We start from the raw sequence: 72089 nt of genomic DNA on the forward strand, positions 1-72089 counted from the left end.
TTATCACTAATCAACAAACACAACAATATGACACCTGATATATGTACGGGTTTGCTTAGGTGAGGACCGTAGTCCTAAACCCTAACTGTGTTGGGAGTCATCACCCCTCCAATACAATTATGCTCGAGCTCTACAGGGTCGATTGCGAACCCCCTGTCTTACACCGCATTTTGCGTGCCGGCCAACACAGACGCCGGGATTTTACATGCCGGTCCATGGTTCGACATTACCTTACTATCAGGGTCATTCAATCAATATTCATTCACACAAGTACATCACATTTTTATTACTACAATTTGATTTTGACTTTGATCAACTTAGGTGATAACCTCTTTTATTTATTAAAATTCTTAATCATAATGTAAAATTAACCTTTATGTCTTTATACATTCATAATTAAATTTTTACACATTAAATTTTATTTATAACTTTATTTTCAATACTTCACTAGATTCACACTAATAACTTAATATTCTATCAATAGTCTTCAAATTAATATTTTCCACAAGTAGCTACGAAAATTTCTCTTTAAATAAGTTCTCAAAATTAACATTTTCAACTTTACAATAAATAAAACTTTCAAAAACAATCAAATGTTCTAATTAATATTCCAGTTAAAATTGCATCATTTGGATAAGTTTCCAAAATTCTACAAGTTCACCAAAAATCAATATTTCAAGTTTAGAAAAATAAGTAAACTTATTAGGTTTGCTAAAATCAACATTCTAGTTATAAAACAAATAAAACTTAAAATTTCACAAAAATCAATATTTCTAGTTTTAAAACAAGTCAAACTTATAATTTTTACAAAATAAATATTTCACAAATAGTTTGAGCGGCAAGTATATAAAAATTTTTTTATATCATTTTACATAAATTTTGGTCAATTAGTTAGCAAATAAATTATTTTGTACTAAATAGTGATTAAAAGTTACTTTTATTATGAAATCTCATATATTCAAGAAAAACACTTCAATATTTAATAACTTACAAAAATTTCTCAAATATTTCTCAAAAATAATTAACATAACGACTTAAAAAATAAAAACTTTACGCAATATTTTAGAAATTTACTATAACTTTAAGGATAAACTTAAATCTCAAAATAAAGTATAATAACAATATTCTTAATATAACCATACTTAATAAAAAATATGTTCATAAAATAACTTACTACCTTAAAAAACTAGTTTGAAGGCTATCATAAACATATTAATAAAAATTCTAACATAAAAATTCTTAAATATAACAACTTTTCTAATGTAATACATAACTCATAAACATACTAGCACTAGTTTATAACATAAATCATACTTAATATCACTAGAATATAGTTTTGCACCCAACTTCCTAAACTTGTTCAAAGATTATTAAATTAATATACTAAAAATACTTTTAGCATACACATACTTAATATAATCTTGATCATAATTTCATTAAACTAACTTCCTACTAAAACATATCAACATATATCATACTTTGTATATTATAAAGTAAATATAATGTAAAATTTCACAAAAAGAGTATGCTAAAAAGTTATAACATACTAACATCAAGGATTAGTACTAAGTACTAATTAGGAAAATAATAAGAAATAAGACACTCCAAGATGGATAATAATGTTCCAAAGATAATTCATCAAAACTTCCAAAATAACGATGATCTTCTAAGCTCCCAAAATAAATAAATTCAAACTCCAAAAATAATGATACATTAAGTACCCAAAGTAATAACCTAATAATGCTCCAAAATAATGATGATTTAAGCTAAACAAAGTGTGTTCTAAGCTCCATCTTCTTGAATTGCTTCAACTAATAACAAAGGTATTAAGGTAGTAAGATTTTAGTGAAGTGAAAATATAAGAAAAAAATGTTAGAAAGATTTGATGATGGTATGTAAGTAATCTCATGGCTAAGGAGTAATTATAATGGGTTTTGACAACTTCTAATTCATAAGTTGTATGAAAGAAAGCGTGTTAGGAGTATGGAAGAAGGTTAACTTGTGTAAGTGGTTTGGAGTATGTAAGTGTATGTGTAAGAGTTGGAGTGTGAAAGTAAACTTGTAAGAGCTGGAGTGTGTAAGTTGGTGTATAAGAGATGGAAGTGTGGAAGAAGGTTAGCTTGTGTACGTAATGAATATCATGGATTAAGTAGAAAAGATTTTGGTTCATCAAATTTTTGTTCTAGTATGTACAAGTGAATATACTTTAAAATAATGGGTAGATTTGATCATGAAAATAAGTAGTTTACTTGGAAAATTTTACTTAAAACTATACTTAAAGTTAATAATAAAAATACGACTCATTTTTAAGTATAAAATAATCAAATCAAAGTTATAAGGTTAAAATAATAAGTAGTAATGTTAGTTTAAGGAAGAAAGCTAAAACGTAACATTTTACAAAACCGTAAATATAATAATAAATATTTACTTTTCGTACTATAAAATAATAAAATAATCTTTTAGTGCTTATAAAAATATTTTAAACAAAATAATATTTTAAAGTTTGATATTTGAGAGAAATTACAAAATTGGAAAAGGTTTAGGAATTAAAGTTGGTTTAAAATGGATAACCAAAGGATTAGAAATTTAAATTGAAAATTCAGAATAATTAATCAGAAGATTAAGATTAAAAATTTTGAGTCTGTTACACCGGCACCCCACCAGAAAATATCGGCACAATCATTTCTCTCATCTCTACTTTTTACTTCTTTGGCCTTGCTCTGATTCTTGTCTTTTCAACCTCCTTTAATTTTTCTTTTTTTCCTCTTTTTATTCTCTGGATTACAGTTATCATTCTCTTCCACCTAGGTCACCAAATACTTTGCCCTCTGCCACTACCACCCACACAATTTCCCAAGTAACCATGCATAGTGTTCCCACGCCATCGTGGCTGCCCCAAGGGCCTCTTCTTAGCATCACTACTTCCATCATACCTTCCAGTCCTCCACGTTTCCGTTGTGTCTCCACATGTTGTTCCACTTCCTTTTTCTCTAATTTGCTGTTACTTTATTACTTTTCTATTTTTCTTGATTTTCTTCTTTCCCAAAATCTTTTACCGCCACTTATGAACTTTCAATGATTCTTCCTTTACTTTTTTTTCTTCGGTGTAATTTCATTTCTTTCGTTGTACTTCATTTGCTCACCAAAATCTGTTAGTTGATCTTCACAATTTCCCAAATCTCCAACTACCTCTTCATTTGCTTCATGTTCTGCCTCTTTTGTTTTCTCATGGTAAACAATTATCATTAATTCATCCTTCATCCCTTGATTGAAGATGAACATTGATACTCCTTGTGGCTACAATCATGTACCGAAAGTTCGGTTTCCTTTAAGTGTTCATCACAAAACTCATGCACTCCCTTTCCCCAATTTTCATAACTCTCCTTTGTGGAAGTTGGTTTGAATAAGTGAATGACATTTTCTGAACAACCTTCTTGTCGATCTCTAAGGGTGAAAATTCAGCCCTAAAGCCCTAAAAATATTCATCTAGATAAGTTATCTTTGTATTTTCTAGACTTGTGACATCTCCGGTGGGTTTTTGGTCACCGAAATCATTTCGCTCTGATACCATGTTTGCTATAGCCTGGCTACTTGAATTAAATAGTAAATTTGGGGATGAAATATTAAAAGGACAAAAGTAAAAATATATTATAGTATTGATGAGCAAAAAAAGATTATAGCCCTAGAAATTGTAAAAAAAAGATAAATCAAGCACTTCGAGAAGCTTAAGGTCTCTTAAAATGAGTATAAACTCACCCACCAAATACTTAAAAATTTTCATGATCATTCATAACTTCCTAATGCTCCATATTTATAACAAACTACTAACTTATTCCCCAAGTCTTTTCTATACGGTAATTACCTAAATTATCCCTCCCTACCACCAATATCAGGTCATTGCAAATTTTCTCTACATTTTAATCAACAAATTGTATCTCAAGAGCTAACATAATTGTTATTTTAACCAATATGACTACTACTATATTAATACAATTATTTGATGAAACGTAGAAATTTTTAGAAAGTGTATCATGATTAAAAATCATTGAGATGTTGAAGGGTTAATAAGGAAGTATAAATACGTGAATTAGGTACAAGGTCCATGTGTGTAATAAACTTTTGTGATTCATGAAAGGCTTGGTGTATTATATTCGTATTATAATACTCTGTACTAGTCATATTAGTGCAATTTTAGTCCTATTAGTATTATTATTCTAGTCTTATAGTTTAGTATTAATCGATTAAGTATATTCTTAGTTGTCATACTAAAGTTTTAATCGTATTTGTTTAGTACAAATCATATTTGTGTAGTATTAGTCATATTACTATAGTATTATGCATATTAGTATAATATTAGTCGTATTAGAATATTTTTAGACGTATTAAGCTGTTGGAGGGAAGTTTCCTTCTTTTTTGAATAATAATTAGTATCAAAATATAATATTAATATAATATTAATTAAAAATAATTAATCTGAAACAAATTAGAAGTAATTGTTAAAATTGTGGATTGTGGACTGTGTATTTTATTTATAGACATATGAACATGAGGGGAAAATTTTCCTCCATTTTCTTTTTTAATTTTACGACAAATTCTTGACCAAACAATAACTAACACTAAAAGAAAAGCAAAATGACTACAAATAAAATATATTAAAAAGTGGTCGCTATTGGGCCTCGAATTGGTCGTCATTTGCCACCACCCACTGAATCGTCGCTAACTGTCACAAATGGCATTGACTTGCGTCTGACTGCAGATTCAGGTCGTCAATGGCAACAAAAATAGAGTGCTCGCGAATTTATAGTCACAATTTTAACGTTTTTTGTAGTGTAAATGTGTAATAATTAATCTTTATTTATACTCTCTCCTATTTATTATTGTTGTCCTATTTAATTTTTGCACATTTGTCAATGCATATACTCGATCACAATTTTAGTTTTTAATACTCCCTCCGAACCAATTTAGTTGTCTCATTTCCTTATTTGGTAAAGTCTTTTTAGTTGTCTCATTTCTATTTTTGTCAATCTTTTTTACCTAAATATTCTTAGTTCAAACAAGTAATTACGAATATACCTTCATATACCTTACTTACCCAACTACCCTTCACTATTTACCCTTCACTACTTACCCTTTACTATTTACCCTTTTTAATGGACCCCACACCATCCTTAATAACCGTGCCCAAGCAAATGAGACATCTAAATTGGTTCGAAGGGAGTATTAATTAGTAACAAAATAAAATTATCAAGGATTGAACATAATTATTGAGAGAAAATCCATATGAAGAATAAATAAGGAACAAGTTTAAATTTAATAGGCATGTCTACAAAAATGAGTACATTGACAAATACTATCTTGAATGCATCTTGAAGCCAACAGCCTATAAAACTTCTTAGTCTCACACAATTCTTGACATTGTTTTTTCAAGCATCGCGGTTCCATAAACAACTCATACTCATCATTGCATATCCCTGCTTCTCCTTTGCTTCCTACATTTTTTTACATAATTATTGATTATTCATTATTTGCATTAACTTACAAGGGTGTGTATATACATAAAAAAAAAACCTCCAAAATTGAGTTTTTATTTTTAAAATATCATGATCTTAAAGATTATTTTTTTGACTGTATTTTTCATGCCCTCTCCTTAAAGAGGTCTGAATATGATTTAATTGTCACCTACTCCCAAACCCTACTACTCAGCAGGATTTAGTGAGTATGATGATGATCTCAAAGAAAATCAAGTTAGTAATTAAGGCTCAAAATTATATTGTAAACTCTATTTTAAAGGCTATTAGATATACTTCTTTCCGTTCATCAATTATATAATGATGACATTACATAAAGAATAAATAGTAACATAGATACTCAATTTCAGCTAAAAAATAAATAAGTTTAAATAAAAATGGAGTTAGAGTATGTAAGATATTCAGAAGTCTTAAATATAAGTTTAAGTTTAGGATTGAGTTGATGTTTTGACATGATAGTAGAAACCAACATAACGTCAAATTTCAAATTATTTTATTTTTTGTGGAGATCTATTTTTTTTTTACCTATTTAATAAGTTCCGGAAAAAGAGTAATACCTTTAGGGGAAATGACCAAGACTAACAAGAGGATAATAGAAAGTAGCATAACCTTATTCATGATCATGATGAGCAAATCTCAAATTTTACTAAATATTTATTTTATTTATTTTTTGGTAGATAGAAACCTTAGAGTTTTGCTAGTTAATTTATTTGTATACACAATAATTTTTTCAAGAATTTATAACGGAAATCATAAATATAACTCCACAAATGTAACAATAAAAAGTTTTAAAGTATAAACAATATATACTTTTTCTTTAGTGAGTTGTTAAAGAGATGCATGTTACATATTTTTTTTCATGAGTGTTGTCAAAGTGAAAACGAAATAATTTCAAGTATGACGTTATTTATTAACAAAATTCATACACACACGTAATATTTGTGTCAAGGTAAGAATCATTTCCTGTATTTGTATACTTCCATATGGTAACATGTAAATCTTTAAATACTTCTATATGTCTAAATTTAAAATTATAATATATGTCTAAATCTAAAATTATAATATATGTCTAAATCTAAAATTATAAAACAGATTCACATTTTTATATTTTCAGTAACTAAACAATAGTTCAAAAAATTAACTTTTAAAATATTTCAATAATTCTTTCAAAAAAATATTTCAATAATAATATATTTTTTATTTAATTTGAATAACTATATCGATACAAATTAAAATGAAAATAATATAGTTAAAGCAGAAAGTAAGCTATCTTAGGATCAAGGTTAGCCAAAACACACCTCCTTAACTTAAAAATTAGAAAAATCTAGTATTTGACACATAAACTAAACTAAGTTAACTTGGTCATGTTAAAATATATGTTGGTCTCGCTGTCAATATAATAAAAATACCTAAAATTATACACAAATTGTTGTGAGAGGCCTTTTTTAAAGAGGGTCTCAATTGGGCCATTTTCATTAGATTTTATTAAAATACAAAAATGGAAGATGTAGTATAACTGCAAGCTTTCTCAGTAGGGGTTTAGGATACCTCAAGTAGACATTTAAGATACGTCAAGTAAAGATTCACAGTATGTCAAGTAGGTGTTATTAACATGTCGGTCAGTTGTCAAGTAGGTATTATGTGATGTAAGTGTTTAGATTATTTGCTGTAAGGGTTTAGGTTATGTGCTATAGGTGTTTAGGTTATTTTCTTTACGTGTTTATGTTATGTGCTGTGGGTATTTTTGTTATGTGCTGTAGATGTTTAGATTATTTCTTTTAGATATATATGTTATGTGATGTAGGAAAGTTTATACTATGTGCTATAAGTGTTTATTTATATTATTTGGTGTAAGAGTTTATGTTATGTTCTATAGGTGTTTATTTAGGTTATTTTGTGTAGGAGTTTATGTTATGTATTGTAGGTAATCTGATCTACGGTTTAAACGGTCTGGTGCTTATTATTTCAAAAAAATTTTGGTTTTCGATTTGGTCTCGATTTTAAAATTTTCAGACCAGACAAGACCCAAACCGTACTATGAATGAAAACTATAGTTTTTTAAGGTTGCTAACTAAACATTTCGAGATGTTATTTTTTTTTCTATAATATATACGTGAATGATGTTGATGTAATCAACTAATTACAAATTGGTATAAAATTAAAAAATTGTAGACTAGACTAGGCCAAACCATTTAACAACGGTTTAATCCAACTTATTTTGGTGATTTAACAGTCCGGTCCGGCATATAATATTTACAAAACAAAATTTTTGTTGGTTTGATTTAATATCAGACTAAACCAAACCGGATCATGTGCACCCCTAATCATGACATGAATGCTCGGAGCAAATTTCCTCCAGTATATTCAGTCCTTCTTTGGTCTCTCAATTTCCAATCAAGCCAACCTCGCTGCTCACCAAGAAATAATCCTCGGCATGTTAAATGATCGTCTCTATGTCTTGTCTAAGGATGTTCGACAGGTTGGATTCTCATTTTGAGCTCTTATTCAATTTTTTTTTAAAGAATTTTGTAAGGACTGAGATGAAAATGGATCGAGTCAAAAACGAGCTCTACTACAATTAAAATGAAGCAGACCTTAAAATGACTTATTAAAGGCCGAAAATGAGCCTTTGTAAATAGCATAATTGATTGTAATTTAATTATTATAAATGAAAATGCCAATGAAATTATTAATGTTTCTATAATTTAATTAATATAAATGATAATTAATTATTATAAATTAATCAATGGAAATTATAATAATTTTTAATAATAAAATTGGGTCGGGTAGGCAGACTTTCAAAGTCCGACACATTTAAAGCCCATATTAATTTAACGGGCTCTTATCCAACTCGAACTATATTTGACCCACTGAACATCTTTAGTCTGGTCACCCTACACCTTCACTGCGTGCCAATTTGACACATATTATTCTATGGACAATGATACGTCTCAAAGGTATTTACTGACCAACTTGTATACGCTGTTCAGTACCGATTACTATTTGGTTAGTGTTATCCACCCCTATGCTACGAGGCTATGTCTATTAGCTAGGTGCAACCACTCTTTCCTATCATATGGTTCGATCAATAGTTAAAATGGTAGATATTAACGTTTCTACCCTAAGTAATTACTCCTACATGCAAACTTGACGGGAGTTCGCATGTGAAAGGGTGTTGGGATGGTTTATCCCATATCGATGAATTAAAGATGGTGGACGCATTTTAAAAGTCATTTGAGTCCTTGCTTCCATGGCCATATGGCTTTGTCAGACCTCGTTGTTGTTGATACATCCACTTCTCTACTCTGAATGACGTTTCAATTACATGTCATTGGCCCAGTGCTTGCGTTGCGACATTGATACTGCTCGTCCCTTTACCCAACATAATGCAACAAATTTAATGCGATTTTCTGAGTCTGCAAATGTGAATCCCCTAATTTTAGAATTAGACGAACCATATTTATGACCATATGATGGGAAAAGAGCCAATAGTCATAGCCTCATAAGGGAGGATAACACTAACAAAATCGTAGTTGGTATTGAACAGGATACGCTGGTGTAGAGTGACCAGACTAAAGGTGTTCAATGAGCCGAATATAGGTCTTTTAAACTTAATACGAGCTTTATAATGACTAGGTTTTTAAAGTCATCAAATGAAGCATTTTACAAGGTCGATCGGTGACAGACATAGAAACCGTGGATCCATCAATTTCAAATGACTTAATAAACCTTGCTAGTAAGAGTGGCAAGATGAACAATGATTGTCTTATCACAGCATCAGTATCTAATACTGACTAAATGTATGATTAAATTATCATTGAATTTCATTTTAAAACCAATGGAAGACCAACAGACAAGGAGTTTATCACATGAACCCTGCTCAATGCATGCAATGAATTTTGATAGCAAACTGTAGCTTTATAAAAAGGGAACAAACTAACTCAATCTGGTAGACAAAACTAACGCTCATATCAAATAAACAAGCTAATATTTGCAAAAGATTGTAGATGCTCCAAAAACTTCAATTGAGGCCAACTAAACCATAAATTACGAATTTTGTATACAGAGTAGACTCGTCCAATATTCAAAACAAAATTGAACAAAATAGTCCCGGATTATTTTAGAACTTCTTGTAAAGTTAACTATCCAACTACCCGGATTTTAAGGTACCCGAAATGCCGGATACCTGATTATAAACCTGTCCCGTAACAAAAGGGGAAAAGAAGGGAATATTATAAACAGGATGTTTTAGTTTTTTACTTCCAAAAGCTTTTCCAAATTTACAGTTATCCACTTCTCCTGCTTCAGATCTCCAATTCTCTAGCTAGATGTTAGTATGTTGTCTCATAAACCATACCTCAAATTTCAGTAGTTTACATGAGTTCATCAATCTCAAAAACACGAGCAGTTTCATCGAGAGCAACAGAGACAAGGAACTTTCCATCAGCAGACACACTCAGAGATTGAACGGCATCAGTGTGCCCACTAAAGGTTCTGACAGCGGCATCTCCTCCCGAAAGGCTATCCCATACTCGAACTTTACCATCGACGGATCCAGTTGCTATAAATCTTGACGTACCGATCCATGTCAAGCATGTCACCCCATCCTGCATAAAAAGCAAATAGAATAGTAAAAAAGCAACTAGTAGCAGTATAGAAAAAAAAAATGAAAACATAAAATACAGAATTATCAAAAAAAATATATCAAAACTAAGACATTGTTTTAACAAAGTGTCCTCAGTCCTCATGTTCGAGCGTAATAGGGCACGTAGGTTGCCCTTGGCGACAAGACAATGGAATGACAAAACAAAAAAGATTATAGAGCTTAAGGTTCGTATTAAACAGGGACGGTCGAACAAAATTTAAACAAACCTCATGACGAAATGTACAGCGAAGTTCTGATCGTTGAAGATCCCACACAATGAGGTTATTATCCAAGCTTCCCGTTGCAGCCCATGGTCCACTGTTTTAGAGATTAGTGCGATTGAATGGTACTTTGACGTAAAAAATGACAAAACAAGAATAACGAAGATGAAAGTAATCAAGGGTAGTGTAGATCAAACCTTGGCGAATATGCAACACATTCAACTGAATCTGTGTGAGCTGTAAAAGAGCTAACCACCTGTACAAATAACAAATAACAGCTCATAAGCTTCTAACCGTGAAAAAGAGCATAAACATCTCTTTTAATGGTTGACAGAAGTTCCATAAGACTGAAGACCAGAAATTCCAATTGGCAATAGGCCGAAAAGATTGTAGTCATATGATCATATCTGCAATGGTAATAAAAAAATGACCGGACAACAACAATGTCAAAGTCTTAAACCCCAACAATATGGTAAAAAGTGACAGAAAGAAGTGACATGCTATGGGATGGATAGGAGAAACAAACAAGGTCTTGAATTAATGATAACATTTCTAGTAGCATAGCATATGATGCCAGTAGTATCCTGGAAAGCAAATCAAAATTTCAATGATGGAGATTTATTACAGGACAAAATTATGAAAACCATCCAAATAATGTACGGTGACCAAAATGAAAATCTTCCTGCCCCAAGTAGAAACTACTCCCAAAAATACATTTTCCAGTCAAAGGTATAAAGTGGTAATATAAGAGGCTAACTTCATTCTTTTCCAGAAAATGGCCTCATAGCTCATGAGTGAAACCTAACAAAAAGAAGGAAAAATTGAATGACGAAGAGGATATCGAATGTCTTACACTTACAAAAAAGGACAGCCTGGTGCACAAAGGATATTTGCGAAGAGAGTGTAAGAGAAGGGTGGCAGCACAAGGGTGTAAGTAAACCTTACCCTATCTACAAGAGAAGACTTCCAAGACTCGAGCTCGTCACCTTTCATTATTCACTAGCAACATCCACATGGCATATGGAAGTAAATGAACAACAGAGAGTGCATATGACTAAAGAAGGTTGATCTATGGTGTTTATGACCAATGGAATAAGAAGAATGTAAATGAAACAACATTAACACTTAGTTGGTAGCAATAGGGTCATGCTTGTTGTGTAGGGAGTAAAATTTTTATGAAAAAAATAAGAAACTATAGAGTCTAAAATTAAGAGAATATAATTGTTGTCAAGACAAGGGTAAGAAATAGGTGTGAAGTGATGGAGAAGGGACAATGGAGGAATTAGTCCCCTCATTTTGGAGGTAAATATATACTCTAGTGGGATAATGGAGAAATATTTCCCTCCTGCTTTACCAAAATAAAATGATGATTTACCCATTTCTTTATCCTTCTTATATCATTGTATCATCTTTTCTTCATCTTTCCTTTTAAATCCACCTCTTCTTACCTTAATTTTCATGGTTTGACTTTAATTTTCCCCCTTAAATATTTACTTTTTAATAAAGGTATGCCCTAGCTGTACTTAGTTAAAAACGATGGTGACAGTAGGGAATGACATGGAAGAACAAAACCATATAAAATAATAGATTCGGAAGGAAAGGAGCTATTTAATTATAAAAGATGCAAGTCAAACCTTTCCCGAAGAAATATTAACCATATGAACATTATGATCCTTTGATCCAGTCAAAACAACCGCTGAGTCAGGGCTTATCGCCATGCATGTTATTCCATCTGTATGATAAGGATGACCTACATCAAGAGCATCAAACCAATCAATAGCAGAAAAAATTAATCACTTAGTTTGGAAAACCCATATCTTTTGATGGTTTAATCTGAATTGGTCACTTAATAGTAACGATGAATTCATACAACTTACTTAACTCACAGTTTTTGAGAAGTACAAGTCAATAAGAGAAGAAACATGGTTCTTTGTAATATTATTTGATGGTATACACATATTGTTAATGATGCCATTTTTGTGTATTATTGATTAAGTATCAAAATGAACTATATGATAAGCTGTACAATTTGATGCTTTGGATAATTCAACCTAAAAGCAAAATTGAATGCAAAATTTATGTTCATAAAGCACTATGAAAAATGTAATGCCCCCTTTCCAATATTATGTTACATGTAAAAATTACAAGCAGAAAAAAAGATAGCCATAGCATACCTCTAATAACACGAATGTTCTCTCCACTTTTAGGATTCCATACCCTCAATGTCGCGTCATCCGATACTGTGCATATTGTTTTTCCTTTGAGCACAAAAATATCAAGATATCACACAATTGTTCATCTAGTAAGAGTCAATTCGATTAAAAGAGCTTAAATGGATAGGTCATAGGTCATATAGGTCACATGTCGACTTACCATCAGGGGTAAAATCACCACAAGTCACAGTAGCACCATGGCCACTAAACATGTTAAGGTAGGTGCCCTTGTCCGCATTCCACATCCAAACAGAGCAATCCTCAGATCCGGCTAAGACAAGATGTCCCCTAGGATGCCACTTGACCCACTGAAGAGCCAAATATTTAATTATAAATATTGCAAAAATAGAGTACAATACCTCAGATAAATCAAATATTATATTACCTCAATTCCACCTCCTGGTCCATCAAGACTGAACTTCAATTTTTCTGAAGATACATCCCAAACATGAACAATTCCATCAAAGCCTCCAGATGCAAGCAACAAACCATCAGCGCTAAAAGCGACACTGGATACGGAGTCCTTATGACCTGACAAAAGTGTGAAGTTCACTTCTCAGAAAACATATAAACATAAGACGTATGAGCTCTTCCATTTCTTTGGAAAGAGACAGAAAGAGAGAACAAATATACATATCGTATGTAAAGACATGAAAATACCTTGGAGCTCAAATGCCCAATCTCCTCGACCAATTCTCCACATAAATCCCTTGTCATCACCGCCACCAGTTGCAACTAATGTAGGATCTGTTGGGCTACAAGCAACCGTGTAAAGCTCATCTATCAAGAAGAAAGAAAAGCATTAAGATCATTGCAAGCAACCGATTGAGTCGACAGTTTAAAATTGCAGTTGCACAAATTTTTCACAACTTTATGTAATGTAAAATATTTTTTACACCAACTTACAGGACCATATTTAGAATTCTGATTCAAAAGTATTCAATCATAAGAATAATGAAGCATATAATATAATAAAATTTTAACTCACAACACAAAAAAATTTAAGGTTAATCTCACAAAATTCAATATAATATAGCCTAATAAGTAATAAGCGCACCTCGCATATGAGCAACTGATTCAAAAATAGTACTCCTTCCTATTCAAGCTAATAATCCCATTTATTTTTTGTCACTATTCAGTATTCACTTATCATTCTTAATTTGTAATTTATTCTTAATCTATAAGTTAAAACATGGTCATGTGAGATCCTCTTAGATTCGTCTTAATACAAGGATTATTAATATCAAATTTTTATAATTTTTAATCAAGAACAATTAGAGATTTTAAGGGTTAAAATGTTAGCCTTGGCTAGAGGTGTTCATTCGGGTGATCGGGTCGGTTTCGGACGGGTGTCATTCGATTCGGTTGTATTTCGGATCGATTATTTTTCGGCTGTGTGTTACAACGGGTCACACTCGGGTCGAGTCGGTTATTCAAGCTATTAGGTTAGCATCGATTCGGTGTCGGTTGAAGTTCATGTCGAGTGTCAATCGGTCTCAGTTTGTCATCGGTTACTAATTGGTTCGATTTTGTCGGATACAAATCGGGTTCGGGTTTTTTTTTTTTTCAGAATTCGGCTACGTATTATTAATTACTATTGATCGAATCAATATCAGTCATTTTTTAATTGATGACAAGATTCTCTTTACTTAAAGCAAAAATAGTTAAAATGCAAATCAATTAGTAATCATTATTACTTTGTTACTTTTACTTGTTTGACCGGAAATTAAAATTATAATATTCTATCAACTTTCATCTAATTCGATTAAAAGTAGTTAAATAAACATTGACCATTGATTATTAACTCTAAACATATGAAACCATGTATTTATAAAATTTAATTTATTAAAATATCTAACACTTTATTAGATTAACTAATAAGATAATTGAATATGAGTCTATCATACCTCTATGTTAAAAATTGGTTCAGGTTTACAGCAGTTCGATGTAAAATTCGTTCGGATTAAGTCGGTTTTAGCAGGATAGAATTCGGTTTCGAGCATGATTCGGCTCGGATATGTCTCGAGTCGGTCATTATTAGGTTCGGGTAATCTCGGTTAACGGTTATGTGTCGGTTACAAAAATCGGTTACAGCTCGGATTCAGCTTTCCCATTTTCGGTTGTCAACCGGTTCGGGTACTGTCGGTTCGATAAACCTAAAAAAGGAACACATTTTCGGGTCGATTTACTTTCAGTTTCGGTTCGGGTTCTCGAGTCAGGTCACTTTTAAACAGCTCTAGCCTTGGCAAGTGCGAAAAATTAAATGAGACTAATGGGCTGAATAGGAAGGAGTATGATACATGACACATCTAAAATTATAGAATCTCGAATAATTTTAACAGCTTCACAATTTAAAGTGCTAACTATAACGAGTATAACCTCTCGTACAAAAACTTGAAAGTTGGGATTGAAACCTTCATTGTTCGATAAACTTCATAGAATTAAGTTTTACTCCTACAAAAATAAGCCTTATCTCACTTGGGTCATGTTTGTATAGGAGTAAATATTTATGGAAAAGCAAAATCCAAACTAAAATAACAAGCTTATTGGAGTCTGGAGTAGAAAATCAAGAAAAAATTGTTATTGTCAAAGGTAAAAAATAATTGTAAATTGTGAGTGATGGAGCATAAAAAAAAATTTTAATTAGCCCTTTACCAATAAAATTTTGCTCTTGTGGGATGGAGGGAAAAATTTCCCTTCTCTTCAAAATAAGTTTGATCATCTTCCTTTTCCTTCATCTTCCTCGTACCAATATATTCTTTATCCTTGGTCTCCTTTTATATTCACATTTACTTACATTTGTTTGTATAGTTTGACTTTTATTTCCTCATTAAATATTTAACTTCAATACAAGCATACTTGATTATTATTAATTAATAAGCACCAAAAAAAAAGATTCAAACTTGCTTTATTGATGGGAAACCAAGGCTGATTAAGGCCTTGGTTATGCAAGGATGAATGGCGCGGAAGCTTGAATCAATGAAACTCACAAAAACTACAAATGATCATGAAAAGAACACGAAACAATCACAAGCAGAACCAAGAAATCCTTTCTTGATTTTCTGATGGTGATCACCTGTGACCCTCCTCTATGACCGACACAAAACTGATATGTACAAGCCTTCTAGACTTTGTACTCGAGGTTTCCTTAAAGTATCAAGGTTGCTCCACAACTCTTAACACTCCAAGGATCAAAGGATACTCCGTAGCCTTTGATGAAGTTGCCTCCAACTTCGAAGAAGAAAACAAAAAACTCTTTTCTGAAATACCTCTCTATTACTTTGATTAAATCTGAAACATAAGTTGTTGAACGTTTATTACACAAGTGAGGTTCTCCTTATATAGAGCTCTCAACTAACATAACGGCTATAAAGTCACAAGCCTAATTAAAACGCACGTGCTACTACATGGGCACTTAAAACAGAAACAGAAAACAAAAAACACTTAGACAATTCTGATCTAGCAAACTGTCAAGCAGCCCTCTTTCAGCTCAGCTTCTAGGACTCCACGGGGATTGTTAGAAAAGTTTTAAGACCTTGATAACTAGACCCAAGTACCAAGATTCCATTTCCACTTTAACCCAGGTCCTGGAGGCACAGGTTTGGTCTCCACGTGTCGTGCAAGGTGGCTTGGTCGCTAGTTTGCTGCTGTGCTGTTCTGACACCATGACTGTGGTCTAAATGATCCGTATGCAGCCTATGCATCCTTGTGTGGGCTCTTTTGGTATCTTCATTTGATATAACCACATTTGTATCAATTCCTCCCTCTTTGAAAAGAATTGTCCTCAATTCTAAAGTTCTCTGTGGCTTGCTGAACTAACGCCCAATACACCTAGTGCTGATGGACTTGCTGGACCTGTACACATACACATTGTTCTGGACTTGCTGATTTCTGCTTGTTGCTTGATACATCTTTGTTGTTGGTCTTAATTTGTAGAAATGTTGTTGTATTCTTGCACACTAAGCTTCTTAATTTGTAGACATGCTGTTGTATTCTTGCACACTAAGCTGCATTCTGATCTACATACAAACACTCCACAAACCAAGTCCCCCATAATCATCACACATGCAAGGATGAATGATCTTGCCTTTACTTGCATAATCAACCACACCCATACATTAAACAAGCTTACCAAGAAGATTAGCTTGCTTGTATTACCTAGACCATAATTAACTTGTATCATTCCCCCCTTCTTAGAAAAAATTCAACCTCGAATTTTTGTAGGGTTAAACTCCACAAATCTCTCTACATGAACATAATCCATTAAAGGTGATTCTTCAAGCACAAAATCAACCTTGACAAACTCATGCTTCCTGGTTTGCTCTACTTGTAAGACAACCTCCAATCTCGGATGAGAATCCACTATTTCAAAGCACTCCATTGTAGAACCAACATTCTCCATGCAAATTGTCTCAACAACCTCTGCAAGATCTTTAAGGCTCTCAATACAAGATGTTTCAACCACTTTATGCTTCAACATCTCCTTTATGATCAACAATCATCTCTACACAAGATGCTTCAACAACCTCTTCAAGATCTCCAACACTTTCAACAGAAAGTGTTTCAACCATGCTTTCAAGATCATCAACAACCTCTACACAAGATGTTTCAACCACTTCTTCAAGAGCTTCAACAATCTCTTCACAAGGTACTTCAATAACTACTTCGTTAGTTGATTTTGAGATATCATCATGAGAAGGAGCCAATGATGTTTGTTCTTCAACATGATTGGGAATGATCTCAAATTTAATCCTAGGCGGATCAACATAAGGATTATATTCATGAACAACCACTAATTTGGAGTTACCATGTTTTCTTTGTAATCTTCGTTGAAATTTTCTCTTCTCTTCATGAAGGATCATATGTCTTTCGCAGTTCTCCCTTGCAACCAAATTATGGCCCAACTGTTTCGAATAATGCTCCCCTGAATACCAATCACATTGTTGTGTACAAACTAGTGTCAACCTTCTAATGTTTTCCTCCTCAATCTTCAATGCTTTTAGAAGAGATTTATTCTTGTCATAAAGTAGGTCTTCAAGTCTATCCGGTCTCATGTGTTCGTTTGATGACTTCATATTTTAAGACTCAGAAATCTCTCAAAATGAAGTGTGAGAGTAAGGATAAGGGTGAAAAGAAAGAAAGAAAAAAACACGAAGTTTTGGAATTTTTATGCACAAAACAGGAAGCAACAGAACCAAACAATACAGGTTCAGAATCTGTGTGCTCAACCTTCACTACTGTGAACCCGACCAAAACAACTCCAATACTGATGAAAATTGGTGACAACACAACTCAAGATGTCCAAAAACACCCCAAATTGAAATTACTCAAAAATATTGTGTGGTTTGATCACAAATCAAATTTTACTACACACATACAGTCTGAATTGTTTCTGTGACCTTTGGTCAAAAACACTTGCGCATCTTTTTGTTCACAACTCCAATGACTACACAACAAGGCTTACCAAAAACTAGACTCAAAATGAATCAATGTGAAAAAAAATAATGAAAGAGACTCAAAAATGAAGGATGAAGAGATAAAATACAGAAGACAAAAAAAACTTCAACTATTCTGTATTTTGCAAAAACATAATGAATGGGTCGTTCAAGAAACCTATAAAACGTATGTAAAAGTGCACACACGATGTGGTTTGATGAATATAGTATAGTGATTGATAATGTGATGGAAAATGATGGCCAAAGAAAGGAATCTTGATAGGTTTTCGAAGACAACTTACCACAGTGCACAAAACTGATCACTTGTGCGCAGCCTGTAATGGATCATGCATATCTCCTTCACTACTCCACCAAATCCAATAATTCCAAATCCCAAAGTTCACCAACTCAATGAAAAATAATGTGCAAAAACAGTTTTGAAAAATAACCTCAAACGGTCCTCCAAATCGATCACGTTTCAAACCCCAAAAACTGACAGAACTGAACAACGGTCCTTCTGTGCGTACTTTGCCCTCTTCGTGAACCGTGCTCTGATACCAATTTGATGCGAAACCAGGGCTGATTAAGGCCTTGGTTATGCAAGGATGAATGGCGCGGAAGCTTGAATCAATGAAACTCACAAAAACTACAAATGATCATGAAAAGAATACGAAACAATCACAATCGAAACCAAGAAATCCTTCCTTGATTTTCTGATGGTGATCACCTATGACCCTCCTCTATGACCGACATAAAACTGATATGTACAAGCCTTCTAGACTTTGTACTCGAGGTTTCCTTAAAGTATCAAGGTTGCTCCACAACTCTTAACACTCCAAGGATCAAAGGATACTCCGTAGCCTTTGATGAAGTTGCCTCCAACTTCGAAGAAGAAAACAAAAAACTCTTTTCTGAAATACCTCTCTATTACTTTGATTAAATCTGAAACATAAGTTGTTGAACGTTTATTACACAAGTGAGGTTCTCCTTATATAGAGCTCTCAACTAACATAACGGCTATAAAGTCACAAGCCTAATTAAAACGCACGTGCTACTACATGGGCACTTAAAACAGAAACAGAAAACAAAAAACACTTAGACAATTCTGATCTAGCAAACTGTCAAGCAGCCCTCTTTCAGCTCAGCTTCTAGGACTCCACGGGGATTGTTAGAAAAGTTTTAAGACCTTGATAGCTAGACCCAAGCACCAAGATTCCATTTCCACTTTAACCCAGGTCCTGGAGGCACAGGTTTGGTCTCCACGTGTCGTGCAAGGTGGCTTGGTCGCTAGTTTGCTGCTGTGCTGTTCTGACACCATGACTGTGGTCTAAATGATCCGTATGCAGCCTATGCATCCTTGTGTGGGCTCCTTTGGTATCTTCATTTGATACAACCATATTTAACTTCAATATTTAACTTCAATACAAGCATACTTGATTATTATTAATTAATAAGCACCAAAAAAAAAAGATTCAAACTTGCTTTATACTCCATCCTTAAATTTAAGCACTAAGATAAGCAAAATAATAAAAAAAGAATTGAAAATGAATAATTAAAATTTATATAATCATAACATAATAAGCTCTACATAAAACAAATTTATAGGACATAAAATTTTATGATCAATTTTTTATTAAATATATTTATTAAGAGGGAGAATAAAGGCACTCACCAGAATGACCGGTAAATATATGCATAGAATCATCTAATTCCTCTGCAAAAAACAATTTAATATTACATTTATTTGTCAAAATATATTTATACTTATTAAAAAAAAGATCGATTTTTTTTATAACAAAGAAATTCCAAAAAAAAAAAAGTTTTCATTTTTACCAAGTCAATATTACAATATTCATTGTATTTTCAAAAAAAACGTATCAATTTTTTCAAAACAAAAGCTCCAAATAATAAAAATCATACTAATCTTGACATGAAATCTACTTACCAAAATGTTCATCACCAGAACCCTGGTCTTCATCTGCTTCAGGAAGTTCTAATTGCAAAATCAAGAAAAAAAATTATCCCACAAAAACCCATGATTTATTTAATTAAAAAAATTATAAATATATAGTTAAAGTGAAGTAGTGAAGTAATAAATAAAGATGATAATACCTTCTTCATCAATATTAATTTCTTGGATGATGTCAGATTCATCCAGAAAAACATCCCCTTGTTCTTCAAATTGGGACTCGTTGGTTTGTAATTCCATTTCCTTTCCTTTTTTTTGTCTTTCTTCAAAAAAGGCGCAAATTGAGAAAAGGATGCTTCAACTAAATTTGCAATAAAAAGTGGAAAAATGCAACAGTAGTGATACTTTACAATCCCTAAATCAACCACCCAAATATAATGAGATATCAAAATCAAAATTTACACCTTCAAATGATATACCCAGAAAAAAAATAACAATTATTCCAATACAAACAACAAAATCATAAAATTTGAAAAGTAAATAGTATAGAACAAAATAACGACAGCAAAAAAGAAAAAAGGGGATGGGAATGAACACATTCAAAAACAAATTAATAATTGAAGAAATTGTATTGAAATTTCAAAATCAAAATAATACCTGAAACTGAATTGAAGGTGGGTTGGTCACGGTGGCCGTGGGTGGTCTTCACCGCAGCAGGTGCAGTCAGGCGGCAGCAGCAGTAGTGGGGCCTTGCGATTTGCGAACAGCGTAACAGGCTCACAGGTCACAGAGAACTCCAAGTGAAGAGTGACGACGGGTCTCCGGTGAGGGGAGGAGACTGGCGAGAGATGAAATTTTGAGAGAAGAAGAGAAACGGGAGGGCTTTATAAAGTTAATTAAGTTTGGATTTGGACTTTGAGTTAGGGGTTTAGAGTTTTAACAAAACCGCTAAATCTTATTAATATCGTATTCTTAAATCTCTACTTACATTATCCTTAATGTTTACTTATTATATTTTTAATGTCTATTTTCAATATCTTATATGTTTACTTACATCATTCTGAATACCTACTTATAATATTTTATAAAAATATATAATGTGCCGGCTCAATTATAGATTGTCTCTCATAAGAATTTGTGTTAAAAAAAGGAAATTTTTAATTTAATAACCTTTTTTCCAAAAAAAAAATTACCGAAACTAAGAAAATTTTTTAATAACAGTTGGCCTTGGGCGATACGGTCTTAATATGAGACGGATAGCCAAATCAACACAATTATAATTTTTCTCAATATGCATTCAATACATGATCTACTTAAGATCATAATTGATATATTTAAGGTTAAAGTTGAATTTTATTATAACTGATCATAATTAATCATTTAAGGTTTGAATTGAAGTATGAGAAATTTTTAATAAAGGTATGAGTCTATGTTTGGGTTTTACTCATGACTCTGGATTTAAAGTGTACGTCTAAGGTTTGGTTGTACAGGAAGGGTTTGGATCCGGGAATGGTTCTTTGGTTATGGACTTGTATCCAGATTCTTTTTTGTTTGAAGATATATATACATGTGAAGAATGAAGTAGCAATGGTCATCTATTATCATTTGTGTAATCAATTTCTCCCTGTCTCCATCTTTCGCAAAAAATACAGAAAAGATAGCATGAGTATGAGAATTCAGAGAAATTAACAGATATTGTAAACAGGGCCGGACTAAAGAGCTAAAACAAATTGATACATATTTGTTGTGGGGGGCTTTAAAGTGGATTTCTTAGTCCATACGGCACCAAGAACGATCTAAATTGACGATGCAAAGTCCGCCATCAGTTGTGCTTGTTGCAGATTGGAATGCAGCATCCTGTGGGCATGACGGTTATGCAAAATCATGAAACTCGGGAGCTTATTATATATTGTACACGTCTACATCGGAGCTGGTTTCCCGAATTAAGTTATGGATAATATAAATACTAGGAAAGCTGTATGTTGCCATTGAAGTCTAAACAGAACAGCTCAGTTTCCCGACAGCGCACTACACAGTGAATTATATGCACTCACGCACAGTTTAAACTTTTCTTCTGCAGCAGCCTGCATTCGTTTAAGTAGTCACCGATGTAGGATTAGCAAAGACAAGTGCAAGAAATACAGAAACGGAAAATATCTACTAAGAAAATCACGGAAAATAGGATCACAAGCAAATGTCTGCATCAGAAACGGAAACTGCAGTTTACGTGAAGGGTAAGACTTAACTAGAAACATTTTCCATGTTTAGAGCTTGCTTGTAGTGGGAATAAAGATATATGCGGAAATAAAAGTCAAACTAAGAAAACAAGGTGATTGAAGTAGAAAATTAAGAGAATATTGTTTTTGTCAAAGGTAAGAAACAGTTGTTAAGTGATGGAAAAGAAAAAATAGAATTAATCCCCTTATTTTGGAGTATATACTTACCCTAGTGGGATGGAGGGGAAGTATTTCCATCATTCTCTTCCAAAATAAGGTTGATTGATCATCTTCCTTTTCTTCATCTTTTCGTACTATTATATTCTTTATCCTTCATCTGCCCTTCTGAATTTACCACTACTTAACTTCATTTGTGTAGTTTGACTTTTATTTCCCCTTAAATATTTACCCTTACAAGCAAGCCCTTAGCATAAAATGAAGTGTATGTAAAGGATCCCATGAAGGTAAATGAGGTATGAATGTAAGAAGAAAAGTCCGCCCGCTACTCACTTTACGCTAGAAAATTTCCGAATTTTTCATAAAAAAATGCTTTAAAGATCCAAATTTCCGAAATACCTCCCCGAATTTTATTCCCATAATACCATTTACTTAGGATCAACATTTGTTAACTAAAACAAAGTTTAAAAAGCAGTTAACAATGTTAACAATTTAAGTAAAACCGCCAACAATTTTTAAAGTACCGCTAATTTGGTTAGTGGTTTTTCTTATTTTAATGAAATTAGGCTAAAATAGGATAAATAGCTAACAGTGTTAACCTAAAGTCTTCACTATAATAAGAAAAACGCTAACAGTATTAGTGGCTATTTAAGAATAGAAGCGCTAACACCGAATTGGGAATATTTAAAACAACTTAATTTCCAAATTCCTTATATTCAATAGCAGGATTCTCCGTGACCAAATTTGCATTCAACAACCACCACTCTCATGCTACCTATCCGCCGATTCCAGAAAACCAATATCAAAAAATTCTACAACTGACGCAGAGATATTTAAGACGTCAAAGAGATTTATAATTAATTCGGTGACTGAAGCTATGTGCATAAGATTTGTAGACGTTTTGAGTGCTAACCTGTGATGGGCCTTGATGTTTATCAGGATGCCACTTCAGTGCCGACAAGTGAAAACTGCAAGGATAAAACATTTTTTTTTTTTGAGATAGAATAGAAAATATCCATGTTTTATAGTTTGACACGAAATCCAAGTTGTTAAACTAGTCATGAGATCTTACGCATTTTTCACATCTTTCAGTTTTAGAGCCCCATTTTGCGGCAGACCAAGTATCACTCTCTCTGAGCGTAAACCTACACTATAAACCTCACTTTCAGAATCAGATTCATGTGACGCCTGCCATCGTTGTTGATGATCACTTGTACGGTGAAAAAATTCTCCCCAGTCAAATCTAGTAGTTGATTGTTGAGAAGTGCCGGTCCATGAATTAAAAGACCATGTGTACGCTCTATCTCCAAAAGTTGCATGAAAGACAGTTTCAGGATGTTCATCATCGTCGTTTGATGCATGTCTTTTCTGGTACATACCTAAGAAAACCATCAGCTTTATCAGAAATGTTCTCTTATCATTTAGAGAACTCCAAGTACATAAAAGGATAGAACAAAAGAGCTAAAGGAAAAATATGATCCTATCAGTAGGGTGTTCGACGGGCCGCGCCCCATTTGAGTCTTTATCCGACTCGTTTTCACAAGGGTTTTGTAAGGACGGACTGTAAATGGGCCGGGCCAAAAACAGACTCTACTTCAATTAAAATGGAGCGGGCTATAAACGGGCCTAAGGGCCGGAAACAGGCATTTATAAATAGAAAAAAACAAGCTCTACTACAATTATTATAAACGACAATGCCAATGGGGATTATTAAATTTTTACAATTTAGTTATTATAAAAAATAATTTAATTATTATAAATTGAAATAATAATAATAATAATAATAATAATAATAATAATAATAATAATAATAATAATAATAATAATAATTTCTTTAAATGAAAATGGGTTGGGCCGGGTCGGGGTTAAAAAGCCCATTGAACACCCTATGCCATGATGGAGAGAATAACAATGTAGTTGCACAGGAGGATGTGGAGAGAAAACAAGGTGAGGGAGGATGTAGGATCCATATACCTTTATTTGGACAAAGATTGGAAGAGAAGGATAAGGAAACAGAAGCATCTATTTTCTTTCACTTCTAATACCAAACCCTTCCAAAGTTAAACATATTTCTATGAAAAGGAGAACACAAGCTCCTCTTTCCACTCTTTCCTTACCATATCCTTCATTAGTTCCCCTCTAGCTTTGCTATTCAAATATACCGTAAGAAAGCAAGAAAAATAACTAAGTGGTACTCCATTTGTCCCATTAATTTGCACTTCTTGGTAGATGTGCAAATATTAATTTGTAGTTGGTGAATAAGACAAAAAAAATGGTTTGAGGATATCAGTAGGTGAGATTAAAGGAGATAATCAATTTGTGGCTGAGATTGATGACGAAGAATTGTGTGGAACATTACAAAGAGGAAATAGGGCAAAGTAAATGGGATAACTCATAATGGAAACTGGATGCAAATTAAATGGAACAGAGGGAGTAATATTTAAACAGCAATTGACCTGTTTTGCATGAAACCATGAAAGACAAAAAATGAACAAAATAAAGCGGAATAATCTCACGTTTCATTCGATGTTTGTGGATCTTCTCAGCAGAGTCTTTCTTAACATTTCTTTTCTTTGGAGGAGTTGATGAGTAAGAGTCTCTGAAAACATGGGCTTTCTTTTTAGGACTCTTCGGACAAACGACGTTTTTAAATCTTCCTTTCTTTGTTGAAGTCTTTGAACTGTTGACAATTTTAGCATTTTGGCTAATTGCATCAGAAGCTTTTGAGAACGGTACGTCATTCTGAAACCATGATTTGCCAGACAACATTACACATGGCAATACATACATACATTACCGACGTTGCATATAAAATCATTACAAAATAGGACCTAATTAAATAAAAAAAATAAACAAAAAAGTCAATTCCATAACAAAATTGAAGTAGCCATGAAGATAAGAGGAAAAAAGAGTGAATGAAAATGAAATGTGTTCCCATAAATCTGCCTTAGTTTCTATATATATGAGAATGAATGATTCCAAATCCTTAGTCACAAAAATACGGGGTTGGTATATCATGAGATATTCATTATAATGTATTCCCCTGAAGGGTTCCATACAATGCGATGAATAGCAGATTATCACTCCAAACAATTAACAACTTGACGAGAATGTAACAACAAAAGGAGACAGTTTGTAAAAAGAAATTGCATGTAGCATAGAGTATACCCGAATAGGAGTTCCAGACACCACATAATTTTCAACAAGATTCCAAAGTGCCTTCTTTGTATCAGCTCGTTTTTGACGTGTCAGAAAACGGACATAATTCTGGAATTCCGGCCATGAGAACATGAAAAACAACTGAGGGGCAACAAAGGAAAAGGAACATGGGATAGATACGTACTTTAGATGATTGTTGGGCTCCCTTGAAGCTCTGATTACCATCTCTGGAGTTCTGATTCCCGCCCTTGAAGTCCTGACATAGAGGAAAGGATAAGAGACACAACTCACACACCATTTCAACGAAATCAAAAATTCTCCACATGGTAGCATTTTGATACTAATTACGTACACAATGTAACAGAAACTGCAAATTATAGGTTAAAAACAATTAAATCTACTTTATAAAAGCATCTTTCTTCGTTTTATTCCATTCCACTTATACAATTAAAAAGAAAAAATTGAATCAACTAAAAAACTTGAAAACTCCTTAAATCATACATAGCTTTTGAACAAATTCCATCTTCAAATTGATTCATCAATTCTTCTAAGCCTGATTGCATCTCTAAAATTGCAATTTGGAATTGAATCTTTTGTGAAAAAAAACTCTTCTAATTCAGGGCTTTTAGATTTTACAACCTAATCTTTTTTCTTTTTTTGCATATTAATGTCATTGCTGCCACTTCGTTGGATTCCGATGGTTTAAGACAAAAATGACCTGTTGACTTTCAATAATTATGTTTGACTTTCTTCATCTTCATCTTCAAAAGAAAAAATTGAATAAAAGTAAATAAAAAAACTAGGAATAATAGCCCAACATACACTCACCTTTCACCAAATTTCCTACAATTCACTTTTCGATTAACCCTGAATAAACCCAACTTTTAAGAGTGTTTGCTTAGAGTCAGTGCACTCTAAGCATTTTTAGACAATGCTTAGAGTGCACTGGAAATCGGTTATTTTCCTTTTTTTTGATTTTCCTTTTTTTTGATAAAAGAAAAGAATAGGGAAAAAAAATTAAACTAAACAAAGAAAAGTGAAAGAAAAAACCAGTCCAGCACAGCCCCAGCCTCCCCCCCTCTCTCTCCTCTAGACAGCCGAACTCCCCCTGGCTCCTCTTTTTCCAGATCAGCCCCTCCCCTGTACCACCTTCTGAGTTTCTCCAGTAGGAAGTTTGAGGGAAATAGTAGGAGAGAGTGTCTAGTGAAATTTTCTTGCAAACTCCTTTGGAATCCTCTTAAAATATACCCAAAAATATGCGCAACATAAAATAAACAATAACTAAGGGTGGTTGTTTTAGAAAACATTGTGAGTTTAGTCATATAAAAGCACATTCAATTGCGTCTGCAAATGATCAATTATCAGTATAATTGTCATCTTTGAACCCCCATTAAGGAAATGAAATAACAATTTAGCATTCGTTTAAGTATGTCCTAATCTGCTATTGTCACATCGTTTGGATAACCAACCCAAATAAGAAAAAGAAAGAAAAAGATACTGGTTACTAGGTCTACAACCAACATGTCTCAAATTTCAATAGTTAGGTTAATCTCAAAGGTCCTAATTGAAGCATAGCATTCTGTCCATCTAATGCAGGATAAGTACGGAGCCAAAGCTAGTTTGAAACACTATGGTTGCATGATAGATTTTCTTGGCAGAGCTGAACTGTTAGAGAAGGCGTGTAATTTGATCAAGGGTACGGGAAGGGGTCAAAGAGATGAGTTCATTGGCTTGGTACAGAGGATTAAAGAAGACTCCAAGTTGGAGTTCTGTTGAGGCATATAACAAGATTGATGTTTTTTATACGGGTATTAAGTCTCATCAAGGGGTCGGTCAAGATCGCATCAGGCAATTTGCAAGAGCAATTGAACTAGCAAACTAAGTTACATGATGGTCTGGCAAGTGGTCTAGCAAGTGGTCTCGCCAGTATTGGTAGCCAGGGGAAAAGGAAGGGAGGATTGGGATGGGCTAGTTTTTTCAGATTCTTTTGTTACTTTTTTTCTTTTATCTTTTTAAAAACTTTATTTATTTCTCTTTTTTCTATTATCGATTGTAGGTAGTAAGATTGCTAGCCGTAAAGGTGTAAAACAAATTGCATATAAGGTCGTTTCAAGCTATGTTTCATGGTTTATACTGAAATTTAGCAATACGATAACCGCATTACCCTCGTTACCGTATTACTGTGTTCGTTACCGCAATAGGACCGTTTTGCACTATGCTTCAAACCATGTTAGGCATGTGGGATTGCTTATCAGGTGCCATTAAGAGTCTTGAACCAAAATGATTCAATTACTTGGGTCAAGCTATCCTTGGGACTGTTTGGCAAATGGGCTAATGGCTTGACAAGCTAAAAGTATTGGCTTGGCTAATAAGCCAATAGTTTAAGCCAGTTGTTAAGGAGATGTTTGGTAAAACTATTTGTTGTCTCTGCTGTTTATCAAAGATAAAGTAGGTCAAAAGCCAAAAGCTGATAAATAAAGCTACTATGAGTAGCTTTTGGTTTTGGCTTTAAAGGTAGTTTTTCAACAAGCTTAAAAGCTATTTACCAACTACTTTTTTGGCTATTTGACCAACAAAAGCCAAAAGCCAACCAAAAAGCCAATAAAAAACAATTGCCAAACTAAGATTTGAACGTGGACAACCCTCCTCTTTATGCTTAAGACTCTTTATTAAAAATTAAATACAATACTTGTTCCAAGCTAAAAATCAAATCCTATTTAATTTTACTCTCTAACTAAACCACATGCAATCCATTTATTTAATAAATAAAAATTCAAATACTATAAATGCAAAACTCAAGATTGTTTTTAACTTAACAAAAACAAAACTACTAAAATAAAGATAAAATAATTAATGAACATCACGTAGGATGTTCTCAACATTCAAAGTGTGATCAAAGATCCCTCCCCTAATAAACAACTCATATGAATATTTGGAGTGAAGGGGCGTACTCTATGATGAAAATTCTAACCTTGCAATCTAATCATCCTAACTCATTTTCTCTTTGTTCTTAATCCAGATCAAAAAATCATATAAAAAATAGTACATTTGACCATATAAACTCCAATTTTTCAAAAATTAAATCTCATTAGCCATAGCCATGAAGTTTTAATTTAATCTCTTCCTTTATAAGAATTTCAGCAACCACAACAATAGCTTCATTATTCAATTTCCTGAGTGTGTAATTACATCCATTGTAATTTGTTTAAAAGTCGAATAGTTAAATTAATACTGCAAAAACACCAAAAGAAAACTCAAAAAACTTAACATACTCATAACTACAAGAAATCAATCAATAATCAACTTCTCATGAATCATAATGATCTTTTTCTTAGATTAGATTTCTGTCTCCTTCTCATGGGTAATTTGAAAAAGAAAATGAGAGGAAAGTGACAAAAAAATGCTTATCCACTAAGTAAATGTTCAATAAGAAGAATTCTGGGATGAATTAATGCATTTAAAAACAATTTGTAGAAAGAAATGAGGTGATTGAATCAGGTTGTGCGCGTAATTACAGGGTCAAAAAATTTGACTGGGTGGCTAGGTTGTGTAGACTTTTGGCGATAACAGCAAGGGAAACAACGAGAAGGGGGTTGAGCTTTGTGTGGGCTGCAACAATTGAGAGACAAAGCGAGAAAAATCACTAAGTTGAGTTCTTCAGAGTTTTCATTTGACTATGGTTTTGGGGTGAGGGAGATTGAGAGTGTCAAATACCCATTAAAAGGGACAACAATGCCTTCTTCTCCAAGGAAGATAAAATTCAAGAGTACTTCCATAACTCACCAACTTATCTTGATTTGTAAGAAGCCATAAAAGGAGTGTCAAAGACCCATTATGTAAATGAAATTTAATAGGTTTCAATTTAGGGGATTTGAAAGATGTAAGCATACATGGAGTCATTGTTGTGTGGTTTACTGAAGAGAGAAGTTTGAATTGGTTTTTTTTACTTTCCTTTAATTTTTGAGTTTTGTAATGTACGTTTTCTGAATGTAGTGTAACGAGGTTTAATTAAGTTTAATTAGGTTTAATTGGGATTAGTGAAGCATAAGTTAAAATTAGTGTCTTAATTACCCATTTGCCTGGATTTAGCCGTCACACAAGCAAATTTGAAGTTATGCAGGTCATATTTGGAAAAAAATGGAATCAAGGCTAAAAAAACCAAAAGGCCAAAATTGATGGCAGTAATTGGCAAAAGGTTCTTAGGACTTTCAGTTGTACCACTTCATCAAGAAGAATTTGTTTACTCTTCTTCCTCTCCAAAACAAAATATGATAAACCCTTGTTATTTTTTGTACGCCATTAAAATGCTTCCATTAGTTCAGGAAGTCACCAACCATAATAATACTTTTGCATCTCCTAATGGTTCACATGTTTCTTTATCCCTTCAAAGAAACCTTTACCCTTTTTCATGGGTTAATTGAATTGATTGTAAGTTTTTAATTTATGATTTAGGTTTTATCAATATGTAGCCCGATTAAAGAAAAATTCAATAACAAATGATTCATGTAAACCCCCACTTATATCAATCCCTTTTGAGTTAACTAGTTCAAAGCAACAATCACTTATAATTACTTAAAAAGAGAGAGAAACAATAAGGTATCCTATTGAACTCTCTAAATTTACTTATAATTACGTTAACAACAATGCCAAAGCATTAATCTTAAGTCGGCTAAGAAAAAAGTTACACAACACATAACAAACATAAATGAAGGCTCTTCTTAACACGGTGTCTAGCCCTCTAATATGCAAACTTCGACAAAGAGAGCCTCAAAACTGAATGAACACAAGGAGATTTCCGCACCATAAAGTTAGGTTGATGTATTTCCAACACATCGAAGATCAACCCTTAGTTCGAATAATTCAAAGGACCAAAATCACTTCCGAAATCCATTTTTATGTCCACAATTGTATGATGATTAAAAAAGTTTGAGAAGGTTTAAGTAAAAATTGTTAGGGAATATCCTTGGAAAGAGGACTAAGAATTCAAGATATCACCCTTATCATTTTTCAAAGTCACAAAGAAGTCCAAAAGAGGTTCATGATGTTGAAAGGTTCAAAAGTATCCAACAGCAACAATAATCAACATCCTTTGAATCAAAATAAAATTAAAGGGGTAATAATCTATAAGGAGATGAAGTTATTAAAGGGTAAAACTTTATAATCCTTTGGTCAATAAGTATTATTAGAAAAAGAATAAAAACACTCCATGATGTCGTGAGCAGCTCAAGGAATGGCAACAATAACCTTCCCTCCAAGCCAAATGAGGAAGACCAAATTGCCAAGGGTTCAACAAGGGATTGCTATGCTCCCAACTCCAAGCAAACTATCCTCCGACCAAAGTAAGATAAAGAAGACCAAATGGAAGAAGACTTCCCTTGAATTTAGTTTAAAAGTGTTAATGAAGTCATTATTTTTAAATAAGTGTTAAGTTTAATATTTTGTATTTAGTGAAGTCTTGTAAGTTCTTTGAACTATACATGCATTTTGACATGTCTTTTTCATTTTTATTAGTTGCTTAGACGGCAAACATCTTGTTGTCCATGTTAGGAAGCCAAAAGGGAGTATGTTCCTTGGTAAACTTCTTTCTTATTATCCAAGCAAGAATCATAAGGGAAGTATCAAATTAGACCTTTGTTAGTCGATGTCTAGCCAATAAATAGCCCATGTATAATGTCTAACTAAAGTAGTAATTTGATGAATTAAAAATTTCCTTGTGGAATTTTATCTATAGGCAACCGTGTGTAGCTCGAGCTTCAAAACCAAGAATTTTGTGTGATAACTTGGGTGTTTATTTGAAGATCATTTTCATGTGTTGAGCTTGGTGGTCCAAAGATCCTACTTGATCGTAGATGTGTTCGTAATGAAAGTAGTTTGAAATTTGTCAAAAGTAAACCAAAAATACCAGTGTTCCATCTATCTAAGCTCCTTAAAGCTAGATCTTATTCCCAATCCATTACACATAATTGGATGAAGTAACCATGTAGATACTCTTGCAAAATTTCCCAAAAGATTCTCTTACAATAAAAGTAAAATGCATGATGAAGCAACGAAAGCTAAAGGATCAGGAAAAGCTGGAAGAAAAACACTCCAAAACAAAAGATAATATTGGATACCACTTCTGACTTCAAAATATATGCAAGGGGTACATATTATTACCTATCAAGACTCAGCAAGATAAACCTATCCCCAAATAATAGGATAATCCGATGATCTATCTTGCTTCTAGTATGCTCCCACGTCCCGCCCAATGATACACACTACTATTAGCTTTCAACAAGGATGAAATAATACTAGTAACTAACTTCGAAGTACCCATTCAGATTCTAACAGTAGCACATTACTATTAAATTTCAACAAGGATAATGAATAGCTTCATAAACTCAAAACAAACGAACCCAAACCATAATCAGTTGGCTTTCACCAAAACTAACATCTCTATTGACTTGTGAGTACTGAAATTCAAAGGACAGTGAGATGAAAAAATTTGAGAGGCACAAGAAATTGGCTGTAAAAGTTTCAAGCGACTGTTTGAAAAGCATCCACACCAAAGTGCAAGATCTCATGTGCACTGTAAAACGGCTTTTGTGATCAACGCAAATGATTTTGCGGTTATATCAGCATATATTTTGGTCGTGGTGAGCTCAAAAACCTTTGTCATATGAGTCAAAATCATCTAAGCAACTTAAATAAGTATAGAAAAGCCATAAAATTGGTAAGGTCATCAAAGATAATTGAAATCTTGAAATTTGTACAATTAATCTGACCAATATATTTTTTGTGTGGATAACTCCTAATCTAATTACAAATGTGGGACCAATGTACAAGTGATAGCAAGTTAAAGTATTATCAAACCTATTCACTAGCTCATTATCCATTTGATCAAACTCAACATCAATTAATAGCACAATCAAGTCAACCGAATTAGATCAATACTCTTGACCTTCCTGAAGATAACATCATTTGTTGTTTCATATAAATATGCACATGAATTAGTAAACCAATTCACCAAAAGACCATATGAGAGCTTGCAAACTCAACTTTCATAAATAAACCTTCAAAATAGATTAAACAAAAGTAAAACAAGTGCTACACTAAATATTATTACTTTGAGAGACAATAGGTGGCAGTTAATGGGAAGTTCTTAAGAAAGCTATGAAGATTGCAAAAAAAAAAGACACAGACTTGTTTAATATTACTAGTATATTGCCTTTAACAAGATGAGTTCATATAGAAGTACAAATCTACATTCCCATATGCAAAAGAAATGCAACAAAAGTACAAATCTATATTATCATTCTAGTATATAGCAAAGCTGCTAGACAATAAAGCAAAAAATATAGCCTTCAATCTGGCTAGTTTACAAAAAGATGGAACTAGAAATAAGCTAACGATATCCATGTAAATCTTATGTCTCTTCATTCTTATTGAACAAATGACGAATCTTGTATCTACAGTTTTAAATGATGTAGATATTCCCCATTTTCGACTACCTACTTCAATAGATGAATAGTATTGTTCATCCAATGGCAACAAACAACTCCAATCAGCTAATATAACTCCAATTCTAGGAACTATATGTAGATATATATAGCTCCACTAACCACACTGATTATTGCCTCACTTCTACGATGTAGATGAATGGAAGAAAACTTGTAACCTAGGTAGTATTTCACATAAGAGTTGTAACACATAAATTAATGACATTGATACATGATGGATACTCGGACATTGATACATGATGGATACTCGGACCTTCTCCCTCCAATGGTGATTAGTTATCTCATTGTTAAAAGTCAGAGACACATAAATTAATGACGTAAAATGATATGCAAAAAATCCTTCCCATCATTTCCATTCTTTACCCATCATACAACCAATGTTGCTCCATATTGAGAATTTACATCATAAATCATCCCTCCTCTCTTTTGATATTATCCACAAACTCATTCTTCCCTTTATCGCATCGACTTATTTTTTCCATCCACTTGTTATTCCAACTAGGATTAAAAAAACAACCCAAATTTTGGGTGCAGTCTCTTAAGAGTCGCAGGGAGTACTATAAAACAAAAGCTGAAAATTTCCTCTAAAACTCTAAAAATAGTACATAACAAGTTCTTTCTTCCACAATATCTCCACTTTCCATTTATGCTACAGATACTTGTACTCCTACAACAGTAGCTTATGCCAAAATTTTTAACTTCTACCCATATTTTTACCAATTTTCTACATCCAATCCTAGTTAAAATCACACTAATGGAACTAATAATTCAAAACCTCAAAACCTAATTCCTATCAAAATTGCTTGTTTAACATTGTTGAAATCTAAAATTTTGGGAAATCCAATCTTAATTTTAGCATCTATCCACATGCAATTCCAATAAAAATCCTTCCAATTGAAACGTATAATTCAAAACTTAACCTAATTTCTATAATCCAAAAAAACCATAACCCCACCAATCTATCAACATAAGATTGCAATCTTTCTTCCACCACTTCCTCCAGTTTCTCGAAAGCAATCATAATATTAACAGACCAGTGCTCCCACCAAAGGGTTAAATGGTCGCAAATTAGCAATCATTATACAATAACAAAATTTAAAACCCAAGTAATTGCAGCACTACATGAATTAAAACATACTTCAGATGACATCAAATTGTAAACAAATTACAATCAGGAATTAAGAGAACTTACAGATTTCCGTTTTATCTTCTCATTGCAAATTGGAGTAGAATGCAAATAAGCAAATTGGGTTGATGAAAAAGCAATTGAATTTCTTGAAATCAATAACGTACGCCATCTGGGAATAGTCTGCATTTTCTATTGCTACCTTCTAAATAAAAATTGAAGCTTTTTATGATAAAAGTAATTTCTATAACGCAAGCAAAACTTCAACATTTGTAGTCCTGCTACAAAATTTTGCAGAAAAGAATAAGAATGGATTTATTTTTCACTTCCGCCATTTTCAGGTTTTGGGAATTGCCTCGGTTGTTGGATCCAGTGATTTTTAATTATATAAGTAATTTTTATAAATTAAAACTAATTTTTACTTATTAAAACTAATTCAACTAATTCAAATGAATTTAAACTAATTTTTATTAATTGCAATTTATTATAACTCATTGTAATCAAATCGTACTGATAACTGATTTCTAATGTTTAAATTTACTATTTACAAATTAAAACTGACTTTTATTAAATTTAACCAATTTTTATTGGAAAAAATTGTTTTTATTAAATAAAACTTATTTTTACTAATTATCCATTTTTAAACATGCACTAAATATGGCTTTATTCCCTTTACCTATGCCCTTTGCTATTAAGACAAAATTTGAACCAGACAAAAAAACATAAAAAATAAAAATTGAATAGAAAATGTGATTTATATTGCAAAATAATGTTATTATTACAAATGTGTTATAAGTATGAATACTATAACATTTGTAATCCTTTGAAGTTGACTTTGAAACTCCTCTGATCACCAAAAGGACACTAAGAACATTACTTTGCTATAATGAATTTAAGTCGCTCGAAAATCCGATATTTACAGGAGGCGTGAGTACACTTTTATATTATGATATTTCTCTTATAAGGATGCTTAGGATGATTATTAAATTCACATTGAGATACAACTTATACAACAATATCCTAACACAAAGAATATTGCAAAGTAGAGTCTTTTCTTAAAATATTGTTGAATTAAAACAAAATTCTCATTTTGCACTACAAAGGATAATAACTACCTTCATATCGTCCATGTAGGATGAGTTTTTTCAACAAAAATATTTTAAGAATAAACTGCTATCTCAGATAGCAATTTAACATAAACACTGACAATCTTTTTTTCAACCATAATTTGTTTCTCTCTATTCAAAAAAACTAACCCTCCATGACTTCATCTATTCTTTTCTCTCTCTTCAGCAAATCCGCAAACCATTGTTTTATCTATTTTCAAGAAACTCTTTTCTCAATCTTCAAGAAAACTTTTCTTCATCAACTTTTAAATTATTTTTCTCTCTTTTAAGGTATCGTGAAGCAATATGACCCCGAATGGTTGAGATTAATTTGGTCAATGACTATTTTAATTTTAGATGTAATGGTGTGTTTCTTTCTATGCATGAAATGGTGTTGTCAATTGTTATAAGTTTATAGGTTCCACATTCCATTAGAAGAGAGAGATTAATCGAAAATGTGTTTAGCTAAACTCAATTTTCACCTGACTTGTTAGAATTCGAACTCGTTTTTAATCCAATAGTTACTCGACAAAATCCCACCCGAAAAGACCCATAGTCCACACCCAATATTAACCCGATAGTGTGATTAACCGAATTAGATTAGTAACTGGTGAATTACTACATTAGAATATATTTAGGAAGGTAGTTTGTTGCGAGTGAAGTTTGGGCAATTAAGGTGGGCAATATGGTTGCTAGAAGTACACAAAATATGGTTTTAGTTTTTAGTTTTTAGGGAATTAAAGTAGAATAGTCGGATTTGGGTAGGATTTTAGGAATAAGGATTGTGGAAATGAAAGTGGATAGATTGAAGATTTGTAATAACGTTATAGAACCTCTGTCCCTCTCGTTTTGTATCACTTTTCATTTCAATTGATCACATTTATTTAGCATTATTTCTTTTTTACATGGTATTATTATTATTATTATTATTATTATTATTATTATTATTATTATTATTATTATTTAATAATCACATTTCATTTCATTAGAAAAGAAATGAAAATGAGCATAAAGACTAATAAAATGAGGTTATTATTATTATTATTATTATTATTATTATTATTATTATTATTATTATTATAGACTTGTCCCAAACATTTAGCCTCATTAATTTTTAGCACAAATACTAATAAAATGGACATAGTAAATTAAAATAAGGGGATATTTTTTAATAAAAGAGAATATATAAAATAAAAATTATTGAGGTTATATAAGCTAATAGAGCTAATTTATAGTGTGCAAGTTTATTTTGCTGTCCTATTCATAAGGTATACCAATTCAGATATTTTTTAGAAAAATTTACTCAAAATAATTTCAACTATCACTCATTAGCGAGAAAGAATTTCAACTATCACTCATTAGTCAGAAAGAATTTTAACTATCATTTTAATTTTAAATAATCCTAACTTTCACCTCAATTTGTTCATGGCATACCCTATGATTTGATAACTTATAATAGAAGGTCGCCTTTGCAAAAATAAAAAGGAAAATTAAATCACAAAAATCAAAATCCCAAAACCCTTTTCCTCACCCATTCTTCCACGCCAACCCAGCAGCCACCACCACCCCAGCCCAACCACCTCCCCCACCTTTTTTCCCTCCAGCTACACAACCACCGCAGCCACCACCACTCTCATCCCTCACAGCCCAACTATCACTTATTTGAATGTAATTTATGAGGTGGTGGAATAATATCATGACAGCATTAAGCAGTTGAAGGACCTTCATCAGAATCGCTTTCTCGCTTAATGGGTCTGTCCTATCAAGCCTGCAGTTTGTAGCAGCCATTACCAAAGAATTCATTGCTTCCTGAGCTCCTGGTGTCTTGTCTTGAAAAACTTGGAGTTTCAAAAGTTTGATGATGGAAGACAGAGCAATGCTTGTTGCTGAAGCTAGGATACCGTCGTTTTGTATGATATTTAGGAAGGGAGACAAGTAGATAGAAGGATCTACCAATTGCCATTCTTGTTGAGGATTGAAAAGGAGGGATCTTAAAGATTTTAAGGATTGTTGTTGGATTGTAGTGTTATGATAAATTTCTTCTGTGTTGAATGGGTCATAACTTCTCCTATGCGATGCTGAAACTACACCTACTTCAGTGTTAATGGTGCATGAAATACCAATCTCTTTTTTATTGGTGGCAATTTGGGATGTGAGGGATGGGAGTGATGGTGGCTGCAGTGGTTGTGTTGCTGGAGGGAGAAGAGGTGGGCGAGGTGGTTAGGCTGGGGTGGTGGTGGCTAGGTTGGGGTGGAAGAATGGGTGAGGGAAAGAGTTTTGGAATTTTTTAATTTAATTTTTCTTTTTTATTTTTGCAAATGTGATCTTCTATCATAGGTTACCTAGTCATAGGGTATCCCATGAACAGATTCAGGTGAAAGTTGAGATTGTTTAAAAATAAGTTGTAACTAGGATTATTACTAGCCAATAAATGATAGTTAGGATTATTTTGAGTAAATTTTCCTATTTTATAATTATTAAAAATCTAAGATAAGTAGGCATAATCTTCACAATTGGATTTTATACTAGTTCTCATATGTGCTCGTACTTGCATGTCAATCAATAATATTACTATACACACTAATACTAATATAATAGTAGTAATGCTAAAAAGAAGTTTAGTCAAGTTGAATCAAATTTCGTTTAGCTAAAAGAAAAGGTTTAAAAAGCTGAACTAGTGGCAGTTTAGCTAAAAATTAAGTTTCATTCCGCTGATTCAATTTTATTCTAGGTAAAATAAATTTTATAAAACTGAATAAGTTAATTTAGCAAAAATAAATATTTGATTGAATTGAATCAAATTAGATTAGCTAAAAACAATTTGGATTCAGCTCAATCTAGTTTAGTTTAACAAAAAATATTCGATTAAGCTAAATCAAAATTAGTTTAGTTAAAAAATTTATTTAGTTAAATCAAGTTTAGTTTAGAAAAATAAAATATTTAATTTAGCTGAATCAAATTTGTTTAGCTAAAATTAAGTTTGATATAGCTAAATCTAATTTTATTCGTCTAAAAAATAGTTTGATTCGACTACATCAAGTATAGTTTAGCTGAAATAAGTTTGATTAAGCTAAATCAAGTTTATCTTAGGTAAAAACACTAATGGAAAAAATCTTATTTGTTGCATGATATATGCTGCGGTTTTTTTAATACGCAGCATAAAATAGGATGAAAAAACGAGGGAAAAAAATTAGGTTATATGCTGCGGTTCTTTGAAAACCAAAGCATATGAGGTATTTTTTATTTTTTTTAAAAACAAGAATAACTTATATGCTGCGATTCACAAAAGACCGCAGCATATAAGGTTTATTTTTTTAAAAAAAAAACGCACCTCTATAGTCTTCGTGAATACGTATTAGCTTAGGTATTGTTGTATTTGTAACATCAGTTTTTTTATAATAATAATAATAATAATAATAATAATAATAATAATAATAAATAAATAAATAAATTTCAGAAATTTTAAAAAAATAATAATAATAATAATAATAACTCCCCATTAACAAATAACTTCCCACTTCTCCTTCTAAATCTTATAACTAACCTCACTTACCTATTATAAATTAAACCAATTACCCTTAATTCATTCACATTATTACTCACACTTTTTTTTTCTCCTACAAACTACTTCCTCCATCTCCCATTTGCTTAAAATTCAGTCAAGAAAATGCAAGATTTCGATATTAAAGACAGTGTTACAAATTGGTATCAGTAGCTTAGGTTTGTTTTGGTCAAATCTTAGGGTCGTTTAGGGCTTAAAGTTTATAAAGGCTTAAATTAAAAATAGGTTAAATGGTACAAGGTAAAATTATTTTAAATAATTTAAGTAAGTTACAAATAAAAATAAATTATGAGAGTGGGGACAAATGGGTTTATTATTTTGAAGTACTTTTAAGTACTTAGTAGTTGTGTGTTATTTCTTTTAATTATATTTTCGTTGTCTTTTGTTTTTTTGTTAGTTGCCTCGATTTCGTTTTTGGGAATGGATTGGTTAAGGAAGTATCTGGCTAAAATCCATTGTGCTAAACAGAGAATTACCTTTAGAGGCCCTAAGGGAAATAAACTAACCTACCAAGAAATTACTTCCGAGCCACCAAAGACCAAGCTTATCTCCGCCTTAAATCTCCAGACCCATCTTAGGAAAGGCTACCCCGTATATTTGTGCCATGTAAAGGACACGAGCATGAAAGAGGACGAGATAGGAGAGATACCTGTAGTTAAGGAGTTTGTTGATGTGTTCCCAGATGAGATTCCAGAGATGCCACCTGTGAGAGAGTTAGACTTCAAGATTGATTTAGTTCCGGGAACAGGACCCATTTCAAAGGCACCTTATAGGATGGCACCTGCCGAGTTGCAAGAGTTGAAGGTACAACTTGAGGATTTGTTGGATAAAGGATATATAAGACCAAATGTATCACCTTGGGGAGCCCCAATGTTATTTTTTAGGAAGAAAGATGGAACATTGAGACTATGTATCGATTATAGGGATTTAAATAGTGTGACGGTGAAGAATAAGTATCCACTTCCTAGAATTGAGGATCTATTCGATCAACTTAGGGGTGCAAGAGTATTTTCAAAGATTGATTTGAGATCAGGTTATCATCAATTACGAATTGCAGAAGAGGATATAGCCAAAACAGCTTTTCGAACGAGGTATGGCCATTATGAGTTCACAGTCATGCCCTTTGGACTCACTAATGCACCTGCTGTCTTTATGGACCTTATGAATAGGACTTTTCAGCCTTATTTGGATAAGTTTGTAGTTGTTTTTATTGATGATATTTTAGTATACTCTATGAATCGAGAAGCGTATGAGGCTCATTTGAGGAAAGTTTTAGAGATTTTAAGAGAGAATAAGTTGTATGCCAAGTTTTCAAAATGTGAATTATGGTGGAAAAGGTAGCATTTTTGGGGCATGTAATTACAAAGGATGGAGTAATGGTAGACCCCTCGAAGGTTCAAGCAGTAATGAACTTGCCCACACCCACTAATGTGACAGAAGTGAGAAGCTTGTTAGGTCTAGCCGGATACTATAGGAGATTTGTGAAAAATTTCTTGAGAATCGCTCAACCTATCACTAATTTGATGAAGAAGACCACTAAGTTTCAATGGGATGAGAAGTGTGAAGCGGCATTCCAAGAGTTGAAATCAAGGCTTACCTCTGCTCCTGTGCTGACCTTAACGAATGAAAGTGAAGAATATGAAGTTTATACAGACGCATCTAAGAATGGACTAGGTTGTGTGTTGATGCAAGATGGGAAAGTAGTAGCATATGCTTCACGACAACTTAAGCTGCTTGAGAAGAATTACCCCACACATGACTTAGAATTAGGGGCTGTAGTCTTTGCATTGAAAATTTGGAGACATTATTTGTTCGGAGTAAAGTGCAAGATTTATACTGATCACAAGAGTTTGAGGTTCTTGTACACTCAAAAAGAGTTGAATATGAGACAAAGACGATGGTTAGAACTCATTAAGGATTATGATCTGGATTTGAAGTATTGTGAAGGAAAGGCAATCAAAGTAGCTGATGCTCTGAGTAGGAAGTCCAGTCATACAATAAATGCATTAATTTTAGCAGATGAGTTGTGTGAAGAGATTCATAGGATGAACTTAGAAGTGGTAGAGTATGGATATGTGGGTACTCAATTGAATGGAATGACGATTGAATCCGATATTTTTGAGGAAATTAGGTTGAACCAAGTTACGGATAACTGGCTAACTAAATTGAAGAAGTTGACGGAGGATAGTCAAGCACCTGAGTTCGAAAGTGATGAAAATGGCGTAATGAAGTATAAAGGAAGATGGTGCATACCGCATGACGAGGAGCTTAAGACTGAAGCCCATAATTCCCCATACTCAATACATCCTGGTGGTGATAAGAGGTACAAGGATCTTAAGAAGAACTTTTGGTGGCCCAACATGAAGCGTGAAGTTGCAGGCTTTGTGGCGAAGTGTCTAACGTGTCAGAAGTGAAAATTCAACATATGAAGCCCGGGGAAAATTACAACCATCAGAAGTACCTGGATGGAAATGGGAATCGATTTCGATGGACTTTGTAGTAGAATTGCCAAAGTCGAAAACAGGGAAGAATGCCATATGGGTGATAGTGGATCGATTAACAAAAACAACAAGGTTTATAGCTACGAATAATACTTGGACAATGCAACAGATGGCAGACGCGTATTTTCAGAAGGTAGTGAGATTGCATGGTGTGCCTAAGGACATTGTATCAGATAGAGATTCGAGAAGTCTGTCCAAATTTTGGAAGATGCTACAAGAAGCAGTGGGCACGATACTAAAGTTCAGTACTGCATTTCATCCAGCAACAGATGGTCAAACAGAGAGAACGATTCACACTCTTGAGGATTTGTTAAGAGCATGTGTTATGGATTTTGGTGGATCTTGGGAGGATAATTTAACGTATGTAGAGTTTTCTTAAAATAATAGTTTTTATTCTAGCATAGGAATGGCACCTTACGAAGCCCTATATGGGAGAAAGTGTAGGAGTCCTATATGTTGGAATGATGTTAGTGAGGCGTTGGGATTAGGACCAGACATGATTGAGGAGACTACAAAGAAGGTAAGGATGATCCAAGAACGTATGAGGGAAGCGCAAGATCGTCAGAAGTCGTATGCAGCCAAAAGGAGGAGAGCATTAGTGTTTGACGTAGGTGAAAAAGTTTTGCTCAAAGTGTCACCAACCAAGAGTGTCATGAGATTTGGTTGGAAGGGTAAATTGAGTCCTCGTTTTATAGGTCCTTATGAAGTATTGGAACGAATTGGGGAAGTAGGCTATAGATTAGCCCTACCTATGAACCTAGTCAAAGTCCACAATGTCTTCCATGTATCCCAACTCCGAAAATATGTCCATGACCCTTCCCATATCATACAACCTGAAACCATTGAACTTGATGAAACCCTTACCTTTGAAGAAAAGCCAAAAAAAATCCTTAATACCAAAACAAGATGTACCCGGAACAAGAAAATTAAGTTGGTCAAGATATTATGGACGAACCAACAAATCGAGGAAGCCACATGGGAAACCGAAGTTGACATGAGAAAGCGATACCCCGAACTGTTCGAACAGGTACGTTGAGTTTCGAGGATGAAACTTTTTAAAATAGGGGGGGTGATGCGAGTCTATCAAAACCGTCCAATCTTCTTTTTCTTTTAAAACTTCAGTAGTTAACTTTAAGTTCGAGGACGAACTTTTGTTTTAAGGGGGAGTGTATGTAACATTAGTTTTTTTTAAATAATAATAATAATAATAATAATAATAATAATAATAATAATAATAATAATAAATAAATAAATAAATAAATAAATAAATAAATAAATAAATAAATTTCAAAAAATTTTTTTTTTAAAAAAAAAATAATAATAATAACTCCCCATTAACAAATAACTTCTCACTTCTCCTTCTAAATCTTATAACTAACCTCACTTACCTATTATAAATTAAACCAATTACCCTTAATTCATTCACATTATTACTCACACTTCCTTTTTCTCCTACAAACTACTTCCTCCATCTCCCATTTGCTTAAAATTCAGTCAAGAAAACGCAAGATTTCGATATTAAAGACAGCGGATTCGTAGACCGAGATTATTTAGAGCGTACGTTGACTAGGATCGCGTGACAAGGTAATTCTCAATGTCCATCTAATTAGGACTATCCCGTTAGTATTATGTGCTAAGTGATAATTAATGTGTTTAATAGGATGCATGATTTTATATGACATTATTTTATATGATGTTATGTTTTATATATTCTCAAATTATATTTACTATTATTTTTGTCAAACTTGAATTTATAATTACTTTTTTGATAAAATTTATATTATTATTTTGATAACGAAATTAGATACGGTTTAATTTTAAAGGGAAATACTTATAATATTATTATTTTGATGAAAGTTATATTATTATTTTAATGATGTTTTTAAATGCGATTGAATTTGGGAGAAAAATATTATGATATTAATATTGCAATTGAATATTCTTGAGATATATTTTTCTTGGGAAAACTTATGATCATAAAATAAAATGTATAATGTATGTTTGATTATATGTTTGTGTGCTCGCGACTAATTATTAAAATATATTAAATCACGTAAAGTGTAACACGAGGGAAATGAAGCTCTTATATTTGTTGTGATCCAAGTATAAGGGTGATGAACAGGTTGTCCTGTTTGGTTAGTATAGCTGCCGACAGGTATTATTATTTCTGATACTTGATACGATGTTTGGTCTTCCTTCTATTTGTTGTGATCCAAGTGGAAGGGATGTGCACACTAGGGTTACCTGAGACTACTCTGCTGGCCTTGAATTATTTGGGGTGACGACCTCTTGATGAAGTAGGTATAGGGGTAAAGCCTCGGCCTACTGGCGTTCTCATTCCCTCAAATTAAAAATTGATTATGTGTTTGTCATTATTAAATATCAAATTGATAAATTGATTTATGTGATATTATATATATTGTTTTCTCAAATTGTTTTTTTTGAAACTCAGCTATATATTATTTTCTAAAATTATTTTCAATTTAATTATATTTTATTTTTCTTAAACTATTTTCAAACTTAATCGTTTTACAAGATGGAGTTGGAATTACTCAATTTTCTGATTTTGGGAGTTTTTTTCTTCCTTGTTTTTTTTTTGCATTCTTATGTTGCAGGTTATTGATTGCATGGGAATCGTGGAGTGAGGATCACTTAGAAATATAGCTTTTATTGGAGTAGTATTTTAATTTAATTTTTTTTAGTTGTTTAAATTTTTTTATAGACATAGATTGCGTTTCAGTTTTCTCTTATGTTGTAAGACCCTTTATTGCATTTAAAATTATTAAGTTATTTCTTAATTGTTAAGCCTTTCATTTATTTTATTAGAAATAGATGTGGCGGTAACACTCCCATGAGTAGGTTTTGGCTCCTGTTTTTCATAAAGGGTGTTTCAAAAGTTCGACCTATTCTGAGGGTATTATAGTATTCTCCTAAACCCACGAAAAACCCTCTGCTTCTTGTTCTTCTTCATCGTTCTTCATCATTATTCATCATCTTTTGCTTAAACCCAATAAAAATCTGCTACTTCTTCATCGTTCTTCGCGTACATTCTTGGTCATCTTCTTCGTTCTTCGTTGTTCTTGTTCAACCCACGAAAAATCTCCCATTGTTGTCTTGTTCAAGTTCTCAAACCCACGAAATTTGTGCTTAGTTCTTGTTCTTCTTCAAGGTATAATAATTTAAAGCTTATTTTAAGTTGTTCAAACTTCATTGTGTTTTAGGACTTAGTTTTTTTTATACTAATTTTGATTATTTTTTTTCATTGTATAGGTTACACAACCCAAAATCCACGAAAATTCAAGGTATAATTTTCATTTTGATTTTGTTTGATATTTTTATGTGTTTATATATTTGATGTTATAATTAGTTTGTTGATTATTTTTTAAGTTTTACATTTTTTTAAGTTCTTCAAGTTCTTTAAATTGTTTAATTTTTAAGTTTTATATTTTTTTCAAGTTGTTGTTATAATTAGTTGTTAGTTATTTTGATATGTGTGTTTTGTTTACTTATGCATGTAGTTTGTTAATTAATTATGTATGTAGTTTACTTATGTATGTATGTAGTCTAATTAATTATATATGTATGTAGTTTAATTATGTATGAATGATCACAATAATTTAATTATGTATCTAGTTTGTTAATTAGTTAAAATATACATAATTTGAATAATTTAAATAATATAAAGGTTAAATAGGGTTAAATAGAGTAATTTTGGGTTAACTAGGCTTAAGTATATATATACTTATGTATGTAATGTGCATTAATTTTGTTTTGAATTAATTAATCACACTTAGGATGACAAAAGATCATTCTTGAATGTATGGAAGCATTGAATCGTCAGAATTTATTGATGGCGTAAGTGTGGCAATGTATCAAAGGTAAATAATGTTGATGTCCTTAGGAGCACATACTTTGACGTGGGTTTAGGCCTCAATATTATGTTTGGGTTTGGCATGGTGAAGAGGGAGTTTACAAAGAAAAAAGTGTTGTTGAGAATGTCAATAATGTGGATGTCAATGAGGATGTAGTAGATCGTGTTGATGGGTATGAGCAAATGAAGAGAATATCGACGAGGATGTAGATCGTGTTGATGAGATGATGGAGGGAGTCGAGGATGAGTTAGGAAAACGTCCTCGTGTTTTTGACTTGTTGACAGAGGCTTCTCAAAAGCCTTTGTACCTTGGATGTACAAAGTTCACCAAACTAACAGCCGTGTTGACAATTTTTAACATTAAGTCAATGTTTAATTGGAGTGACACTAGTTTCACAATGTTATTAGAAGCATTAGGTGAGATGCTTCTTGAGGGAAATGAACTTTTAAAGTCGACATATTATGCCAAAAAGCTCATATGTCCTTTCGACTTAGAGTAGCAAAACATTCATGCGTGTCCGAATGATTGTGTATTGTATCGAAATGAAAATGAGAACTTAGAAAAGTGTCCTAGGTGTGGGTTATCGCGTTACAAGCGTAAAGGGGCTAGGGATGCTAAAGGGCCCCCGACTAAGGCATTGTGGTATCTACCAATAATACTTAGATTTAAGCGCTTGTTTTCTATAAAGAAAGATGCGTTAAATTTGAGGTGGCATGCAGATAGGGTGAAGAAAGGTCACTTGCTCACACATCAATCTGATTTTCCGGAGTGGAGGAGTATTGATAGGTTGCATAAGACATTTGGGGATAAAGTTCGTAATTTAAGGCTCGGACTGTGTACGGATGCAATGAACCCATTCGGCAATCTTAGTTCTCAACATAGTACTTGGTTGGTACTGTTAGTGATCTATAATTTGGCACCTTGGTTGTGTGTGAAGCGTAAGTACATTATGTTTTAGCTTCTTATCTCGGGTCCTAAACAACCTAGCAATGACATAGATGTATATCTTGCACCTCTCGTTGAGGATTTGAGAAAGAAGTGGGATGAAGGTGTTTTCGTGTTTGATGCACATGCTAATGAGGAGTTCACCTTGCGTGCAATGCTCTTATGCACCGTTAATGATTTTCCGGCATATGGCAACTTATCAGGGTATAAGAACAAAGGGAAGAAAGCATGCCCAATATGTATCGATGACATGGAATCCACATGGATTCCTAAGTGCAAGCACGTATTCATGCACCATCGAAAGTTCCTCCCACGAGATCACCAATATCGTAAGAAGAAAAAGATGTTCAACGGGGAGGTTAAGGAATGTGTAGCTCATCGACCGTTGACTGGTTATGAGGTTTACAAATAGGTTAAGGGAGTTGAAACTCTATTCGGTAAAATAGGGCAAGTGCAAGGGGGTGAAGACCGACTATGGAAAAAAGAATCAATCTTTTGGAAGCTTCCATATTGGAGAGATCTACAGGTTAGGCATTGTCTTGACATTATGCATATAGAGAAAAATGTATGCGATGCCATACTCGGGACGCTCATGAACATTCCGGGTAAGACAAAGGATGTTAAGGCCGTGCGAGATTACTTTGAATGTAAGGGTATTCGTCCGGAGTTGTGGCCACAGGTTAAGGTGAGTAAGAAAAGAAATAGAGCTGATGAAGTTGGTGGCAGTAACAAGGGAAAGGGCAATAAGAATAAGATGAGTAATGAAAAAAATTATTTGCCTTCCGCTTGCTACACATTGTCCAAGGTTCTGTCTTTGTATTTTGTAAGTCTTTGTATGACATTAAGGTTCTGTCTAGGTACTCATCCAACATGAAAAGATTTGTGACCCTAAATGGTGAGTTGAAGTTGGGAAGCATGAAATCTCACAATTTCCATGTAATGATGCAAGTGTTCTTACCAATTGCAATCCGTGGAATACTGCCAAAACATGTGAGATATGCTATTACCGAGCTATGTTCGTTCTTCAACACAATTTGTAGTAAAGTTCTTGATCCCTTTAAGCTTGATGATCTTCAAGTCGAGGTGATTGTAACTTTATAAAAGTTTAGATGTATTTTCCACCGTCTTTTTTTGACATAATGTTTCATCTTATTGTCCATCTCGTTCGTGAAATCAAGCTTTTGAGTCCAGTTTTTTTAAGGTGGTGTTATCCTTTTGAGAGACACATAGGAGTTTTACAAAACAAAGTGAGGAATCCAGCACAACCCGAGGGGAGTATGATTCAAGGCACTGTCAGCAATATGTGAAGTCTTCTACATGAAGGAAGGCTTGAGGGAAAAGAAACAATTGGCTCCAAATCGATCACACCTCCTCGAGAAAGTCTTCTACAAGCAGACTTGTATGGGTTGCATTATATTCTAGAAGTCCATACTTTTTTGAATGAGCATTTTGATATATTTCGCGCCAAATATCCTTCTAAAGGGGATAGGGCATTAATTAGTTACATAACCAGACGTTTATTGATTGGTTTCATAATCGAGTAATATGTGAAGAACTCAAGGGTGTATCTGAAACTGTTAAGTGATTAGCTTTTGGTCCTCGTGATGATGTCAACAAATGTGAGGGTTACGATGTCAATGGGTTCACATTTTGGACTGAGGGTCAAGATAAGAAGTCGTCTTATCTATAGAATAATGGGGTTTCTATCTTGGCGTCATCTACATTTTACGCGAGTGCCAAGGATCAATCGTCGATTGATGCTAAATTTGTATACTATGGGCGGGTACATGAAATATGGGAGCTTGACTACTCTAGTTTCAATATTGGTGTTTTCAAATGCAAGTGGGTAGATAGTAATCGACGATGTGTAAAAAATAATGACCATTGTGGACTCACTCTTGTAGACTTAACTCGTTAGCGTGATAGTGAGGAGCCATTTATACTAGCCACACAGGCCAAGCAAGTATTCTACATTGTAGACCCGTCTGATAAAAAATGGTCTATTGTTTTATCGGGAAAAAGAAGTATCCTTAGTATAGGTGATGTTGAGGATGAGGAAGAATATGATGCTTTTGAAGACTCCCCGCCCATTATCAATCCAAAATCTGTGGATGAAGATGATGTAGATGTTGGTTATACGCGTGTAGATCACACAGAAGGAATACATTTGAATTAAGTGATTCACAAGGTATGAAGTATTTATGTTTTTTGGCACTTTCTCGCATAAAGTAGTTCAAACTTGGTTTGTTTTGCATGAAACTTGGCACACAACATTATTTGGTATATATTATTATGTTGAAATGGTTAGAATCGAAAACAATAGTCATATGCTTGATATTACGTGCTAATTTGCGTTTTTGAGGTTTTTTAAGCGTTTTGGAACTTTCTCGCATAAAGTGGTTCAAAATTGGTTTTTTTGCCATGAAATATGGCACACAACGCTATTTGGTATATGTTATTTTTTTTGAAATAGTTAGAATCGAAAACAATAGTCATATGCTTGATATTACGTGCTAAGTTGCGTTTTTTAGGTTTTTAAAGTGTTTTAGGCACTTTCTCGCATAAAGTGGTTCAAACTTGGTTTGTTTTGCATGAAACTTGGCACACAACACTATTTGGTATTTATTATTGTGTTAAAATGGTTAGAATTGAAAACAATAATCATATGCTTGAAATTACGTGCTAAGTTGCGTTTTTGAGGTATTTAAAGCGTTTTTGGCACTTTCTCGCGTATAGTGGTTCAAACTTGGTTTGTTTGCCACGAAACTTGGCACACAACACTATTTGGTATATGTTATTGTGCTGAAATGGTTAGAATCGAAAACAATAGTCATATGCTTGAAATTACGTGTTAAGTTGCGTTTTTGAGGTTATTTTAAGCCTTTTTGGCACTTTCTTGCATAAAGTGGTTCAAAATTGGTTTGTTTGTGTAACACCCTGTACGTTGACGATCCTAGAGGAGATATTTCCCTAGTGTCTGCTGTGTGAACCGGAGTTCATATTTTCATATGATCTTCCGAGTCACTCAAACCCGGACCGTTACAGTTTGCCACGAAACTTGGCACACAACACTATTTAGTGTATGTTATTGTGTTGGAATAGTTAGAATCGAAAAATATAGACATATTCTTGAAATTACGTGCTAAGTTGTGTTTTTGAGGTTTTTTTAAGCGTTTTTGGCACTTTTTCGCATAAAGTGGTTCAAACTTGGTTTGTTTTGCATGAAACTTGGCACACAACACTATTTGGTACATATTATTATATTTAAATGGTTAGAATTGAAATTACGTTCCTATTTTGTTCTAATATATTTCTATTCATATTTATTTAGGTACTCATCTATAATATATCTTTTTAGAGATGAAATTGTCCCCGAGATTGAGACTTCTGATAATGAGCATCATAGTGAGTCGGATAAGGACTATGATCCCGGGATGGAGAAGGACATAATTGATGATGACCATGACTCCGAAGAGAGGGCTGACAAAGAGGATGATGACCCATTTGTTAGACACGAGCTTATGGATGAAGACGTCCCATCCTATCCCTCGGAGATAGAAATAGAGATATATATATATATATATATATATATATATATATATATATATATATATATATATATATATATATATATATATATATATATATATATATATATATATATATATATATATATATATATATATATATATATATATATATATATATATATATATATATATATATATATATATATATATATATATATATATATATATATATATATATATATATATATATATACATATATATATATATATACATATATATATATATATATACATATATATATTATATATATATATGTATATATATATATATGTATATATATATATATGTATATATATATATATATATATATATATATATATATATATATATATATATATATATATATATATATATATATATATATATATATATATATATATATATGTATATATATATATATATGTATATATATATATATATATGTATATATATATATATATATATATATATATATATATATATATATATATATATATATATATATATATATATGTATATATATATATATATATATATGTATATATATATATATATATATGTATATATATATATATATATGTATATATATAATGTATATATATATATATATATATGTATATATATATATATATATGTATATATATATATATATGTATATATATATATATATATATATATATATATATATATATATATATATATATATATATATATATATATATATATATATATATATATATATATATATATATATATATATATATATATCGGTCCAATGGACGGAAGTATAAATGTGTAGATAAATATAAATTTAATTTCTAAGTAATGCAAATATATATTATCGTTATGAAATTGTCTAGTTTAGATAAATGTGATAATAGAAATAATTTTTTATGAGAACGTGTGATTGTGAAAAATTCTAAAGTAAAATTTAAAAAAAAAGTCACCATTCTCGAGAAAAGAAAAATTTAGAAAGAAAAAGTGTAAATAAAATCAATTTATAACGAAAACAAATTATTTTTAGTAAGATTTACTTTATGAAAGATACTCCTAAAACTAATTTAAAATTAAGCTTGTAAGAAAAACTTAATTTTCATTGATAATTAGACACATAAATGAATAATCAAAAAATAAATTAATTTAGTTTTATGTTTTAAAGCTTTTAGAGGAATTTGGGTTAAAAAAAAAAATCTTTAGTTGATACATTTTTTAATTGAGATATTATACAACTACTACAAATAAAAAAAATGATGTACGTGAATTAATTATAACTTCAATCCTAAATCAAAAAAAAAAAATAAATGATGAACAAATTTAGAAAAGCATAGAAAACGAAAAAATTAGTGTATTACAAATTTATAATAATGAGACATACATTTAATTCAGTGCCTCTCCTGAGAAACTGTCTTTATAAGAGACGACTTTCCAAGCCCAGGCCCAACATTTAAAAAAAAGAAAAAAATACCTAAAAATTAATGAGCACATCTGACCCTACACTAGTGGAAAAATGTTCATTTGATGCGGTTTATGTTGCGGTTTAGGCCCCAAGCATTAGTGATAGCAGCAGATGGCCTATTTGAAATGATGCGGTTTTAAACTGCGGCACAAAAAAAGCCTATATGGTGCGGGCCTAACAAAATCGCGGCATATAGTGTAAGACTATATGCTGCGTAACACTATATGCTGCGGTTTTAGAAGGCCCGCAGCATATAGCATATTATTTTTTTTCTTTTTTTGTTTAATATTAATAATATATACCGAATAGTGTGGTGTGCCATGTTTCTGCAAAACAAACCAAGTTTTAGCTACTTTATGCGCGAAAGTGCCAAAAAAGCTTAAAAACCCTCAAAATCGCAACTTAGCACGTAATTTCTAGCATATGACTATGATTTTCAATTCTAAGCACTTCGACACAATAATATATACCAAATAGTGTTGTGTGCCAAGTTTCGTGCAAAACAAACCAAGTTTTAGCTACTTTATGCGCGAAAGTGCCAAAAAAGCTTAAAAATCCTTAAAATCGCGACCTAGCACGTAATTTCTAGCATATGACTATGATTGTCAATTCTAACCACTTCAACAAAATAATATATACCAAATAGTGTTGTGTGCCAAGTTTCGTGCAAAACAAACCAAGTTTTAGCTACTTTATGCGCGAAAGTGTCAAAAAAGCTTAAATGAAACGTATTTCGAATAGTGTTGTGTACCTTTAGTGCTGTCTATTTCGAAAATGTGGCTCTGGATATAGATCTCATTTCTCCACGCACTTTCTTCATTGTGCTGAAACGCATGGGAAAAGTATAACTATTTATATATCAATGCATGTAATAATATTAATGTAATACTATTTATATGTATATAACACTTAATTAAATAAAATTGGTAAAATTTACAAAATTACGTACGCATTCAACAAGGCTTTGAATTTTGTGTTGCGAGGCGGGCTTTGAGCTTTTTGTAATAAGTCGAAGACGTGCACAATATTCATCAAAGGACATATGACCAAAAGTATCCAATACAAACTACAAATGCAAATTTAAAATCAACAAATTAGAGATTATGTGAACTTAAAAATCAAAAGATAAGTTCAATTTCAAAAATAAAACTTACTCTTCCACATATGGAGCCAGAATTAACGTGTGTTTAGATGCAAAGGAATTATTTAAAGCAGTCTCCATGTATGCTTTGACGTCATCTGAATCATTTACGCTTTTAGTACCCGAAATCGACCTAGGACAAAACCATCCAATTTTATTTAAAGATTCGCAAGAATTTAGCTTCTTGTAAGCCGTACTAAACTCACGAATAAGAAAATTTTGTCAGTAATTCGGTTATTAAAACTAGGGCTGAACATGGTTTGGTCTAAACCGTAAACCAAACCGTAATTTAAATATTTGGTCTGGTCTACGGTCTAAATGGTCTGGTCCGGTTTTTTTTTTTTTTAAACGGTTTACGGTTCGGTCCCGGTTTTAAAATTTTCAAACCAAACCGGACCGGAAAACCTTATTAAAATCATATTTTAGGGGATTAGGGCAACTACTCGTGAGTGAACTCCTGCTGCTGGCTGCCTCCATCTCCTTTTCCAAAATCGTGAGTCGTGACATTCTCCTCTCTTCCTCGCCTTCTCTCTGTTTCCTCGCCTCCTCTCTAATTCCTCACCTCCGGCCCTCCTTCGAGGCTTCAAATTTTCGAGCTTCAAGCCTTCAACCCATCGACAGTCGACAGTGCTTCTGTGCTTCTTCGAGGCTTCGACGCTCCTCCTCCAATCTTCATTCTCCAATCTCAGTAGTCACCACGGAATCAAGTGTAGAATCTCGTAATATAAGTGTAGAATCTTCATTCTTAAAAAAAACATGTGTAATTGCTTAATTTTCAGTTGAATGTTGAATGAATCTCGTAATGTTAAATTGTTTGTTTGGAATTTGATTGGAATTTATCAGTTTTAGGGTTTGATTGGAATTCTGATATGTTGAATGTTAAATTGTTTAAATTCGAAGAATGAAGAATCTTAACTTTCAGTTGAATACTTGAATGTTTAAATTTATCAGTTTTTGTTTAAATTCTCCAATCTTCCTTCAACTTTTGTTTAAATTGGTTATGGACGAATGGATTGCTTAATTTTCAGTTGAATGTTGAATGAATCTCGTAATGTTAAATTGTTTGATTGGAATTTGATTGGAATTTATCAGTTTTAGGGTTTGATTGGAATTCTGATATGTTAAAAGTTAAATTGTTTAAATTCGAAGAATGAAGAATCTCACTCAATAAAAATTAAAAAAATTTTTTTTAAAAAAACCGTAGACCAGACCAGACCAGACCGTTCTAGAACGGTCTGGTCTGGTCCGGTCTGGTCTCTTGACTGGTCTGGTCTGGTCTGAAAAATTTCCAGATCGGAATTTCTGGTCTGGTCTGATTTTTCTGTCAAACCGGACCAGACCGAACCGTGTTCACCCCTAATTAAAACAATTAAACAATAATGCCTAAATTGTAAGATAATGAACATCACTTCATGTAGACATGAATAAGAGCTACATTCAACATTTCTCCTCTCAAAAATTAATCATTGTCACTAGGACTAATAATTACAAAAGGGCTCTCCACATAGTAGAATTGTTCCTTCTGCAGGGTTAGAACGATTGGGTCCTCCACACGCATACGAGATGCACATGTGTGCAGTCATTTGCAATCTTGAGAGAGATCTTTTAGCTCTGCATCAGTCAAAATTGGAGTGATTGCCATCACTTTGACCCAGTTGACACCTTTGATGAGGAACCGGTCTCTCTCCTAGAGCCCTTTGACTCTTTTGCTAGTTTAGATATAAATTTCTAAGTAATGCAAATATATATTATCGTTATGAAATTGTCTAGTTTAGATAAATTGTGATAATAGAAATAACTATTAATGACAACGTGTGACTGTGACAAATTCTAAAGTAAAATTCAAAAAAAGTCACCATTCTTGAGAAGAGAAAAATTAGATAAAATCAATTTATAACGAAAACAAATTATTTTTAGTAAGATTTTACTTTATGAAAAACTAATTTAAAATTAAGCTTGTAAGAAAAGCTTAATTTTCATTGATAATTTAGACACATAAATGAATAATCAAAAAAAAATAAATTAATCAAGTTTTATATTTTAAAGCTTTTAGAGAAATTTAGGTTAAAGAAAAGATCTTTAGTTGTTACGTTTTTCTTAGTTGAGATATTATATTAACTACTACACATAAAAAAATAATTACAAAAATAATGTACGTGAATTAATTATAAATTCAATCTTAAATCAAAAAAGATTATAAATGATGAACAAATTTAAAAAAGCATAGAAAATGAAAAAATTAGTATATTATAAATTTATAATAAAGAGAGATATATTCAATTCAGTCCTCTCCTGAGAGACCGTCTTTATAAGCGACGGTTCTCCAGGCACAGGCTCAACATTTAAAAAAAAAGAAAAAATACCTAAAAACTTACGAGCGCGTTTGACCCTATTTGAAGTTGGTATTATAACCTATTGAAGTTGGTGTTATAACCTATTAAAGTTGGTATTATTACCTATTTGGAGATACCAACTTTAATAGGTTATATTACCAACTCTAACAGGTTATAATATTAACTTCAATAGGTCATAACACCAACTCCAAATAAAATTACACATCGCGTGTTTTTCTTGTAGTTTTTTTTTTTCTAAGTAATAATAGGCCGGCCCATTTGAGACGCTTCTCTTATAAAGACGGTTTTAAGTAAGAGTTTGTTATATTAATATTAATTTATAAAGTTAATTTATTTACAACATAAACTTAATCTTTAACTTTGTATTTGTTATAATAATATAATTGACGACAAAGTGAAAAAATAATTTATTACACAATTATATTAAAACATATATGTGAAAAAATAGACAAAAAATTACCATCAATCAATATAATTTGTAGATTTTTATGGTGTATGATTAAAAATATTTAAATAAAAAAAATAGTAATCTTATATGTGTAAGTAAGTTATTATATGACTCTTAACTTCTTAAGTATTTTGAAACAATAAATTTATTTGTTTTAAAAACTGTAAAAGTATTACTAATAGATAGAGATACATATTATTAATATATTACTTTATAAAACATAATCATAAAATTATGCACTAAATAATATAGATTATAAGTACTTACATAAAATAATAGAAAATTTCTACACATAAAAAATAATATAAAAATAATTTAAATGTTCAATGTCTTTGAAAAAGCTTAAAAAAAATTTTAAGCCTAAAGAACATATTTTTAAATATAATAATTAAAATATAACTTAATTTAAGTATTTATGTATTATAAAGTTGTCAAACCTAAGTGATAAAATTATCATTTGAAATTTATTTCATCGGTATCTTATCTTAATTATTAAATATTATTTACTTAAATTATTAATGTGTAATCTATTTAATTTGTTCAATATTTTAATATAGCCATGTAAGTAATATACATGATTATAAATGAAAAACTTTCAAAATTATTTTGTTTTCTTAATTTATTACAAATTTATTTTAATGAAAATAATACTTCCTCCGTTCTTTTTTGATCTTCCATTTTGGGTTTTTCACACATATTAAGAAAGACAGAATCTTTGGGTTGTAGTGGGTATTATTTTAATTAAATAGTAGTGTGAAGTAATTATTGTATTGGAAGTATGAGGTTGTAGTGGGTATTATTTTAATTAAATAGTAGTGTGAAGTAATGATTGTATTGAAAGTATGAGAGAAAAAATAATTATAAATAAAAGAAAAGGGGTACATTAAGAGAAAAAGGGGGTTTTAAGAGGTAAAAGTGGGATAAAAATTTTCTAAAAATAGAAAGTATTCTAAAGTGGAAGAACTTTTGAAACTACCCGTTATAGTAATGTGGAAGATCAAAAAAGAACGGAGGGAGTAATTTACATAAATAATTAATATGTTATTTGATAATTATCCATTGTAATTAAAAGATATTACATACTTTAAATGATTATATATGGTAAAAAATAGTAAATAAGGTAAGTTTTAAAATCTTTTGTAACTATTCAATTAAACAAATCTAATCAGAAAGATATTACATGATATGCTAAAAAATATTTTTCTAATAAGAAAATAAAAAGAGCGGAAAATTTTTTATTGTAAAGTTAACATGTGTCCTAATCGTTTATTTATTAGTATATTGTATAGAAGATTAGGATATTAAGTATGGCATGCCTTCACGGCTCTAAACTACCAAAAAATAATCAATGAAAATAATCATTGAAATAATAACAAGGAAAAGAAAAGTAAAATTGATTTTGGAAACAATTAATATTTAAAAAAGAAATTTAAGGGAGAATTAGTCGTCAAATTAATAATAGAGGAAGAACATAACTGAGATGACATGCCTCCACGATGTAATGAAATGAATATAGTTATGCATCACCTATTGACACCAAACATTCATATTTGGTCTTGCGTGGGGCCAGGAAAAATTATTTGTAAATTAAAGATGATCACGGATGTATGTAATTGGTTCCACCACAATAACAATGGCTTATTTGATTCTTGGATTTCTTTACAAAAATCATTTTTAAAATGGTTGTTAGCTAGAGTTTAGACCTGATCAAACACCGAGCCGGGCCGAGTGGAAAAATGGCCCATTGATGCGGGCCGGGCCGAAGTGCGGGCCTAAAAAGTTCCTGCCTAATCCTGTAATATGCGGGCTTGCGAGCTTTTTTATTTTATACATAATTAAAAACACAAATTATAAATAATTGAAATAAACAAATACAATTGTTACATATTATACATAATGTAAAACAAATTCAAAATGCAAATCATGAACGAGCTTCTTTTCGGGCCGGGCCACGGGCCAAATGCCAATCCCAAACCCGTCCCAAAAAAATTCGGCCCACTTATTTTCTGCCCAAACCCACCCATCGGACCATATTTTAGTACCCAAACCCTCAGTTTTTTGGGCCGAGCCGCCCATGATCAGGTCTACTAGAGTTATTAGTTGAAGTCGTTTGTTTGTATGACTAATTAACGGTATTGACTTATAAGCTAATCATTTAAATCAACTGTTATAAAGACGTTTGGTGAAAATTAATTGTTAATAGTTAGCTAATTAGAGAAAAAATGGATTAAAATTCAAAAACTAATTAATGATTTTAATTTAAAACTCGTTTATGAAATAGTTTTTAGTTGTTTCACTAACTTAAAAAACCAAAAGCAAAAGGACAATAAGGGTAAGGATAGTAAATACTCTTATGATTCATGATTTAGAATTCAAATTTAAAATTCAAATTTTTGGCTAAAAAGGGTTAGTAGTTACAGTTTGGATTGGGCCGATTTTGGTTCCGGTTTCAGGCAATTTCAGACGGTTTTTTGGCGGTCGTTTAGGAGGCAGTTCTTAGCAGTTCGACTCCTGGTTTGGATGGGCCGGACCATCAGTTCATTTCTTTTCTTTGCTTTAAACATGGGTATAAAAATCATGTAAAGTACTATAATAATGTGGATGTACCTTTGTTGATTATTGTCAAGATTCATTACTTGTCAATAGTTATTAAAATATTTACTATTATTATTTAGGTTTAATTTAACATAAATAATCAACATAGGTACGTCCAACCCGATTCCTGCCAGCGGTTCCATGGGTCCCTTAGATTTTTTGGAACGTTAATAGTTCGCAATTCGGATCAGTTCGAAACCTGTCATAGACGGTGCTGGTTCTGGAATAGTTTTTCGGCAGTTCAGGTCCATTTTGGTTTCGAATAACCCATCCGTGGCCATCACTAAGTTATCATAAGAAGCCATAAGAGCAAGAGCAATAGTAGATATACTAATATACCTTTCTACATTTCTCTTTCCATCTATCCTTTTGTCACATCATTTTTCATTAACTTTTTTCATTTACATTTCTATATTTTAGTAATTCTCTAATGGTGGGTTACCCAAATACTCTCCAAAGACTATTTAATATGACCCACTGTATTTTTATACCCCTTTTAATCTTAGCTTAAATAGCCATGAGTATGGATAGTGCTAGTAACTTATCTAGTTATTTATCCTTATGTGTCAAACATAGTGAAAGTTTAATTTTTAAAACTTTTAAGTTTGAATAAACGAAGTCTTGTTTTGTTAAATGTTATAATTAAATTTAAAGTAAAGATTTCAATGTACTTAATTTTATCAAAGTTAATTTGATTTACTATAATAACATAAGTTTCCTTCTAAACTTGGTTGGTTTGATAAATATATTAATTTGATTTATTATTAGAAAACTTTATATTATTTGCAAATGACTTCACAAACTATGTTGACAAAAGCTTATTTTAAGTTCTTTGATAAAAGTACTTATATTTGAATCCAAAGAAAATATTTTTATCTAACTAGAAAAGATTATGAAAAAAGCTTTTATAATGATATTATAGTCTTTTTGGTATTTAAAAATAAGTTTTGGTTATGGTTTTATATTAGTTTTAAAGAAAATATATCATTTCCTAAAAACAAAGATTTTAAAATTTTGGTTGAAACTATTAGGTGACTTCTAAAATTATTTTTAAAATAGTAAGTGAGTATATTTTGACCTCATATTTTACCCTATCATCCACATGCATGTTATTGAAAATATCAAACCATTAGATTGAGGTATCTTGTTGTATAATTAAAGAAAAGAGTGTAGATTTGTACAAATGTCAGGTTCAGTGACAGTTTTGCAGGGTCTGAAAGATACCCAAATTTACCTAAGCTTTACCTATATAATTGAGTGCTACCACTTGGAAACTTTTTCTAACACTCTAAGATTTCTATAGGTACCTTACACGACCTTATATCCCTCCAGAAATGAGAGATTCAACCCCATCTTTCTACCCCTTCATCTCAACAGTTTCTGACAGCTTATATACCTTCAAAAAATCATCCTTGTTCTGAAAAATTCTCTTAATAAGTGCCTCATTGTTTTATACTATAATATTGTAGATATCCTAATCTTTTCATTGATACCTCACACGCACATATAAAAGCTATATAAGCCCCTCATCTTCAAGCAAACATTCATGACTTGTTGTTCTTTTTTGGTCAGCTGTATACATGGAAACAATTTGAAGTGTTTACCATCTTGCTCCTCATGCATGTATAAATAAACCTTATGGTGGAGTTGTACACAAAATTTCACATATTTTAGACCAAGAATTGCATTAATTGGAGCATGAAAGATTATGTTTTGCCCTCAAACATTCCAAACAACTATAGGGTAAGCCAATTTCGAGCACCTTCAGTTTTATGGATTTTGTGACCATCTTCTACTCATTTTAACCTATATTTTTTTCTTAAGAAATATGGGTCTTAGAGTTTTGAGCAATTAGACACTTGAATCATTGGATTTTGAGTTCGGTGGTAGAGGTTATGAGCATTTTAGTAAGTTATGCCGAAAAGGGACTTATGATTGTGAAAGATTTGGACTTTAAGATGAATGTGGGAATTATAATTGGAGTTAGGGACAAAGATATAAAATAATTTTATCATTTTCTTAGCCAAAATCATCAACTTTTGTAAGGTTCTAGTATTATTATTTTGGGAGATTGGATTATTATTCTTGAAACCTTGAAGATTATTCTTGGAGCTTATTTTTCTCTAATTTAGGAGTTCTTATTTCTTATTATTTCTCTTGCATCCTTGGTGACTCATAGTACTCACTTTTTAACCTTCTTACTATATGACATTTATATTATATTTACTTGATTATGGGAAAGATATGGCAATATGTTAGATTGATTTAATTATATCTTGCATGTTGGCTTAAAGTAAGAATAACACATTTTTTGTATCAAAAGTAAAAATAAAGTGTTTATTATAAGTTTGAGTATATGCATGTTATAAATTGAAAATTTATGATATTTTATATATACTAATGTTAGAAATGCTATTAATATGTTTACATTATAAATTTACAAGTATTGTGATTATTATCCGAAATTGGTATTAAATTAAGGTCACAAAAGAAATATATATAAATCTGCAATTTTTTCATTTATATGATATTATTAATGGATATATATTTTATTATATGTATTTTTACTCTAGTGTTCATGCATGATAATTTTATGAATTTCTATTATGTTAAAATGTGTAGAAATGGTGTTTTGAGGTGTTTTTGTGAAGTTGTTGTTGTGAATGAATTTTATGTGAGCTTAGTAGCTTTAGGAATGTATTTTATATGAATTCCACAGTAGATAAAAGTTAGAAAATCATTTAGGTTATGTTCTTAAAATTATTTCATTAAAATGGTTATTAAATGGAATTTTAACTAATAAAATATTTTTTCTAATACATTAAAGGGGGTAAAATATAATATTAATGGATAAAATAGTTTATAAAATCATATTATTATTTTTCCTATAAGTTTGAAACAGAATATAAACTTTTGGTATTTTTCTATGAATTTTTACTAAGTGTTTAATTACTTACCGATAAAATATAAAATGTTAAAATATAAACTAATTACTTAATAAAGTTATTTCGAGCTATAATTTTTATAAGACTCTTATATGAGCAGTATGTTTGTAATTTGATTATTGGATAAGTTTATATGACTATCTATGGACCATTGTAAATTTTAAATAAAACGATAATTCTTAAAACGATAAAATATGAAATAAATACTAAATGAACTATTTTGGACTTGAAATTTTTATGAGACACTTCATATACAGTAGGATCATATGAGGACCCTTGGAAAAAATTTTCGTGGACATTTGAGGACATTAATAATTTTATATCGATTTATCGGTAAATTGGCCAAACAATTTAGTTAGAATCCATAGGCCTATTTTTCTTTAACTTTATAGTCTAAAACTAACTTCATATAACTTTTGGACCTCTAATATATTTTTAGAATATTTTATTGGTTATTATGAATTTTTAATTAATTTATAAGTTTAATGGATGAAAATTCCATAATAAATATTATGAAATATTTTCCTTTAGTTTTATAAGTTTGTATAGTCATGTAGAGAACTTATATAGCTTCTAGAACCTTGCTATAATTTGTGAAATTTTATTTATTGATAATCTCTTTATTATTGAATTAGCAAATTTGTTAACTTTTCCCTAAGAGGATGTTGACTTGGAGTTTGACTAGACTAGGGTTGATTTATAGCAATGTGAAATAGATAATATGGAGTATTGTTTGAACTTATGTGTAGTTGGATGAATGACTCTGATAGTAAGGAAATGTCGAACCACGAACCGGCGTGTAATCCGACGCTCGTGTTTCTCGGCACGTGGAAATGCGGGGTTAGACAGGGGGACCGAGAGAGTCCTATCCTGTAGAAGCTCGAGCATAAAAATTGGTGGAGCGACGGCTCCCATCATAGTTAGAGTTTTGAATATGTTCCTCCTCTAGCCAGACCGTTACATATATCAGAAAGTCATTATTATGTATGTTGTACAAATGTGATTTTGGATCTAAGTTGATCCATTGGATGAACCTCATAGTTACCAAGTATAGGTGATTGTAGCAAATATATTTATTTATATTCATGTGATGAATGTGAAAAATTGTTCAAAGTATTCGAGAACTAAAAATGAGAAACGAGAACCGAGGAACTTAAAATCAAGTTTTGAAATGTACTTTGCATATCTTGTGAATATATTATTATTGTCATAGTATTACATTATTAAGGAGTTTGTACTTGGCGTTAGGCTCTGATTCCGATTCAAACGGCTGTCATCCTTATCATGGATGACAGTATTTTGCAGGAAGGTTTAGCTTCAAGTTTCGATCCAGGGCGCAACATTTATTTTCTTTATCAAAGATTTAACTGCAATTTATTTTACTTATTGGTGACTTTGATGATCATGGTGTATATATGCTTTTTATATGTTTTGAGAAAATAATATGTGTTATTCTCTCAATTGTAATATTCTAAACTTATGTTTTTAAACGATTTTAAATTTCAATGGATTTTAGCAGTCTGGAATTTAAGACTTTCGCATTATTTATTGTAAACATAATTATTAGTGTGATTTATATACAGGGACTGCTGCGGCTGTTACACCCACCTTTATTTACCCTCTCATAATTACATTACTCATTATATTCATGCCTTTATTTTTAACGATAATTATAAATTTTGATTAATTGTTAAAAAATAACATAATTTACGGAACGATTAAATTAAATTAATAAGATAATTTATGTAACAAATAAAAAGTTCTGAAAAAAATAATGCATTATATTAAAAAAATACCAAATTCTAACATTTTAATAATTAATAATCATACTTAAAAAAAAAGTAGTACATGAAATGAAATACAATACAATAAATACTTTCACTATGTATAATTTTATCATACATCAACGTACCAATCTAAACAATTTTCCCATACATACTCTACCAAGTATCTTTACAATGCATAATGAACTTGTTTATTCCAAGTTTCTTTTCTTCTATGCATATATTGCTCTAACGTTAGATTATTATATCTACCTATTCAAAGTTGGTATATTGTATTGCGCTTCTGTGAAGATGATTCTGCAACATATTGAATATTATCATGTTCGAATTCAGTCATGTCCTTATAATATTGGTACGTATCATGTTTGTCTTCAACAATCATATTGTGAAGAAGGATACATGCCAACATTATCTTCCACGTAAGATTTTGATCCCACACTAGAGATGGTCTCTGTATGATTGCAAATCTTGCTTGTAAAACCCCAAAGGCACGTTCAACACCTTTCCTAACTGACTCTTGGCGTCTCGTGACAACGCATCTTTTTGGTTTAGTTGTAGTCGAATTGCGGGGATAAGAACTGCCCATTTAAAATATATTCCATCTGTAAGGTAATAATCCTTATTATATGTGTTCCCATTAACTTTATAGATTTTATAATGGTAGCAAACTCTAAGTAAAGGAGAATTTCTTTTGTCCCAAAAAATTACAACAATCCACCTTTACACATATATTAAGAATATAGTGGAGAAAATTAAGTTTATTTTTTAGGGTTAAAAGTGAGAAATATAAGAAAACATGTATTAATGAAAATTAAATAAAAATGATAAAACTATTGTTCAAAATAAAAGTTTAAGGAACATACTTGATGTATGCACTTTGTACTATATTTTTATGCTCCCTTCCCTTGCATTTTATGGCATTTTGATGTGTGATTTTGCATTTTCCATGTGGTTTTACGCTTGGTTGGAGTTTTGTGTGTCTTTGATTATTTCAGGCCATTTTACTCCACTCTTGTATTGGAAGCGGATCACTCCTGAGCATTAGAATGCGTGCTTCGAGATTTGGAAGATTTGGAGATCGTATTGCGACACTTATTTGTGAGCTCACAGGCCCATTCGGACATGCTTTGAGTCCCGTTGGGTTTCGTTTGTACTTTTGCCGCGTTCTCATGAAGAAAAGTAAGCACAAGATGATAGGCCCGGGCGGGTATTTTCATACCCGGGTGATTTCAAGCAAGAAGTAAGAACGTAAGCATCCAAGCCCAGGACCCGGTGGGGTCCATCACAAACCCGGCCGGGTTTGTCTAAATCACTTGCTGGAATGTTCAACCCACGGACCCGGTCGGGTCTTTATTTAACCCGGTCCGGTCCTGCTTTAATAACCGCTTTCCGCACAGCTTTTCTTATTTAATCACTAAGGAATGTAATAGAACGGGGAAGTTAACATTTTCTCTGGTTTTTAGATACTTTTAATTCTTCACTTTGGGAAAGAAACTTGGTAACTTTCAATTACTTTCGTTCGTCATTTGGTATTCGATTTCAAGTACTATTTCTTTATCCCCTCCTTGTTATTACTTTTAATCATGTTTTCTTTAATGAATTCTTATTTTGTTGCATTTGATATTTGTGAGTAGTCTCTTAATCTAGGGTTAGATGGAACCCTAGCCATGATGTTGATGATGAATTATTGAATCCCAATCCCTTTTTGTTATGCATAATCCTTGTTCATGCTTGGTTTCTTATGCTAGTTAACTCATGTTTTTTCAATAGAAATCTTGGAAATTGTGGTGAACAATTTATTCATCGCTAACGAAAGTTAGAGTCGAATGAATTGCCTTTTAAACCAAGGGCTTGATAATCTTCATGAAAATAGATAGATTTGATTGTTGGATCTTATAGAATACTATGCTCAATGTCATTTATATACTTGATTCCATGAAAATAGGTTTGATAGTATGGTAGTGAAGCTAATAGTCTTCGAGAGGAGTTATTAGTATTCTTAATGATGTATTTGTCCTATTGAACTCGGTTATGATTATTGTAAGGGTAGTAGGATCTCATTGTCATCATATCATGCTAGTGGGGAAATTTATCCCTAGATGTTTTAGTATCATTGATTTACTTTGCTAATTTAATTATTGGTATTCTAATCATTTAGTTAGTTTAGACATATTTTCTCCAAATTTGTGTGTTACTTAGGATCAATTGGTAGCCAGAAAATAATCATTTACAACATTGTTCCCTGTGGATTCGACCCTAACTGCTGCTATACTAGTTGCATATTAGGAATTGGTTGGTAGTACATAAACGACCTATCAAATTTTGGCGCCGTTGCCGGGGAACAACGGATTAGTTTAGTTTTTATTTTCTGAGTTTAAATTGATTCTTTTTCTCTGATTCTGCTTAGGTTAGGTCCCCCTCCCCTATCTATCTAACCCTTTGCTTTTAGTTTCTTTTGTTGCATGCAAACCAGACGACAGGGACACGAACTAGTACCTTTTGACCCTAAAATCGAAGCAACAGCAAGAAAACTCAACTCTAGGCAAAGAAGGCGAAGAAACAACAGAAGGGAAGATTTAACCATGGCTGAAACACCAGAGAAACCCCTCCTGGATTACATCACTCCTGATGCTAGCATTGTCACTACAAGCATTATGAGGCCAGAGATTTCCGGGAACCAGTATGAGATCCGGTCAGCATTTTTCAACTGGATCGCTCAGGACCAATTTCATGGTATTGAGAATGAGAGCCCAACCAATCATATTAATTTGTTCATCGACAAGTCCATGACACACAAGTACAACAACGTCACCTCCGATCAATTAATGTTAATAGCTTTCCCTTTTTCTCTTGCGGGGGCGGCTAAGCAGTGGCTTCGTGAGGAAGAACCCAACTCCATTGCTACTTGGGAGGCTCTGAAAAAGGCATTCTTGCATCGATATTACCCACCCGGAAAAACTTCAAAGTACCGAAATGAGATCTCTACTTTCAAGCAAAAAGACGGAGAATCACTCTACGGTGCATGGGAGAGATTTAAAAGTCTAATCAGAAAATGCCCACATCACGGATTACCGGATTGGATGGTTATTGAGACAGTCTACAATGCTTTGAGGCATGAGATCCAGACTTCTTTGGATGCTGCTGCTGGGGGTAACTTCATGATGAAAACACTGACCCAGGCGAAGAAAATTCTTGATGATATGGCCTCAAATTACCACTGGCGAGAACAATCAACTCCAAGGCGAGGTGGTAGGTATGAAGTGGATGCTATTATTGCTTTGACTAATAATGTACAGGCTTTGACAAGGAAGGTTGAGAAATTGGATGTAGCTGCAGTAAATAAAGTTTGTGGAGCTTGTGGCTTAAATGGGCATTCTAGTGTTGACTGCCAACTTCAAGCCGAAGGGGTTGCTGCTGTGGAACAAGTCAATGCCATTCAAAATTAGAATGCGAGACAACAATACAACCCCTATTCCAACACCTTCAATCCAGAATGGAGGGATCATCCAAATTTTTCCTACAGAAACAACAATGCACAAAATCCCTCATCATCGTACAACATACCATCGGGTTTCCAAAAAAGACCTCCCTTCCCACCTCAACAACAACATCCGCCGAAGTCCAACCTTGAGAACTTGATGGAGAACTTTATCGCGACCCAAAGCAAGCAAAATGAACACTTCAGCACCTCCATTAATCAAATTTTGGCTCACAACAAAATGATCGACACTCAGATGGCTCAGATGGCACAGCAATTGAGTAACTTATCTGTGCAAAAGGGCCAACTTCCGGGAAACACAGAAAAGAACCCAACCACATCCCCACATCAGCAACTCAATGCAGTAACTACGAGGAGTGGTAGGACACTTCATGATCCAGCCCCTAAGGTAAAGACTTCACCTATTGTTGTTCCAGCTCCAGGTATTAATGATGATGTTTCTGAAGAAAAGAAAGATGAGCTAGTCAATTCAGACAAGTCCATAACCGCCGGTCGAACTTACACACCACCAGTGTCATTTCCTTCTAGATTGGCACAAACGAAGCTTGAGCATAAATATGGAAAATTTCTTCAAGTTTTGAGCAAGCTACAGATCAACATCCCCTTCTTAGAAGCCATTAAGGAAATGCCCTCTTATGCTAAATTCCTCAAGGACATCATTTCCAACAAACGTAAGCTAGAGGAGAGTGTGGTGGAAACTCTGAACGGGCAATGTAGCGCTATTTTGCAGTGCAAGGTTCCTAAGAAACAAGCTGATCCTGGTATTTTTACTATCCCACTGAAGTTAGGGAACGATGTGTCTGCTGTAGCCCTTGCTGATTTAGGGGCTAGTGTGAGTGTGATGCCGTTAACACTATGCAAAAAGATCAAAGGCGAGATGAAAGCCACTCGGATGTCCATACAATTAGCCGATCGATCTGTGAGATACCCAGTTGGCATTCTTGAGGATTTCCCTGTCCAAGTGGGTAATTACTTCGTACCCTGCGATTTCGTCATTATGGATATGGAAGAGGATGCCCGCATTCCGGTGATTTTGGGTCGTGATTTTTTAAAGACTACAACATCCATTTTTGATGTGAAGAATGGAAAGTTATCACTTGAGATTTTGGGGGAACAGTTGCATTTCCATCTCCCCTCATCCATGGCATATCCTGCCATTGGGGAGACTGTCTATCGGATGGATGCGATAGTTGATGCTACTACAGAGAGGGAGTCCACGCTCTCCATTGTTGATCCACTTTATGCAGCTATTGAAGGCAACTATGATAAGGATAGGGCCGATGTGATTGAGATGGTCCAAGTTTTAGATCACAAGTTGAGTTTGAGGACATCCCACCTTGGAAGGTGTCCACCATTGAGGAACGAAAGGAGTGTACTACGCCTCCTCAGGTAGAATAAAAACCCCTTCCCCCTTCTTTGAAGTATGTTTTTCTGGAAGATAATGACACTTACCCTGTTATTGTCAATGCTGAACTCAATAGCACTCAAATTGAACGATTGCTCACAGTTCTGAAAAAGTATAAGAGTGTTATTGGGTACACTATTGATGAAATCAAGGGTATCAATCCCTCATTTTGCACTCATAAGATTTTTCTTGAAGATGATCATACCTCTTCTATAGAACCACAATGAAGACTTAATCCTAATATGAAGGAGGTAGTCAAGAAAGAGGTTCTTAAACTACTTGAAGCGGGAATAATATTCCCCATTTCAGATAGCAAGTGGGTGAGTCTGGTTCAAGTAGTTCCCAAAAAGGGAGGTATGACCGTTGTCAAGAATGACAAAGGGGAATTGATTTCCACTAGAACTGTCACAGGGTGGCGAATGTGTATTGATTATCGCAAGCTGAATAAAGCCACCCGAAAAGATCATTTCCCTCTCCCCTTCATTGACCAGATGTTGGAAAGAATGGCTAAGCATTCCTTTTTCTGTTACTTAGATGGATACTCAGGTTTCTTTCAAATTCTCATATCCATCCAAGTGATCAGGAAAAGACGACGTTCACTTGTCCTTATGGCACCTTTGCATATCGCAGAATGCCATTCGGTCTTTGTAATGCACCCGCCACATTCCAGCGATGCATGATGGCAATTTTCTCAATTTTCATTGAAAATATCATGGAAGTGTTTATGGATGACTTCTCGGTTTACGGAACATCTTTTGATTTATGTTTGCGAAATTTGGAAAAGGTGTTAAGTAGATGTGAGGAAGTCCATCTAATATTGAACTGGAAAAAATGTCATTTTATGGTTCAACAAGGAATTGTTTTAGGTCATGTTATTTCCAATAGGGGTATTGAGGTCGATAAAGCAAAAATTGATGTGATTGAGCGATTACCACCCCCCACTTTTGTTAAAGAGGTTCGTAGCTTCCTTGGGCATGCGGGTTTTTACCTCCGCTTCATAAAGAATTTTTCTCAAATCGCTCGTCCATTAACTGAGCTCTTGGCCAAAGATACCCCCTTTGTGTTTTCTGATGCTTGTGTTGAAGCTTTTAACAGGTTAAAACAAGTTTTGATTTCCGCACCAATCATCCAACCACCGGATTGGAACCTGCCGTTCGAAATAATGTGTGATGCAAGTGATTTTGCAGTTGGGGCAGTGTTAGGCCAAAGGAAAGACGGAAAACTCCATGCCATTTATTATGCCAGTAAGACACTTGATGCCGCCCAACTCAACTATGCTACCACTGAAAAAGAGTTGTTGGCGGTGGTATTTGCGGTGGAGAAATTTCGATCCTACCTTCTTGGGTCAAAAGTGATTGTGCATACAGACCATGCAGCATTGAGGTATTTAATGACTAAGAAAGATGCAAAACCTCGACTGATTCGTTGGGTATTACTACTTCAAGAGTTCGATTTGGAAGTTAAGGATAAAAAGGGGGCCGAAAACGTAGTAGCTGATCATTTATCTCGCCTTCTTCTTGATAATGTTGATGACGGTCCCGCTATAGATGATTCATTCCCAGATGATCATCTCTTTGCCATCTCACTTGGCAAAGCACCGTGGTACGCCGACATAGCCAACTTTTTGGCTAATCAAATTTTACCTCATGATTTCACTTACCAGCAAAAGAAGAAATTTCTCCATGAAGCAAAGAAGCATTATTGGGATGACCCTAATCTGTATAAGCATTGTGCCGATACGGTCATTAGGAGATGTATTCCGGAAGATGAGGTAGCATCGGTGATTGCTCATTGTCATGATTTACCTACAGGAGGCCATGCCGGTGCCACTAAAACTGCTGCAAAAATCCTTCACCGCGGTTTCTATTGGCCTACATTGTTCAAAGATGTTCATGAGTATGTGCAATCGTGTGATCGTTGTCAGCGTACTGGAAATTTAAATAGGCGGTCTGAAATGCCTTTCAATAGCATTCTTGAGGTAGAGTTGTTTGATGTTTGGGGTGTCGATTTTATAGGACCCTTTCCTTCTTATTATGGAAACAAGTACATCTTGGTTGCCGTAGACTATGTTTCCAAATGGGTGAAAGCCATTGCCACCCCCACTAATGATGCAAGAGTAGTAGCTCGATTCTTCAAGAGAGTTATTTTCCCTCGTTTTGGGACACCCCGTGTGTTGATTAGCGATGGAGGGTCACATTTTATAGAAGAGAAGTTCGAGTCTATGTTGAAAAAGTATGGTGTGCATCATCGTGTAGGATTGTCATATCATCCCCAAACTAGTGGGCAGGTAGAGATCTCTAACTGTGAAATCAAATCCATCCTAGAGAAAACGGTTGCAAGATCAAGGAAAGATTAGGATAACAAGTTGGATGATGCTTTATGGGCGTACCGAACTGCTTTCAAGACTCCCATCGGTACCACTCCCTATAGATTGGTGTACGGAAAAGCTTGTCATCTCGCCGTTGAACTTGAGCATCGCGCTTATTGGGCTATAAAGGCCCTCAACTTTGATTTGCATGCTTGGGGAGAGAATCGATTGTTACAACTTGCAGAGTTACATGAGCTTCGCCTCGATGCGTATGAAATTTCTAAGTTATACAAGGAGAGAACCAAGAGGTGGCATGACAAGCACATCCAAAGGCGTGACTTCAAGGAAGGAGAACTAGTCCTATTGTTTAACTCCCGACTCAAGCTATTTCCGGGAAAACTCAAATCCAGGTGGTCTGGACCATTTCAAGTCACCAAGGTCTTCCCTTATGGTTCCGTAGAAGTTTGGAGCGAGAAGAGCGGTACATTTAGAGTGAATGGGCAACGGTTGAAACATTACCGAGCTGGAGTACCCATTCAAGGGAATCAGGCTTATAACCTTCCCTTCCTTCTTCCCACTGAGCCGTTGAAGGAAGTCTAGCTATAGACTATAAAGAAAGCGCTTATTGGGAGGCAACCCAAGTTTGTGAGTTATTCTAATTTAGTTCCCTTGTGATTTGTATGTAAAAAAAAAAAAAAAAAAAAAAAGAAAAACCTGGAAATTAGCTAAACCTGGTCGGGTTCACTGAAGACCAGGTCGGGTCCGAGCAAGCTGCATTCCTCCTAAAACTAGATTGAAAGCAAACCCGGTCGGGTTCAGTTAGAAACCAGGTCGGGTCCGTGAGGAAGCAAAAACAGCAGATTCTGAAAATCAAGAAACCCGGTCGGGTTTCCTAGAAGACCAGGTCGGGTCCATGGAGCAGCATAAACAGAAGTTTCTGAAAATCAAGAAACCCGGTCGGGTTTAGGGTGATGCTTGGACGAGTTTTCGAACGGCTGTTTTAAAATCTCCTTTTCCATTCTCTTCTCCTCCATTTTCCTCCATACCCATTCTCTAGCTTTCTCTCTCTAAAATTCACCACCTTCCCTCTCTTCAAAAATCCCATCAAAACTCACAAAAAACTCCATTAAAATTTCACCTTTCTCTTCCCCTTCCTCTCTTCTTCAACATCCATCATTCCATCTTCCATCAAACTCAAACCCTAACTTTCTCTCTCCTCAAAAAGGGCCCCATTTTCTATCAAACACAAGGATGTCAAAGAGGCAACGATCTACAACTTGTGGAGCATCATCTTCTCGTGGAGGAAGCCGTCAAGCACAAATTCCTTCCGACCCGGAGTACCCCGACATCATCTTTCGAGATGCACATCAACATCAGAAATTTCTTCAGGTTAAGGTACGGGTTATTCTTCCTTCACGATTTTTCTGTCATGCATCTTTAAGAGAACTTGGAATTTATAATGATATGTCAAATCTATGTGCTGCATTGAACTTTACTACCATGTTCAACATGTATTATAATTCTCACCCTGCACTAGTTTATGAATTCTTAAGTTCTTGTGCGGAAGCAGCGCTAAATGGTGTACATGGCATGTCCTTCCATTTATTCAATGTCGATAGTTTTTTATCTTGTGCTGAACTTGGAAAACTCTTTGGGCTAGATCCTGACTGGGGGCTTTTGAAGGGTGCTTCCGGTCAATCTGCTTATGTAATTTGGCGAAAAATAACCGGAAAGCAGGAATTTGACCCGAACCATCTAACAATTGCGAATGTGCAACATCCGGTGTTAAGAATTTTTTTGAAATTTCTATCTACAACCTTGTTTGCCTGGCATGATCATAATGCATCTAGGTTAAATCATGTCGCATTCTTGGCCCACGCTCTTAGGAGCAATGCCGATCCTCACCATGCACTTCCCCTACGAATGATAAAACATTTGACCGGATTGAACTCCAGGCCTATTAAATCGGAACTTTTAATTGGTGGCATTGTGACTTGCATTGCCATTCATTTTGGATTTTTAGACTCTGATGAGAGGCACCCTGATGCCTTGCTTACAACCGGCTTCCTCAAACATGCCAACTATATTACGGACCAAACCGGTCCTTTTCTTTGGCATGTTGGGAGAAGAACAATTGTTTTACCATCCAGGAAGCTCCCCCCACTTTCCCCTGATTTGCCTCACTATTTGTTATTCCCACCTACTGGTTTTGTGGTTGAGGAGGAATATAATCATTTAGCACAGGAGGATCATGAGGAAGAGGAAGACATCCACCCACCTCACAACCCTCCACTCCATTCTTACACCCATTTCCAACGCGCGGTCATGAACCAATTTTCTCAAATGAACACCCGGTTAGATGATGTTTCTCAGCATATGGCTCAGTTAGAGCTTGACCAGCGTCGAGCTTTCGAGCCTATTTACGGCCAATTCTATCAAACCGGTGTATTTCCTCAAGGGTTTTCTGAAC

At 33.0% G+C, this 72089-nt stretch overlaps 2 protein-coding genes and 1 non-coding gene across 5 annotated transcripts; all 3 read right to left on the reverse strand.

Annotated features, from left to right (window-relative positions):
- Nucleotides 1-9536: 9536 nt before the first annotated feature.
- LOC130824658 (uncharacterized) lies at nucleotides 9537-20748 on the reverse strand. Of its 3 annotated transcripts, none has more exons than XM_057689749.1 (12): nucleotides 20609-20748; nucleotides 20155-20366; nucleotides 19988-20035; nucleotides 19715-19756; nucleotides 13268-13387; nucleotides 12993-13138; nucleotides 12768-12915; nucleotides 12569-12652; nucleotides 12029-12144; nucleotides 10592-10650; nucleotides 10401-10491; nucleotides 9537-10135 (listed from the first exon to the last, which is right to left on the reverse strand). In XM_057689749.1, exons 2-12 carry the CDS (start codon nucleotides 20249-20251, stop codon nucleotides 9902-9904), a joined length of 1185 nt encoding a protein of 394 aa, XP_057545732.1. In that variant the 5' UTR covers nucleotides 20252-20366; nucleotides 20609-20748; the 3' UTR covers nucleotides 9537-9901. The 3 variants fall into 3 exon arrangements, with proteins under 3 accessions (XP_057545732.1, XP_057545731.1, XP_057545730.1); XM_057689748.1 differs by having other exon boundaries at nucleotides 20155-20270; nucleotides 20609-20747; XM_057689747.1 differs by having other exon boundaries at nucleotides 20155-20274; nucleotides 20609-20747.
- LOC130824659 (uncharacterized) lies at nucleotides 20609-34503 on the reverse strand. Its single transcript, XM_057689750.1, has 7 exons — nucleotides 34195-34503; nucleotides 25688-25759; nucleotides 25513-25611; nucleotides 24861-25086; nucleotides 23417-23723; nucleotides 23258-23312; nucleotides 20609-22035 (listed from the first exon to the last, which is right to left on the reverse strand). The coding sequence occupies exons 1-7, from the start codon at nucleotides 34315-34317 to the stop codon at nucleotides 21961-21963; spliced, it is 957 nt and encodes a 318-aa protein (XP_057545733.1). The 5' UTR covers nucleotides 34318-34503; the 3' UTR covers nucleotides 20609-21960.
- Nucleotides 34504-65371: 30868 nt separating this feature from the next.
- On the reverse strand, nucleotides 65372-65477 carry LOC130824693 (small nucleolar RNA R71). Its single transcript, XR_009046784.1, has one exon. It is a non-coding gene; the product is annotated as a small nucleolar RNA R71 (small nucleolar RNA).
- Between the last annotated feature and the right edge of the window lie 6612 nt (nucleotides 65478-72089).

The sequence above is a fragment of the Amaranthus tricolor genome, chromosome 9 (assembly GCF_026212465.1).
Source record: "Amaranthus tricolor cultivar Red isolate AtriRed21 chromosome 9, ASM2621246v1, whole genome shotgun sequence".
NCBI lineage: Eukaryota > Viridiplantae > Streptophyta > Magnoliopsida > Caryophyllales > Amaranthaceae > Amaranthus > Amaranthus tricolor.

Bases quoted from the DNA above. Each gene is read 5' to 3' on its own strand.
- LOC130824658 (XM_057689749.1), bottom strand. From the start codon at position 20,251: ATGGAATTACAAACCAACGAGTCCCAATTTGAAGAACAAGGGGATGTT. The intron at 12,916-12,992 runs GTAATATAATAT...TTGGCTCTTCAG, and splicing joins GACCAGGAGGTGGAATTGAG to TGGGTCAAGTGGCATCCTAG. The intron at 10,651-12,028 runs GTTTGACTTGCA...TTATTTGTACAG, and splicing joins TTAATATTTCTTCGGGAAAG to GTGGTTAGCTCTTTTACAGC.
- LOC130824659 (XM_057689750.1), bottom strand. From the start codon at position 34,317: ATGCAGACTATTCCCAGATGGCGTACGTTATTGATTTCAAGAAATTCA. The intron at 25,760-34,194 runs GTAAGTTCTCTT...CCTCTATGTCAG, and splicing joins AGAAGATAAAACGGAAATCT to GACTTCAAGGGCGGGAATCA. The intron at 25,612-25,687 runs GTACGTATCTAT...CCGGAATTCCAG, and splicing joins GAGCCCAACAATCATCTAAA to AATTATGTCCGTTTTCTGAC.